The following is a 72,089-nucleotide window of genomic DNA, read 5'->3' on the forward strand; positions in this document are numbered from 1 at the left end:
AAGATTAGCGGACACTCTGGAGATCACAGAGCGTATACCGATCTGTGAAAAGCATAGTGTGACTAGTCTTGTTCATGGTGTCTCAGAATGCTCATATCACGGTGTTCATCTTGTGCCATGACGGTCATGGTTCGTCATGGTCATGGCATTCGCGGTCTGAAGGGCTGTTCCTGTCATAGCATTCACGGTGTAATGCGCTGTTCATATCAGTCTGTTGCTTCTTTTCAACTCCAACAGAGACAAACCCTCATTGACAGATTAAAACGGTTACATCTGTCATGGCGAAGAACATGCTATACAAATGCATAATACTGTGAGTGGGTTTGGATTGACGACACTCTCTTCAGTATTTCCGTAATGGCATCGTCCTGTCACTTTAATGTGGTAGAAAAAACTTCTACTTCTGTGCAAATTCCACATTGTTTGCAGAGTGACTTTGGTAATATTGTAATGACATACTATGACAGATCTATGTCAGTGTTCAACTCTAACTAAGGAGTGAGTGAGTGAGTTAATATTTAACGTCACATCGGTAATATTTCAGCCATATCGTGACAAGAACATTTAACGATGAAAAGGAATATGTGTATATTGTAAAACCTCTCAACGAAGGACAGTAAAATCACTCGAATATCACAATCTGAATTAGAACTAGCGTGGAAAGTTAAAGCTAATATCACTGTTCGGACAATACACTGTAAAAACTGACTATAGATCACTAACAACTGAAGGTAGATCACCATACTAGAGGCCATGGGGACTTACATTACTTCTGCTACTTGCATGGTCGATGCATGATGGATTTACACCATCCCCTCAGCTGCTGGCAACTGTGTGCAAGATTAGCCACAAATTAAAATGACAGAAATACTACGCCTAAAAAGAAGGAAGATTAAATTTGACTTCAGATGTTTTGGGACTTGCGTACCCTCTCAGGAGAACAATAATTTTACGGTACTTCAAACCCCTCGAGGATACAGCCACTAACAATGTCAGGAACTGTTGCTAATTTAACTTCCCATCATAAAATACTTATTTATTTACAAGTCACTCAACAAATTTATTTCTTTAAAAATGCAATAATTAAATGGGAATTTACGTTACTAAAAAGGTCCTTCATAGTTCTTGATTTGAAATAATTATCCCTTGTGATGGAATATTCGACACAGTCAAACAAGACATGCTTGTCCGTGATTATTTCATTACTAGGGATGCAGAACGGAAGATCCTCACCTTTCAATAAGTATTCATGCGTATATTTTGTATGGCCAATACGACATCGTCGCATGATGACCTCTTCAAATCTGCACTGACAGCTCAAGTAGGTGTAACCAATATACGGTTTTATTTCATGTAACCTGTTTATACCTACTTCAGCGTCCCACTTCTTCTGTATCAGATCACGGATGTAAATTCTAATGCTAGCTTTGTAATCGGAATATGGAATAGGAAGTGGTGTCACAGATTTGTTGAGTGCTGCCTTGGCAGCAAGATCAGCCATTGGGTTCCCAGAAATGCCAACGTGGCTGGGTAACCAACAAAAGACGATGTCATACTGGCCAGTAGCAAGATCATTAGACATTTCCATAATTTCAGTTAAAAGTGGATGTTTACAACAAATATTTTTAATAGCCTGAAGGCAAGAAAGGGAGTCGGAAAAAATGTTAAGCGGGAGTCAAAAATTAAACCCAAAACTTGGCCTCCTTCACAACTTTGATGGACGTGCAATTTAAAAATAGTTATGGTTCCTTGTGCAGCTTATATTTTCTACAAAAGTGTACACAATTAGTTTTTGACTTAGAACATTTAAAGTCCTTTCAAGACACCATTTATTTATCTTATTTAGACACAACTGCAGTTGTCGTTCAATAGTATGCATATTTTTACCTCGACAAGAAATATTAAAATCATCCACAAATAATGTTCCTTCAATTGAATCGTTTAAAACCTTTGATAAACTATTTATCTTTATACTAAAAAGTGTGACTGGTAAACTGTTGATCTTGATGCTGAATAAGGTAACAGACAAAATACTGCCTTGTGGGACACCCGGATCCTGATTGTAATGATCAGACAGGGTTGAACCCACTCGGATTTGAAATTGCCTGTCCTTTAAAAACTCTGATATAAAAAGAGATAACCGACCCCTTAAACCAAAATTATGTAAATCCTTTAGAATACCATGCTTCCAGGTCGTATCATAAGCTTTCTCAAGATCAAAGAAGATTGATACAGCATGTTGCTTATTTACAATAGCATTTTTGACAAAGGACTCTAATCTTACCAAATGGTCAATGGTACTACGGTTTTTCCTGAAACCTCATTGTATATTAGTAATAAGGTTATTGGTTTCAAGATACCAAGCTAGTCTGTTGTTTACCATTCGTTCCATGGTTTTACAGACGCAACTTGTTAGGGATATTGGTCAGTAATTTGATGGGTCACTGTGATCTCGGCCAGGCTTTGGAATAGGGACAACAATAGCATTACGCCATGATGTAGGGAAAGTCCCTGAAGTCCATATTGTGTCAAAAATATTGAGAAGCGTTTCCAAACATGATTTAGGTAGATGCTTCAGGAGCTGGTAGTGAATATTATCAGCCCCTGTTGCAGTATCATGAGCTTGCTCAAGGGCGGTATGTAGCTCATGTATTGAAAACAATTCATTATAGTCCTCACCGTCATCTGATTTAAAGTTCATACTTTTCTTCTCCTGTTGTTTCTGATGTTTCTGAAATGCAGGAACATGATTGGATGAGGATGAATGTTGAGCGAGAGTTTCGCCAAGTTTGTTGGCAACATCAGTTTTATTACTTAATATATTGCCATCATCCTTCAGATGGTGAACAGTGGATTCGGAACCTTTGCCCTTAATCCTTTGGACCATGTTCCACACCTTTGAAATTGGTGTTTTTGAATTTATTTTAGAAACATATTTTCTCCAAGACAGACGCTTATTCTGTTTAAATTTACGTCGAGCCATGGCAGCTAAAGTTTTAAATTTGTTAAAATTATGGACAGTAGGATGTCGCCGAAAATATTTTTCAGCTTGCTTCCTGCTCTTTCTGGCCTGTTTCCATTCATTATCAAACCATGGCTTACGAATATGTGGAACTGCAGAGGATTTAGGTATAGTTTTGTCAGCAATGTCATTGAGTATATTTGAAAACAACTGTATGGGATCTTCACTGTTCGCAAATACATCATGTTTTAAGCGATTAGTACACAGTGTCTCATGTAATGACCAATCAGTCCAGTTCCTCCTTGATAAAGGTGGATCGTCACCAGGGCTGATTGTTTTGAGAATGGTGGGGAAGTGATCACTCCCACATAGGTCATCGTGGACCTCCAATTCAAATTCATTACATAAATTAGAACCAGCAAATGATATATGTTATCATGTCATTAATAAACTCTCTCAAAAAAGAAACGTAACCCTCGTGTTTTGACAATTTTATTTATAAGATTTAAGACAACACATCTTTTTTATTTGTGAAGACTCAGGTCTGATATTTGGCAAACTGATAACTGATATAATCATGTTTGAAATGTGCAAATCAAATGCCATTTCATAGACCCCAGTTTGTCACCAGGGGGCGGTTTCCTCAGTATCTCGTATGGGCCCCACGAGCTTCAATCACTGCACGGCATCTCCTTGGACAGGAACGAAAAAGTCCGCGGATGATTTCTTGTGGAATAGCTCTCCACTCCTCCTGCAATGCAACAGAGAGCTGTTGTAGAGTCTGCGGCGCAGGCTGACGTTGACGTGCGCGTCCATCGAGGGTGTCCCATAGGTGTTCGGTCGGGTTGAGATCGGGAGATTTAGATGGCCATGGCAGGACATTTACGTTAGAATTCTGCAGAAAGGCCGGGCGTTGTCATGTTGAAAAATCTGTCTCTGTCGATCAATAACTGGGAGAAGGTGAGGCTGCAACACGTCGTTGATATAGCGCTGGGCTGTCAGGTTGCCTTGAACGATCACTAAGTTCGATTTCTGGTTATAGGAGATGGCCCCCCATACCATTATGCTTCCACCGCCAAATCTGTCCACTTGTCTCATGCAGACAGGCGCAAAACGTTCTTGACGTCTCCTATACACACGCTGTCTTCCGTCGTGACGTTTCGGCACCATCTGAGTCGTTGGCGACGATGTAGGGGGCGCAGTACAGGTCGAAGAACTGGTCTACGAGCACGTAAACCCACTTCCTTTAGACGGTTCCTGACTGTTTGAGCTGACACCCTCCTCAATCCGGGTATCTGTGTGGCTGTCACCGTTGGTAGGGCATGACGATTGCGTAGATGATGGACCCGGATGTACCGATCTTGAGCGTGGGTCGTGATTCTTGGTCTACCACTTCTAGGGCGGTCGTTTGTCGAATTAAAGTTAGTGTAACGATTCCAAAGTCGAGATATCGTTGTTTTATGAACGTTAAAGTGACGTGCAACGGTTCCAAAACTTTCGCCAGCTTGAAGACGACCAATGGCGATATTTCTGTCAGCATTGCTCAATCGTGGCATTTTTAACGCTGCTTCTAGGCAACAAGTCAATGAATAAGATACGAAATCACACGAGCTTTTATACTCCCTTACATCAACTGCCAGTTTCATGTATTGCACGTGCATTTGTCTTTTTGTGCAAAGTCAGAAATGCCATTTCATGCGTTTTTCCCGAAATAAGCATTAAACTACACTTCTGTGTGAAAATGGGGTTGTTTGGATGATATTCCTCATTAATAATGCGAAGTATTTGAATACATTTCCATAAAAGTTAGTTTGGTAAAATATAACATACATAAAACCTATTTTGAAAATCTGAATACAGGGGTTGCGTTTCTTTTTTGACAGAGTTTATGTTCCTGTAGCTGGATGTAAATAGTGGCTGATTCGTCATTGAAAATACATACGTTATTATCGGATATAAAATCCTCGAAGATTTTAATTTTACCCATAGTATTTGTGTTGACACTTCCCCAAAGCGGGTTGTGCCCGTTTAGATCGCCCATAATTAAACATGGCTTCGGGAGTTGATCATATAGATTTTGAAGATCTGATTTTTGGATATTTGAAGAGGGCGATATGTACAAGCTGCACAATGTCAGCGCCATGTGTAAAGTAATGCGAACAGATACAGTTTGCAATTGTGTATTTAGAGCGACAGGCCTATGGATGACGTTGTGATGTACTAAAATAGAAGCACTTCGAGTTGCACGATCCCCCTGAGGAGAAACAGAATGGTAAGCATCATATCGTCTCAAATTAAAATTATCTTTAAGATATGTCTCTTGGATACAGAATGCCGACGGTTGATCATCTTGTACGAGTAACTGTAACTCGTTAAAGTTATTTTTGATCCCTCTACAATTCCATTGAATTATATTGGCCAGCTGATTCATGGTAGCTCAATTGGAGATCTTTCGCGAGAACGTGACGGGTGTAAGCACCTCCGCTCGTCCTGTGAGTACGGGGTCACCTCCATGTCTAGAAGTAAAGTAAAAGTATTTTGTAGAGGAACAACATGTGTTTCTTTCCTATTTATTTTTTTTTCCTTTCTGCTTTTTCACTGGAATAGTGGGTGGCTGTGATGTGGCTAGTGGCGAAGCAGTCGTTTGTGATAACTCAGACTCAATTTCTGTCTAATACTCAGACGTTGTTGGAGTGACTGGGGCAGTAGATTCTTTCGGTTCAGAAGCAGGTTTGTTAGATGAAAACACAGGTTTTTTCTGACTTGACCTGGGTCTTTGCTGGGGACTTTGCTACAGAACGGGTAACTGCAGCAGAATATGTTATATTTGATGGGGTTGAGGATTGAGTAGTGAAAAGTTTTTGGCTTCAAAATAAAGGGGATTTTTTCACATTTTATTTTCATTATCTTCGATTTCCTTTGATATATAGGGCATGACCTTAAAGAAGCAGCATGTGTCTCTTTGCAGTTAACACACTTGCGATCATTCTCGCAACCTGTGCCATCATGAGGATCGCCACAGAATTACATACTGCAGAATTACGACATGAGTAAGTCCCATGGCCAAACTGTTGACATCTATAACACCGGAGTGGATTGGGGACATTCACACGCACCCCGATGCACATGGTCCAGGTATGTACTTTGAAAGCAACAATGATAGACACCGTACAGCCACCATGAACTGGAATTACCTGGAGAACGCAGACATGTGCGTACTCGCAAGAATCAACACCAGATCTGAAGGATGTTGGTGCTGATTTACAGGAACAATGGCGCCGACTCCCAAGTAATGTGTTTCCACGCATCAGACAGTCTATAAGGAGGCGTTGCTTGGCAGTTGTGAACAGACAGGGTGGCCATACACACCATTGAACATCACCTCAGATTTAATTTCCTGTGATTTGACACTTCACTTTCGCATTTTCCTTGATAAATTCTGTAATCACATGGAACTGATTGTTGGTACTGTAATTATTCTCAGTCCATCCCATCAACCTTAAGAAATATATGATAACCTCTTTACCACATTCTTGTGTCCTTTCCTTTGTATGTACCACCCATCAAAGGTTCAGACCCACTAGTGTTAATGTAGCCACTTAACTCAGTCAACTGTTCTAAACTAGATTTTGTAAAATAGTCCCCAGTGTTTAAAGGTACTGTTTACACATGAGCTGATGTATTGTTACAAATTCGTAACTTTGGAACGATTATTGTCATGAGTTCAATAAATCATCAAACTGAGTAAAAAATGTCATATTCTTAACAAACAAATCAAAACACAGCTGTTCACATCCAAGATATTTGCACATGCTTTTCAGCAATTTGACGCATGATCCTAATGCAATTCACATGTATATGGTTTGCAGTTGGTTCCCCAAGGTTTGTGGAGAAATTCATCTTCGATGTAACCAAATATATATACATTAAGTATAGTCAGGTCTGTTACGTGAGTCTAAAGTTCTGATGGATAGTATATTATTTAATATATGATTGTGAAGTTTCCAGTTTCACACAGTATATTATTGGCAGATCTGTGTTTGGATTGTTGACAAATGAACATTCCTTACTTGCTTTCAACTGGCCACCTTGTGGACATTACGAAACATGTTAAGAATTCACATCTTACGGTCTAGAAGTATAAACCTATCTTGGATTAAATACTTACACCGAGAAATGTGAAATGGGATCCATTTTCAGGGGATCTGCTACAACTAACTACACCTTTAGTGAATTAATTGAGCACCAAATGCAAGCCGATATATACACCGGAGCAGGGTTATATCACAGAACATGGATGAATGACATCAGTAGTAGGAGTAATAGTAATAGGAGTAGTAGTGGTTGATGGATCAGTGTTTTAGGGAGTATTTGCTTTCCAAAGAATTTGGTAAACAAGCAATAGTTTGCTTTTATTAATATCTCACCAGTATATACACTATCCAACATAAAAAGACAAAGGAAAACTAAGCGCATAGACCAAAATCTGTTGCTAAAATGTTCAAACATGTATAATTCGTGCACAAATAGACTTAAGTCCATCTAATATAACATCAGTTTAAAGGGAGGTAATGTTTATACAACCAAGTGGATACTTTCAGATAAAAGAGACGTTGAGCGCGATGGTGACGACGTAGCAAGGCCCCGACGACTGGGTTCCTGGCTCTCAGACCAATCTATTTCAACCTGTTGCATACAGTTTGACCGGATGTCTCGAGGTCTGCCTGTATGGGGACAGTAATTTGTTACATCTGTTTTGTTTCAACGAGCTGCAAGCCATGATATCAAGCGCAAACTAACATTCAGACGCCTAGCAACAAAAGACTGGTAACCTTAATCACGCATTATTTTCCAATGCGATGTTCCAAGTCCGAACTCTTTACACAAAAACGACAAATTAAACTATATGTTGTGCTTGAAGATACATTTCATTAATTGTGTACACGTGTGGGTGTAGAATACTTTATCAAATCCTTTAGTCTCAAAGATGCATGGGCTCTATTATGTTGTTATTGACATGGGGTTATGGGGTAGCCTAGTGGTTAAGGCGTTCGTTCGTCCCGTCGAAGATCGATTTGGATTTCCCACATGGATACAACATGCGAAATCCATTTCTGGTGTCTCCCGAAGTGATAGTGCTGGAATTGAGATAAAAGCGCAGTAAAACCATACCCACTCACTCACTCACCATTGACCTTCAAATCTGTTTATGTTAAAGAAATGATTTAACGTGCGCTCTTTATAGATCGCACGAGCTGGCGAATAGGAGCCTCAGCCACATAGGAGAGTGTGGATTCGAATCCCGGAAAGGAATCGGTATATTACTGATAAAATGTACTCCCAAACAAAATATAACTTTAACTTTACAACTGGTCTTACACATTCAGAACTATCAAGTGTTCAGAAAAAAATGCATAAAAATAATGCTACAAGTTTATTTCCTCTGTTTTCACAGATATCACAGCGAAATATCTGGTCAGAAAACGGTGATTTGTGCTCCTCGTAGTCTGAGATTTCTACCTTGTTTAATCTGTAAACTAGTCATGTGTGGATTTAAAACACTTCTTACAAACAACAAAACCCAGCTAATTAGAGAAACAAACGATTCTGTGAACTGTCATAAATTCATGATTTAAAACAACTTCTGATGAATTTGTACATTCAGTTATTTGTTGTTCCATTTACCAGACATGTTTGAAATGTTTGAAACTAGTCACCTACTGTACAATAATAATCAGAACAATAGTCATGTGTGGATGCAAAATGTTTGTAACATCCCACAGAATCTCAGTCAAACAGAAAAAGTACACATTTAGCTGACCTCGTTACTTTCTTTATACACACACACAAAAAAAAAACAGCACAAAGACAGACAACTTATACGTCCGCCTCAATCACTAAAATTACATCTGACAGTTTAAATAAATAAGTCACACTTACATGTTTACACAATGTCATGTTTGTTTAATTGTCTAATTCAAGGCATCACGGATAAGTGCCTTCTTTGTGTCAGTCATGGTGATATCTGCCCCACTTATCACCTTCATGTTGACTGTGTAGAGACCTGGCCACCCGGCACCAAACACGGGAAGAAGAGACTCCCTCAATTCAACATCAACCTTGGCTAAAACAACCTCTCTGTCCAAGTCGATGAAGGCGAGTCTCCCCCTTCCCACATCAAGAACAACGCCATAGTGGAGGGTGTCCAGTGTGCCGCGTGTGTTAGACATTGTGTTACTGTAACACTTCCCTTTCTTCCCCTGCTGACACACCCTGGTACAGAGACTCCCCAGGTGTGTGTCACAGCTCCCTACACAGACACACCAGGAGCTCTGCTGTAGATAAACATACCACCCACTGTCCACCTGGCTCTCCCCCACTACACCCACCTCCAGGACAACCCATCCCAACCCTCCACTCACCACACCCACCCTAGAGTGCGTCTCCCAGTACTGAGGGGTGTGTGGGGCAGGGATGACAGTAGAGGGGGATGGAGGAAGGGGGATGCAGGTGGAGGCACGTGCACCCCGATATTTCCGTAACCTGCTGCTGTCTCTGTGTTGCTTGGCGGGCGGTGAGTTGACCAGCTCACCGTCTGTAGTTACGTGGCACATGTCTGTGTTGGCTCGAGCAGCGTCCAGTTGTAGTTGAGGACCTGGAAATATACATTCTGTATACAGTTTAACAAATTTCTCGACTTCAGATAACAAATTAGACATGTTAAATGTCATAATTGTGATTAAAGATATTACAACGTTGTGAAAATGTGTTTGTATTCTAAATGTTTTTCATGCAAGTTTACACCGACTGACATTGAAATAAACACTCTACGATACATTTTGTAAGAAATTATTCGTTGAGCTGGTGTGCTCTCTGTAGTCAGAAATAGACATTTGGCGCCTGAAAACACATTTGTATAAACTTGATATCATGGTAAAACTTTCATTGTTTATATTCTAAACTCTTCTTATACGATTTAGTGAACAATAAGACCGTCGTAGTAGTTGTTTGACGATATTTTTACATGAGTGTCTGTTATCAACAGGTAACCGCTTCAATCACTGACCACAATCTGTACACACTCGCTGGGCGGGAAACAGCTTGTTAAGTTATGTGTATTGACTTGGACACATGGTTATTTATCATTACACTAAATATTTTAATGTTTGACATTTTTTCAAATTGATCATATTCGTATTTATTTACAAAGTTCATTACAAAGTTTATGAAAAGTATACACTTTTGCCGGGAGTACACTTAATGTTGCCAGTTAATTTTACGTATTTGACATTTACGTACTCATAGATCATATTTCACCAAACAAATCTTTAACACTTGCGAATGGAGAAAGTGTCGTTATCAATCAGTTTGTTAGATCCATTCCAATAATATTCATGTAAATAACGCTATAAACTGCATTGAATACTGAGCTTGCAGTTTCAACGTTTATTCCGGTTTAGAAACACAAAATTGTATTATCTACGTGATATATATGGGAAAACTCATTATTTAGGCATATTAACATATTTTGCTAAAAAACTCTTTAAGTATAACCTCCAAAGGGTAATTTCTTTACAGGTTACCTTATATGCATCAAAGTTTTGACATGAGATTTTTCTAACGTTGATAGTGGCAACCTGATTAAGGAAAGTCAACTACGGCCCTGAATTGATTATCAATTTGAACTTCCTTTGTACCATACAACTCTTGCAGTTATTAGGTGCACCAAGTTTTTGCAGTTTTCGCATCCATATGAGGTACCCATTTACAGCTGTGTGGATTGGGACACATAGCCACAGTACTTTGAACAAATGTACTGCACGTTGATGTACCCGCGAGGTTTTTGCACGTTTTCATGTGTCCAACGTTTGGTCATTTACTGACGCATTGGTGGGTTCTTTTAAGTGTACAGGGTTCTGTAATGTACACTAGGGGTTGCGACAAAATTGGAAGAGTCTGCACACAAGGTTGTTGCAGCCAGTCACAGGTGGACTCCTTCCCGACACCTCAGGCTCTCTGGATCTTTATCCTTGGACATGGTAGACCTTTGCACCCTCACACCCTTTACTTCCTGACACCTCAAGCTCTCTGGATGTTTATCCTTGGACATGGTACACCTCGCACCCTTACACCCATTACTTCCTGACACCTCAAGTTCTCTGTATCTTTATCCTTGGACATGGTAGACCTCGCACCCTCAAACCCCAGGAGCCAATGCTTTAATGAGTCTAACTCCAATGCTTTACCATGCAGTCAGAAGATGGAAAACATACATACATTATAACCAGTCCCATGTCTTTGATAAGGGCATGTCCGACACTAGACTGGGCCCCGAAAGGATATCACTGGTTGCACGCTAGGACAGTCAGTAACCTATCCCTTTTCAGAAGGGCGCACATCAGTAGTGTAAAGTCACCAATCACGAGACTGACTTTACTCACACAGCAATGTCAACGTGGTGCCTGGTCCTGTTACCAGACTGTAGGTTTTACTCCCCGCATCTGTAAAACATTTCTAGGATTAAAGAACAAAACCAACAGTGCTTACAGACATGAAGAAATAAAGAGCATCTTCGATGTTCAGGACTTGGGAGGTACTCCATCTTAGCATACTATTTCCACGACACATCTGGGTCTATTTAATAGTGAAGATTAAACACAAAATGTGACTGCTGTTGGGTATTGATAGCATGAAGGATCCTTGTCCATTATGTGTACACATGTCACAATACCAGGATAACATATTGTACAAAATCCGAATGTTCATTACCAAGCTGTGTATTTGCTAATGTCGTTAACTTGTGACCATTCGTTAATATTTCTATTCAAATCATAAGGATGTTTGGGAATGTGTTTCTGATATATCAGAATAGCTATGTATCTATTGTGATAACATAGCAGGAGAGAAAAGAGAGATGTAAAACAGTTTTGCTGTTTTCTATTTTCATGATTGTTTTCAAGGTAATGAAAAATAACCTTACCAAACTCTGTCAGTGGTGTCGATTCGTTGACAGCCTCCGGTGACTTCGACTTGAAACGAAATAAGATAGCTCAACGTCGCGATCTTAGATTTACAGTTGGCATGTTTCAGCTTTAATATACACGCTCATTTTACAGACAATGCGAACATTATAAAATATGTACATCGGTAATCGTGGAGTGTTGATGTTGCTTACCTAATGAAAAAAGCTCGATGTGTATACGCATGGCTACAGAGTAAGAAGTACTTACCTGCTTGTGTGCGTTCTTCGTGTCAGTTAAATGTGTATCCTTGTCTGTAAGATAACCTACAGCTGTTCATTAATCAAACCTTTTATGTCATGATAACCAGCAAATGTTTCCTCAATTGATTTAAATGTTTCAATGAATTATTATTGGAAATGTCTAAATACAGCGTCGATATGCCATCTCAAGGTGACATTATATAATTGGAAAATATATATAAAAAAATGCTTCAAACATTTCACGTTTGATAAAGCTTTATCAGTATCACTGTAAACATTAAGACGTATTGTTAAAGTATGAAGTAAGCACCTGTATGTGTGTGTTTATCAGATGCTGATCCATGTCCATAGATAGATCCGAAGGCAGAGATGTCGGATTTCAATTTATCCAGCCCTCTCGTGTTGAATTTGGCTGCAGGTGTCCTGTGCCTCTCTGGTGGAAGTGATCCGAGGTGCGTCTTCGTTCTGTCTTGTATTGAACCCTCCAGTGTGAGAAAGTCCGAGTTTGAAGCATATCTGAGCACGGTTTTGATATAGTCTGAGGTCCACTTGCATCGTTCACCCTCACCTTCAGAGGTAACTTGCTCGGTGTGTAGATCTGACAGTTCCTGCCTCGTCTGATTCTCAAGCTCGCTGATCAGCTCCTCCTCCCTCTGGTCGAGTTGTGTCCTCAGAGAATGGAAAGTTTGATGGATGTCCTCCTTCAGAGCACTGCTTGTCTTCTCGATGTCATTTTGAACTTTGCTGATATTCTTCACATATGCTTTGTGAGCAGTATGATGTGCAGTCACGTTTTTCTCATGCTGTTCTATCCGTCCTTTAGCAGCATCAGCAGCCTCACCTACATCTCCAACATCGTGCTCAGCATGGTCACCAAGCCTGCATGTGGCACAGATTAAAATGTTGCAGTTTTTGTCAAAATATTCGAGAGGATAAGGAATGTGAAGTTTGCAGATTGGTTTAGTATGTATGCTTCCTGGTGCTGCGTCTACAATGGTTTCAACAACATGTCGTCTGGTAGCTTTAAAACTGTTGTGCATGTTCTGGCAGTATTCACAGAGTAACTCCTCACACTCCTGACACCAACACACAGCCTGGTTGCCGTCATCTTCGTGTGTACAGAGAAGCTCTGTAGGGCGATGTTTGGCTGTCAGGTGGAATATTTCCTTCTGTCTCACTGCATCCTTCTGGAGGCTTGTGTCTGTGAGGTTGACCTGCCTCTGACATGTAGAGCATTGTATCACACCACCAGCTGCAGATGTCACACATATCTCACACACGGCGTGTAGACAGGGCAGTAGGTAGGGGTCGGGGCCTTTCAGGGTAAACTGTTGGTGACAGACAGAACACTTTGGGAAGGCGTCCATTCTGAAACATATAATATGGATAGCACAGATGTGTAGTAGAAGGGAGAGATGTGTCGAAGGAGGGAGGGGTGTGTGATAGGAGAAGGGTTACATATAACAGAGGTGTATATGTAGTAGGAGAAGTGGATACAAGTAGAAGGAATCAGGTGTGTAGTAGAAGGATGGGCACGTAAGGTTAGGGTGGTACATGTGCAGAAGGGAGGGGGAGGAGCGCGTACCTGAATGAGAGAAAGTTGGGTAATAGAAGGGAGAGATGTATCTCAGCCTGAAGAATAGGTATATGTAGGAGAAACCGCTGGGGGAAGGTGGGAGACGAGGACAGGGAAGACAGGGATGGAGAGATAAAAAAAGACATTGGATCTCATGTTGATTGCTGGTATGTCACTCAAACACAACAAAACCCATATCCTGAGCTACCTAACTGCACACGTTATACGTCCACTTGATCTGCGTCTCCACACCCTGAGCCACCTCCCTGCATTCGCAGCGTAGCTTACCTATGTCTTTATCGCAGCCGAAACCCCTTTTCCGTGATCAATACACCCGAATACCCAGCTGCCGAATGTATAGACCTGTCTCAGTGAAGGTAGAAAGCCTATCCTACATATCACGTGGTTACGATAACGCCTCTTTTATGCACTACAATCCAAGATAGTGTGTACTTCAAGGCAGACTGCAGTAGATATCACATTATCTACGATGTTCGCGCATATGCACGTATCACCAGATAGGACACACCTACCCGGATGTTTCCTTGCTATCGAATTTAGGAAATTCAGTCACACGATTAAACATTACCAGTTCAAACTGAATGATCTGATGTAATGTCTAATGTCCGCTATCCACCCGAGTCTCATAATTCTGCCTCACACCATCCCCTACTTACCCTACTTGCTTCTGCCCCACACTCACGGCTGGCTATCTAACAGCATAGATTATTTATCCCCTCCTTCTTCTGCCCCCACACACTACGTATACCACAAACAACAATATTTGCAATTGAAGACCGTCGCTAAATGCTTGTCTGTCTTACTGACACCTCTTAAAGTAGCCTGCCCTACACGTCGGGTACATGGCTATGTTAACGCCCACTTTCAAGAATTACTATGGACGACATCGTATACTTCAAGGTCGACTGAAGTCTCGTCGTGTCAAGCATCTTCCTGGTGGATCTTCTTAAAGACATGGAATCTACCTTAAGATAATTTGTACTAATTCATGCCATGTTGCACTCTCAACTCGTTACGCTTTGCTATTTTTGTTTTGTGACTTATGTATTATGAACACGCAACAAGTAATGGCGTCCGAAGTAGGCGTGAAAATATAAGGTTTAGCTGTTTCCTCGACGTTCGATTGTATAAACTGAAATAATGACCAACTTGTATTTCATATGGTGCACATTGCCCTCCTACACTTACTTACAAGGTGATACATCTCTATCAAGACAACATTACTCACATATATCGAGACTGCACAGGGCACACTTACCTGGAGGTTTAGCATCCTTGTTATTATGTCATTTCCGGGCCACATGTTCAGTATCGAGTCGCACGACAAACGAACTATGATCACGTCGGTCACATGACACATAACAATACGTACAGACAGAAAATGGTTACATCATGTGTTGTCAGTGACACTGACATTTAGCAGTATCACAGCTGTGTTATGACTGGTCCCTGTGTTGTCCGTGGCACTGAGATCTACATTAACAGTATTACAGCTGTATCATGACGGGTCATGTAATGTTGGAGGAGATCCAAGTACTAGATATATATTGCTACGGTGAAGAAGTTTGCCGTGACAAAAAGCTGTAAGAAATCCCCTTTGAACCAGCAGGCAGCAGGCACCCGTGAAAGGCCACGTCCTCGTGGTGGGTGCTGGGTAGCGCTAAGAGCCGTTCACCCCCGTTGTGGACCCGAGGGGATATTTGGTCCACCAACCCGTTTGCCGTGGGTTGCGGCCCTGTGTCGGTGGAGGAAGGGATCCTGGTGGTTGAGGGCATGGGAGCAGGACCATTGTTCTTATTGCTCAACACACCGCTTTGGCCCTGACTTCCCCTAGACGGGTGGCTGAACGGACCCGGTTCAACCAATCGGCTGGTCACGCCAACCCTGTGCGTGGATTATCTATGTAATTGCACAGCTTTGACTTGGGATTGTCTCAATGTTTGTCTTGGCCCATTGTCTTCTTTTAACACCTATTTTGAAATATGTACTTATGATCTCTTGCCCAGAAGGCGGTGGCTCATGGGCCAGTCTGGTGGGATTTATCTTCTCTCGATTTTTCCTGTTTGAGTATACCCTCCTAGTATCCTTGGTGTCGTCTGCTGGAGATCCACTGACATGAGACATCGTCCTTGTTGAAACCCCATGGTGGGTTGGGAGCTAGGAGGGTGAATCATATACATTTACACTATGGCACCCCCACTTAAAAACGCTCTTATGAGTCAGATGATTCGTTCTCATCTGAGGATGAGGTTCCTGCACCTCTGATCAATACTGATAACTGGCCTCGATTTCTTGCCATGACTTCACCCGAAGGTGGTCCTACAAAGCTGAATCCGTTCGCGATAGCTAAGGGCATTGAAGAGTGGATGCATAAGGGTGGATGCATTTATCCCTAATCCCTTAAGATGTTACACCTGTCAAAAGTACGGTCTTGGATCTAGATCGTGCCAAACTAAGGCTGCTTGTTGTCGTTGTGCTGGAACATGTAAAAGTGGTAGTCTTTGTTACAAACCTCCTAGTTGTGTAAATCGTTCTGGTTGTCATCCTTCTTCCTCAAAAGATTGTCCTACATGGAAATTACAATCAAAATTATCTAAACTGAAGCATGAACGGAATATGTCCCTCCCAGAAGCGAAGAAGAACATTCTTTCAGAAGAACAGTCGGGTCCATTATACTCTACCACTGTTTCTACATCTATCCAGGCTACAAAACTAAAACTTGTCTCTGTCAGTTGCCAGACAGAGTACACATGGGCATGTCGCTCTCAACCGAAGTAAAGACGACGACCCAACAAATGAGCTCCAGTTCAGAAACTTTAACGATATCAAAAAGCGTTAGTCATTCAAAGACATCTGAGATCGATCCGTCGGCATCACAGAAACGTTCTTCAAACCCAGAGGCAATTTGAAAACCAACTTCACTGATTTCCGGTAGGCGTTTGGTTTTGTGGACAGACAAAATTTGCTGTATATCTTACATAATATGGGTGTTGTTGGCATAATGTGTAACTTCTTACGTGACATGTAGGGTAAAACTAAGGCATGTATAGTGATGAATATGTGTAAAACTGAATCGTTTTCAACACCATACAGCGTTCATCAAAGCTGTATGTTAAGCCCTGTTTTGTTCACACTTTATTAACAAGTTAGCAATAGAATTTAGAAACAGTAGTCTAAGAGGTACGGAAGAATTTGAACATAACTTTTCTTGTTGTTTGCTGATGATGTAGTGTTGGATGACGATTCAGTTAATCGGCTACAGCAAAAACTAGATTTTCTGCATAAGTGGGGTATAGAAGTTAACTTGGACAAGTCAAATATAATAGTCTTTCAAAATGGTGGATATTTAAAGAGCCTAGAGAAGTGGTTTTACTGGGGTAAGGAGGTTAAAATATTTGCTTACTATAAATATCTTAGTATTGTATTCTCTTCAAGGTTAGTTTGGAACAAGCCTAGAGAAGTGGTTTTACTGTGGTAAGGAGGTTAAAATATTTACTTACTATAAATATCTTAGTATTGTATTCTCTTCAAGGTTAGTTTGGTCCAAGGCTTGCGGAACTGTTTCAGTTCAAACTAGGAAGGCCTTGTTTCCGGTTTATAAGTAAATTAAGCTTTACCATTCACTCCCATTAAGTGTAGTTCAGAAAATATTGATGCCAAAATAATGCCAATCTTATTAATGGTTCGGAAATATGGGGTTGTACTTGTAGAGGGGACACTGAGAAAGTTCAAAGTTTATAAAAGTTTATTTCATAAAAGGTGCTTGAATATTTCAAAGTACATTCCCTCTCGTGTTTTTTTTCTTCTTTTTTTCTGTTGGCGATATCGATGTTGGCGGTGTTGGGAGGTATCTAGTTTGTGTAAGTTTCTTTAGTTGCTCTTTAGTTGCTCTAGTTTCAGATCTCTGCTAGACACGGAGCGATATCTATAGAATTGTTTAGTCATACAGATGTATTACGAATATTTTGTAAATTTAGATTCCAGTCACACAAATTAAAAATGTGCAAAGCAACGTATGATAACGGTATTGATACTTGCCAACTGTTATGGTCTAATTGTACAATGGGTGTTGTAGAAGATGGGTAACACTTTGTATTAGTTTGCCCATATCATAAGCATCTAAGCGAACAACTTTTTTATCAACTTTTGACTTCTAACAATTCAGAACAAATACAAACAATTGTGTATATATTTGAAAAGAAGTTTATCTATGTGAGATGGCGTGCGTACTACTGAAAAATACTTTTATTTGCTCTTGGCCATGAGGCCTTTCCACAATAAACTTGTCACTTGTGAAATGGCACATATAGTGCTGTGTTGGGCGCATGGTAATATCGATGGTCTAAAGTACATAATGTTTGTATCGGGTATGGGGTATTGTGTAGAGGATGGACAGTGTTGTGTTGTATAGTGGATATAGTTTACAGAGTAGAACATACGACGGTAGATGTAGACGAAGACGGTAGTGTGTTAAAAGTACAGTGTAAAGATTAGCGGACACTCTGGAGATCACAGAGCGTATACCAATCTGTGGAAAGCATAGTGTGACTAGTCTTGTTCGTGATGTCTCAGGATGTTCATATCACGGTGTTCATCTTGTGACATGGCTGTCATGGTTCGTCATGGTTATGACATTCACGGTCTGAAGGGCTGTTCCTGTCATAGCTTTCACGGTGTAATGCGGTGTTCATATCAGGCTGTTGGTTCTCCTACCGAGACAAACCCTCACTGACAGATTAGAACGGTTACATCTTTCATGGTGAAGAACATGCTATACAAATGCACCATGGTGAGTGGGTTTGGACTGATGTCACTATCTTCACTATTTTCCTAATGACACAGTCCTGTCATTTTAATTAGGCAGAAAAACAAGTACGTCTATGCAACTTCTAAATTGTGACTTTGGTAATATTGTACCGACATACTGGCAGATCTATGCCAGTCTTTAACTCTAACTAAGGAAAACAAGGAACCTTTAAACAAACAAAACATATCTGCAGGTAGCGTATTTGTAATATAATTATAATATTTTGGTTACATGCCTTTTTCTCGGGTTTGTATATGATATCAAGAAGACATATATAGTGATGAGCGTTTCCAGTTGAAATAGCGGACGATTATGAAGTATTAAGATTTATTCTGTTCCAGATTACATATTCAAACGTAGCAAGTCATCCAGTTATACTCGGAGTCGCGGATTTGAGTGTAGCTTCCTTTCTGTACTGTAACGGACATTCCAGACTTTGTGACGTTGGTTACAGTGACGTTCACGTTGTAGTTTGAACTGCTACTGTGAATGATGTCCATGTGAGTGAGGCTGTACATGGTGCTGGGGGCGTCGTAGAAGGGGTGGGAATAACGTAGTGCCGACGTCCTAGGTAACCCGCTGCGAACGTCACCAAATCCGGAATCACCTGGGTTAAAATGTCAGTACAACGTCAGCACATACAGACAGACATAACAGAAATAACAGTCAGTTGGCTGTGACTGGAAATCCACGATAAGTATACATAGTAATGTATGGACAATGCATGCTCTATTAAGAAGGTCTATCAAACAAAGAAATCAGCACAAGAAAATCATCACGATTTCTCTAAGACATATGGATACTTCAAACATTAAATGGCCTAACAGTGGTTCTTAATTACATGCAATACATACGATTTTTCTGAGAACAGTTTGGCAACCCTCTGTTCTTTTCGGAAGTACTTACATCCCATCAGCTCTATTTTCTCTGCTTTCTGTGACAGCGCTGTGTGGACAGAAAAGTGAATACATAGATATAGTACACATTAACGCAGTTGGGAAAACACACATTTCGTCAAAACAGTCAGAAACCAATGGACATAAGGATGCGTTCATAAGTATGAATTGCCTAATGAGAGAAACGTGAGCTAAGAATATATGTCCCTCAAATAGATAAGCTTGAAGAAGAGGCAATTGTCTGTGGACCGTTACAATAAGCCTATTGGAGCAACCCTGGTACTGAAACTGTCAAGCTTACAGTTGTGAATGACCAGCGACGTGATGTCGACATGAGAATGTTGCATCCGTCTTTCTTCTCAATCACAGTACAGCTCTGGATACAACTGACTATTATTAAAGGTTTATTAATTGTGTGGATTATAACTTAAACTGGGTCCAGCCTTACAGATGCTGTTCTTGGAAGGACCCTCTTCACACTCTAAACCAAACCAACCCCGTCTTACTAGACCCCCTAAACCTACTGCTGCACCAGCAACACATATGTGTAATTATAAAGACAAAGTCCGTCCTTCTTGGTCCTGCAGCCAGTGCGAACTAATCTGAAGGATTCAGCGAATCGGTGGCCCTATATCTGGGCTGACAGAAACCACAGAGGTTATGACACGAGTAACAGCGCGCGCGAGAGAGAGAGGGCCACAGGTATGAGGCAGAGGAGCGCCAACAGCCATATTGCAAGGGCCCTGAACTGTGCACGTGGTACCATTACTGTTACAATGCCACAGGCAGATTTGCAGTACCCAAGACATGCCACAATCCTTACAACTCCACAGGCTGACTTGCAGCACTCAAGACATGCCACAATCAGGCATACCACGTGTGGTGATCCCACATGGAGACCGCCATCTGCGTCCTCGTCATCTGCACATATGCCGGCAATGGAAACGGCGGCAACGGCTCTAGGACATCCCGTTAGTCGTCGTACTGTGTGGAAACCAGGGACATCGTGGTGACCAAGGAATATCGCCGTCGTAGGTTACAATGGACTCTACGTCGCTGCCTGGTACGACATTATCAGCGAGTGGTTTTTGCAGACGGCAGTCAATTCACCATGCTCCATAATGATTGTATGTTTTGCTTTGAACTTAACAATAATGAATAAGGGCGTTCATTTTCTCTTGTCCAGTAGTTTACTATCCAAATCGACAAAAAAATTGTAGCAGAGACCTAAGGGTGTAATCACACACAATGCTAATCTTCTTGTGGCTTGGGATGTTTGAGAGATGAGAGACAATAACCAGGTCTCCTTATATACCCATGAAAAACACAGAAAGATCTGTTCTCAGCGTCACTGGAGAGTCCGTCAGATGAAAATATGTCTTAATATACATCCAAGGTATTTAAAAAAGACTATAATGTGTACACTAGTAACATAACAGAATGGCGTTCCTTTGATCGCTGAACACATACACAAGGGTAACATACTACTACTGCCATGTTTAAACCCACTAAACAACATATATCTTATCAACATTGGCCTTTTAGTTCGCATATAATTCCACATAACCAACTAGTTCGAAGTTAAGAAAACAGCATGATAAGGAAATACCAAAACAAAAACTAAACATAACAAATTGCAAAAAGAAAACAATGAAATACTAATGTATAAAATACAAAATCAAAACATAGAAATACACATAGCAATTTCCATCACGTAGTTCCTGCATGTCACACGCGTTTTCACTGGGTTCAAGTTGAATGAACTTTTAGGCAGATTTGTAGTACATCACTATCCATCACAGACTTTACAGTACAGGAAAGCCAAAGTTGCCTAACGCCCAACATTGACTCATCGCTATCACATAAATCCTTTGGTCAGATAAGCTATTGTTCCCAACCGACCATAATGTGTTCCCCTCTCTGGGAAAAAAGACAGGGATTGCACAAGGATTGAATGATCAAATCAATCAACGAATTTATATCATCTTTACACTGATCTTACCTTGGAAGGTCTTCAGTAGAACGTTCCTCTCCGACATCTGATTGCTGGTGGCGTTGAACATTTCATCCAGGGACGTAGTTATGTTGTCTATGACGTCATGTGTAACAGAAAGGTCATGGTCACAATCATCTGCTAGAACTGTCAAATTGACCCGTGATTCTGTTGTAGAATTGGTGTACCCTTGCAGCAGCTGCAGACGTTGTGTGGTCGAATTGATGACCCCAGTGATGTTCTGAATGCATACGCCACCAACATAAACATCGCATATTGTCAGTTACTAGGATGTGTTTGATATTTCACAATCCCCACACTGTACAAGTAGTGCATATGCACATACTAAGTAAAAAATCGGGGACAGAATGAAGAGAATGATTTTACCCAATTCGTCTTTGAAGTAGTTTATTTAATACTACAACGTATATACTTTTTGACACAACATGCATTTTCTAAGTTGTGATAATCCATAAAATCTAAATAAAATGTAACCATCATGTACCAATACATTAATATACACATGAACATTAAAATTACATATCTGAAAGAAATGACAATTTCGTAAGTTTTGGATCAAACAAGCGACCGTATCTTGGCGTTACTGAAAGCCTTTTGGAAAGCACTCGAAAAGCTAAGGGTCGCATGTTCTCGTGCTGCTAAGCTCCAAGCACACTGGGGTTCCAACATGGCAATATTTTCACGGTCATTTTCTGAACTGGTTTGCGAGACGAATTCAATAACTTCTCGTGACATGGCAGGGTGGTTATTGTCATGGCTGACGCAGTGATGCCATCATTTCTTACTTGATCATTGTCCTCATAGCAATTGTGGTCACAGCTCACTGCTGTACAGTATCGTTAAAGACATGTAAGATCAGGGGAAACCAATGACCAATGATGACCAAGTCTTAATTCGGTTGGGAAGATGCAATGTTATGATCCAGATGCAGGCATTAATCAGCAAAAGTCAGACTCTCCATCAGAGCCATCAGAAAGTGGTTTCGGGCTGTTGGTCAAAGGGCATGTCGTCCGACCTGACGCCCTGTCCTCAATACCGCAGTAATGGTGATGACTATATAGTGTCATGATGGATCACATTACAACACCAGGGGCAGTCAATGGTCAGTATTATGAGCACCGATACCATCGTCCAAATGTAGTCCCAAATGAAGCCTCGTCAAATGTCTTTGTGGTGGTCTTCTGTGTTAGAGATCGAGGTAGAGATGCTTCTGTTTAAAATCTGCATGATAGCTCTATTGGAATGTTGGAAATTTGACCTTTGACTGCCAATATGAGGATGAGACGGGTGGCTTCATCTGGAACTGATATGGTCGCAACTGGTATTTCATACGATCACAACAATCACCATGTGAGTCACCCTAACCCAAATGCATTAACTATTACGGATTCATGTTAGGAGAACATTATGACTGAGAAACAAAACTACTCCAACCTTTACACGTCCATCCAGGTGCCGAATTCGCTTCCCAATCAATATAATATTTTCTCGGGGAGTCACCACTGATGAATTGACGTTCAAGATGGCATTTTCCAGTTGAACAACTCTTGATGACAGAGAGGTTCCTGTTTGCCTCACCGCTTCCAATCGCTGACGAAGGGCAGGCAACTCTTTAAGAAACAGCATGAACCCGTCAAAGCTCAACTGAAACGACGGATCCATAGTGGACGGGAGGGACTGTGCTGTCATCACTCCTAAGGACACAAACACAAAGATGGAGAGACTCATCTGTACAACTCTGCAATGACGGAATGGTTGAATGGTGTATAGCACAGACACAAAGCTTCAGATTATCAGTGTATCACGGGTGTGGGAAATCTGCACCTGTGCACATAGTGACATGGGTCTTTTAATGTCGCCAGAGATAGCGACTTAATGAGGGCATGTTGGCGTGCAGAACATGCAAACGACAGTATCAATATGGCGTAGACACCTGCATCTATATGTCTTTTTCTCGTCTTAATTTTCGTGTGGGAACAGCGATTCATACCTTTCTCCAATTTGTGTCGGTTTCCGCTGCCTAATGGTGTATTTGGGATAAGTCCTGAAGTTATTTTATTTCAGGTTTCTGGAACAGAGCATTGACTGAACTTGGGGTTATCTATAGGTAACATATGATAAGACAAATGTTAGTAGTCGGTCTACGAAATAGTTGGTGTTAGTGTTCGGCATTATGAGTGGTGTTATGTATATCAATATAGTACTCCTCTGCTTAAATATCTGGACAACGAATTCCGCGACTACATCAATGAGTGCATCTACGATTGAATCAACGACTGCACGGACGACTTTATCGATGACCTTGGACCCACTTCTCCAGAGCGGTATGGGCGGGTTCCTACAACTGATTCAGGAGTTCGGATCTCTCCGAGCCCAAGTTGAACAGCAGGAAGAAGCCAACAAGCTTCTCCAGGACAAGGTTGCCAGACTGGAGGCCTTGTTGAAGCTGGTTAACACTACGGCAGTGCTGGAAACCGACTACCTTAAGCAGGGATCCATGGTAAGTGGGATACCGGCACATACACATAGATGTAAGTAGTAGTGTGATGTAGCCTAATGGTTGAAGCGTTCACAAGTCACGCCGAAGACCGGGTTCAATTCCTCACATGGGCACAATGTGTGAAGTCCATTGTCTTGTGTGTGGTCCTCGCCGTAATATTGTCGGAACAGTGCTAAAAACGGCCCAACACAGTACTCACTCTACAACTCTGTAAGTAATATATTTGCTCTCGTGTGTGTGTGTGTTTGCGCCGATAGCTTGTGGTGACAGATTTATGCTCAGTTGTTCCACCACTTTTTCATCCCAGTAATATACATGCTGATTTTCTGTGGAATAGAAGAGGTTAGATTTTTTATAAGATCTGGAGTATTGTGATAGAAGCGTCCGCTCAACGCGCCACACAACAGGGTTCGATTCCCCTCACAGTGTTTGAAGCCCATTTCTGGTGTCCCTCGCCGTAATAGTGCAGGAATAGTACTAATAGTGTTATGCCAGAAACAGGTATGGGAAATCAAATAACGTGACGATCGAACGCTACTGCCACTTGGCTTCCCCACCGCCCTTAAACATTAGTATTGACGGAACGTTTGCATTTAGGTGCAACAGGAGATATCAACTCTGCTGCAAACTACAACGTTCATCGAGGCAGAGATGACGAATGCCGTGGCGACTGCAACGATGTTGGAGATGGAAATGATGAAAGTTGAGAAGTCTCTGGATGACGTCACCGACTGCCATGACACATTCAAAGCGAGGCTGGACAACATGACGTCATCTTTGGTGGACACCACTAATGAAACAAACCGTCTTACATTCAACTCTGAGATGTTGAATCAGACAATGGAGGAGCTCAACAAAGACATCAGGGAGTTGACCAGCAAAGGAGATGGTACATAGAATTGTTTCTCCACTAGTTGTAATCGAAAGAATTGTTTGTTTTGATGTGAGTGACGTAGGTATTATTCTGCTGTAAACAATATTTTGCTATATCACGACGTATACATTCACTGAGTAAAGCCGGAAATGACGAAGGGTTTTGGCACTTTGGCGAAATCCGCTAGCAGTATATGGTGCTTATGAATCTGGAATTATAATCCGTCAAAACTTTATCATGTTTCATGGTTACTGAGTTACCAGTGTTTCTGTATTGACCTGAACGTTGTAAGGTTCCTTCATAATGTCAACCTAATGTATACTAACCCGTGTCTGATGAAACAAATGTGTGTGTATCTACACCATGGCGTTGTTCAATTACTAAGATTTTGATAGCTTCTTTTTCAGGGAATTAGGTAAAACGCGACATAACAATAGTAACCATATTTTATCATGTAGACTGTCATTGTGCATACCCATGTTAATGGTTCATAGTAGTTGCAGTTGCAAGTATAATCCTGTCTGATTCCTATACTTTCAGTGGAATGTATCTGTGATGGTTCTTTGTGTTATAACGTCATTTATTGCATTGTATATAGACTTTCCTACGGTTTGAATTTGAATTTTTAATTGAATTTTGATTCAAGCATATTTTTAAGCAAGTCTGCACGATAAGATCCTTTATGGTTTGCACAATTTGGAACCATGTTTGTTTCCAAACAATATGTTGTTGAACTCGGAGTTACAGTTCACCCTGGCTTTAGTGCAAGTCTCCTGAACGGATTTCCTGCCTAAATGATACCCTGGTTATAATGCAAAACTGCATAAAATGCCAGCTGATAAACCTTTTGAAAGAAAAACTCATTTTTCCCTGGTTACAATGTCAATGACTGGCGACATGTAGTACACATATCTAAATCGGTTAATTGACATGACTCGAATTAATTACAGTCTTATAATACCAGATAGGATAACACATGACAATACACCAACAAGTCACCTGCAACCCCCAGACGCTGGGATTGTCAAGGCTCATTAATTATACTAGAGGAGACATCAAGTCAGCCACCTCGTTGATTGCATAGGACCTCTTACTGTCCTACGTGGTTATAATGCCATCCCGGATATAATGCCATATTATCTCCTAGGAAAACGGCGGCATCATTACCAGGGTATGCTATGCTAACACTCCGTCGATGGTGAAGCAGCTTACACGCAGCAGTTCATGTTATGCACAAAACAGTCTGCTTTCAGGATAAGGGAAATAATGTCTTTATGTCATATCCTATAGGTGTAAATGATGGTCTTTGTTTCTCTCCCTTCGGTAAATCACAGCCTTGATTATGAAATAACCTAAATATAATAAACAATGGTTGATCAAGGGGATTTTGGGAAAAGCATGGTGCCCAGAATGGGAGAAAACGTCATCGCAAGCGTCGAGGATTTCATTTTATGAAACCATGCGTGGTCAATCAGCACAAACTGGAACAGGTAGTGCAGACAGAAAGGATGCCCATGCTCCTGTGTGTCTTTCGTTGAAAGAGCTGAAGGTTGATGCAAACGAACCTGACAAGTACAAGTTAGCTCATCATAGTCAAGCCCCATATGCAGTGCTAGCTGCTGGAGAGGGGAGCACGATTTTTCTGCTTTGTCAGAATTGCATACATTGGCATGACTTCAGCTCACAGCCGAATTTAGCTTGCCTTCGAACAAGACCCGTGGTGTTTAGTCAGTGTGTACAAGGTGATCTTGGATGGGTTCTATGTTCTCCGAAGGGTCCCATCTCTGGTTTGTTTGGTGGGACACCAGAGAAATGTAGAGTGCAGAGATGGTTTCCTGTTTACTGGTCCTCGAGTTTCGGTGCGGTAGCGCTATGAGGGACGTGAACATTCTGTTCAGGGGACTCATTTTGCTCTTTTTAAGTCATCATCATAAGAATAAGCTTACTTGAAACAGAACATCTGCAATCATTTTGATCTTTTTAGGTCCGTCGTCATGCTGTCAACGTTACATCACCATCATCCTCATCATAATCATCATAATCATCATCGCTACTTATGCCCAGATTAATGTTCCGTAAGAATAAGCTTACTTGAAACAGAACATCTGCAACCCATGTTTGCCATAAAAGGCGACTATGCTTGTAAGAGGCGACTAACGGAACGGTGGTCAGACTCGCTGATTTGGTTGACACATATCATCGGTTGCCATTTGCACAGATCGATGATCATGCTGTCATCACCGGATTGTCTGATCCAAGCGTTTACAGACCGCCGCCATATAGTTGGAATATTAGCATAAGACTAAACTCACTTACTCACCCTTATCTAAATGACCCGTAAAGCTCAGGGGCAGAACCCATACTTGTAATAGGAAGGCGACTAATGGGACAGGGTGGTCACACACGTCATCGAATCTCAATAGCGTAGATTGATGGTCATGCTATTCATCCCTGAATTGTCTTTGATTACTTACAGACCTGCGCCATATAACAGAAATATTGTTGAGCAGCGTAACACTAAGTTACTCACTCACCCTTGTCTAAATGAAACCGTCTATAACTAGAATGCATGTGACCATGTGTTTCCCGGAACAAACTTGAGTATCAACGCCCACGTGGACACAAATTTCCCTCGTCAATATTACAATACAATGTTTAAGGTTTCTTGTACTTCGTTGAATTTCAGACCTGAAAATGTCAACGAGCAGACTCGACAGCGTGGCCTGTGAGTAGTATACGAATAATGCTATGCTTATTGAACTAATTTTACCTTGGAAAATACTTGTCTGGTGAATGTTAAACAAATACTATAAATTCTATTAATATATAACTTTGAATTGTGGCAGTACGCCATGAAAGCGGCAAGAAATTATTCAAAAGCTGTTACAGTCGATGTTATGGAAGGCTATGGAATATTTGATCTATATCTTGTGGCTTATCGTTTATAATGTTGTTTCAGGCCAGTCAGGAAGGCTTTTCTTCAGAGGTAGCAGTAACTATCGGTACTCGAATACCAGATATGAACAGTGGCCCGAGAATCAAAGGGTTCAATTCACCAAGCAGTTCATGCGACCACCGACTGTTTCCTACGGCGTGGTTGGTATGGAAGCGGACAAAGACTATGACGTCAAATTCAATCTGACCATCAGTGACGTCAGGAGGTCGGGGTTCCTACTACAGTGTAATGCCAATGGGAAAGGCGAGCTTGTGAAACTAGATGTCCAGTGGTTGGCATGTCTCGTGTAGTCAGTTCCATGATCGTACATTGTCTGAGAAGAAGTTCACCAAAGTGTGTTAAGATATTCTTCATGTACTCGTTTAGCTGTTGGGAATAAAGACGATGAAGCAAAATGTACAAAAATAACATCCTTAAATTCAACCTGGAGCACTCGCAGTGGAAAGAAATATCATCAAATATCATATGTAAGAGATAGTTATTCGTAAAGACAATTATGAAATAAGAAATTCCGTAAAGGAGGTATTTATATATAGATGTTTTAACATTTGTCTGTGCTCAGTTTAATCGTTTCTGCATGGAGAATATTCGTTGCACTTTACCCTAATTGTCCAGACACATTAAACTTGAGCCGGTTACTTTAACCTTTCACGTATCAATCCTGAGTATGGTACCCTCAACTGTTGTCTCAATGAGACTGTCAAATCAATTACCGAGCCCGATCAAACAGTGCTGTAGTCATCGCGATGTCATCTGATGTACTTATCACTGGCAGAGATGTATATTTCACGTGTCTATTTCTGCCACAAACGAACAAAATTCATGGCTTTGGGGTCAGTCAGCGGGACTTCAAAGACGCGCTCTGATCTTTCTCAGCTTCACCACACGAAAGAGCGTGCGTTAAGCTACGTTTTTAAATCATTTCTCAATCAGAAAGATTAAATGCGTTCATCGGTAGCGCTTGAAATCAAAGGTGAATGAAAAAAAGGAATAAAAATTAATAACGAGACTTTTATGGCCTGGCTGACAAGAGAGGTGAAGAACCTTATATTCCCTACGAGATTCATATGAAGCAACTTTGAACGTTTAAACTCTGCAATTTGATAGTTCAGATGTGTATTTCATCGGATAGCGCAGTTTGCTGTGTTCTTCAATCGGTTTCGTGACATTTGTTTCGAACAAATCCATTTTAGAGAATCAGAATCAGACCGATTATTGTTGATGTAAATAAAGGGACACAAATCTTTTCACTCCCCCTAAGTTCTGGCTGTGTCGTCAGTACGTGACTGTTTGTTTAAGACAATTCAGAAATATTACAGCTGCATGACAATGTTTGTGTACAATCAGGTCTGGAACCGCTAACCTAGTGATTGACCTCATGAAGTACGGTGGGAGGGCATGTTTTTATAAATCAGTATCAACTAGTGATAATGCTATGTGTTCTCATAGAGTTAAGCGGATCCTGCTCAGCCGGTAGAAGACGCCATAAATATATGTTAATTCTAGTCCTTAGTTCACACAGAGACATTTTGGAACGTGTGGTGGAATATCGAATTGGGGAATATCCTCTAATATAATTGTTATTAATGTTGCGTTCAATGTGTATAAATCTAAACAAAAACCCATTCAACCATCTGCAGCTTACTTTATCAAGAAAATCAGGACATTCATGACAGTTGTCCGACTCGACACTGAGATGTGAATAGACCACCTTGTCTCGGTTGTTCGGACATGTTGACAATCAACTGACAAAGGTGCACACCTTCACAATAATAGACCCATCCAGTTGTGACACTGTCATGGAATGTATTAGTATTCACTTGATCAGGTCCAGCTGAGCAAGCCGCAAAGGAACAGTTATTCGCGGAGGGCAAGCGGCAGTAAAATCTTCTCAATGTTTCATGTTTTCGCGGAAACCAGAGTCAGGAAGTTTCAGAAATAATAATGAACATTAACATCAGTTCGAGTCTGGTTAAAGTATTACGCCATGGTGTTTCATCTTAAAGTGAACTTTTTGTCACACTCAGCACTATTCCCGCGGCTGTTAGTAAATAATCGAGTTTTGACCAGACAATCCAGTGATGAAAAGTTCAACATCGATCTATACAGTTGAGATGCAATGACAGCGAGCCTTGCCTACTCCATCACGTTACAAAAAGAGTCACTCGATATGAGGCATGGACTAATTACCACATGACAATGAAACTGAGCAGATGCTGAGGGAATTAATGTACCATGCGGAACAGAAGAGTGCATCCCCGTCCATCCTCGCCGTCAGTGCGTCTGTATGTCCCTGTGTAATCAATGCAAGTACCCCATGATGCTGTACGACTATGAAATCGATGTCAGTAGTCTCTGGCTTTGACTGACCATGGTTTTGCATATAAATTATAATTAATATCATTTTCTAAAATCTAGCGTGGATCATGTTATTGAGATAAAATACTTGCTTTCTTTATGGTATGATTTATGAAACTGGAGATCATTTGTGCGCCCGTATATATGCGTGTGCGTGTGCGTGTCTGATGGGGGCGGGGAAGGTCGAGGGACAGTATGCGTTTTTTAACAAAAGTCGCTACGTCATGATGTCATGATTGTCGGGTTAATCATTGGATTGATCAAAACTCCATTGTGCACACATTCAGCCGCCAGAAAACAAAACAACATTCAAAGAAATAATAATAATAAATCATTTGTTCTTGTGGCGTGATTCATTACATAACTGTCAAAACGTGAATTCAGGTAAATGTTAGCGTACGGAGAACAATGTAAATGTTTGTATGAATCAAAGGTTATTGGTAATCAAACATGTTCAAACGTGGCTTTTGTTAGAAGCAAACTCTATTTCATTAGAAGGTGACAATAGAATGACATATTGGTAATGGAATCAGATGTGTGAATGTAGACATGTACTTTCTATGTTTACGTTAGGCAGTTGAAACGATCAATACCACTTACAATTATTTATGTCTTTTTGTTTCGGAGTGAGTTCCATGCAGAAGGAACCTGTCAATCAACACACACGCACGTTTCACGACCAGTTGACAGCGGTGCATCTGTATTGTGAAACTTACTAGAGGACTGCATCTGACATGCAATTAACACCAAGCCTCCTCCCCACACGTCGATTAATGGAGAACTGCCCGGTGATACACGCGAATATACTGTGTCTGTCGAAGGCAGATCAATGGAAATAAATATTTGCTGGCTTAAGATCGAATTTCACCCAGTTCCTGTCTCTCTGTGCCCGAATTTCCAAAGAATACGAAAGACCCGTTGCTCGCTGACGCAATAGATTATATGTCAAATACAGATTCGTAGCAAATATTTCCCTGTCGTGCCGACACAAAGGCATGTTGTTTGAATATCGATTCGTCTGGATGTGTGGAAACTTAACTATTTAAATTATTTTTAAAATTAACTAATTGTGTTGATCAAAATGCGTAACAATTTTGAGAACCGAGGTCACTTCAGCCAGACGACTACCTGATGATCAGATCAGACTGTCTTTTGGATTTTCTTTGACAAGTTAACGTTTGCGGGAGTGCATATTGGACCGATGTTTGTAACATCAACTTCGTGGAAATCTGAGGATCATTTTTTGTGGTAAATGTGTGAACATATCTAGCACAAAATACATAAACTACCTGTAGGTGTTGAGCACTACGGTACTGTGGAATAATTCTCATAGGATTTCGTTCGAGGCCAAAGTGCCCAATTTGGGCAGGGGTGTCATTTAAGCACTGATGTAATACCTGTGGGCGTAGTGTTACGGTTTATAATTTGCCGTGACAAAATGTATAGGAAATCCCCTCAGAACCAACAACATATAACACTGACAAGTCTAAAATATTCAGTAATATGTATTGACCAAAGAGCAAGATACAACGATTCACAATAGAGGTTTCTAGTACAATGCAATTGAGTCAAATCTACAGTAATGGGTCACAAATATAATGTCTATTCAATAATGTCTTGGTTTTCAGTGAGAGCGAGAACAGTTCTATTAAATGTTACGCAGCAGGCGGTCTCTCCTTGATGTAGGTCAACGTTGGCGAAGAGGCTCATGTTGGCGGTCTCTCCTTGATGTAGGTCAACGTTGGCGAAGAGGCTCATGTTTAAAACAGTCCAAAACACATACTCATGTGCAGAGGAGAGCCAAATGGGAGGCAACTCTAAAACACTACCTTAAAAGGTACTTAATCATTAATGACACAAATTGCAGAAAATACACCCTCGTAACAATAGTGATAGGGTAATGAGAGACAAAATAGCCAACCGTAGGATGAGAGACATCCTGTCGATGTATTGTCAGGGTAAATTCAGACAACGTAGGTACATGTGAATGTAGTGATAGGGTAAAGCGGGATAATGTAGATACGTGTGATAGTAGGGATAGGGTAAAGCGGGTGAGTATAGATATCGGTGGGTGCAGTGATCAGGTAAAGAGTGATAATGTGGACACCTGGGAAGCGATAAAACGGTATAATGTGTATGGCTGTGGATGTAGTGGTAGGGTAAAGCGGAATAATGTAGATACCTGTGGGTGTAGCGATAAGGTAAACCGAGATAATGTAAGTACATGTGGGTGTAGTGGTGAGGTATAACGAGATGGTGCACATACCTGTGGGTGTAGCTACAGAGTAAAGCGAGATACTGTGGATGCCTGTGAGTGTAGTAATAGGGAGATAATGTGAGTACTTGTTGGTGTAGTAATATGAGAATGTGATATAATGTAAATACCAGATGTTATCTTTTTAAATAGAATTTCGTCTATGTCTGTGTAACTCCAGAAAACCCACCTTTGCAATTCGAATACCAATCAGTATCTTGCTGGCATCAATATCGTGACAATCAAAGGGCAACATTCGTGTAGAATTTCTTGTGGTTGCAAAATATGTCGGTTTCCGTTTGAATTCTTCTCTTTGGGTAGCTGAACATGTTGTTTTTTTCAATCCATATAGAAAGTAGAAAACAACGAACGTCAATGCATTGAACAAAGTCAAACGAGGTATTATTGGAAGACAGATACAAGCCTTCCATGTTAACACCACAAGTATATCTGGAGAGTCACTCGCCGTCCGCGGGTATTGAGTTAGCATGTAAATAAATAATATTATGCTTTTTGGTTGGAATGTTCTCATGATCGTAAGTCTTAGCAGCTCCTGATCAAGGATCATCCACTCCCCGTCTTGCTGATCGGTGAAGGATAAACCAAGTTAATCAACACAAAATGGTACATTACCGTATTTATTACTGATAGAGAAAACAAACGCATGATGTTGTGAGAATGGGAAAGAAAGAAATGATATTGTCATCAATTATGTTATTTTGTACCTAGAGCAACATGTCTCCAAAGGATATTCATTTTTTGGATGTATTAACGTACTTCTTGTTGGCATCCAGCCTTATCCTAGTTACGCCAATTCGGGCAACGTTAAGAAAACGTTTTCTGGTGACAAGCTGTATAATCAAAGAAGGTAGAATCGTTGCTAATTCCAGATACTTTTGTCTGGATTCGGGTTCGAATCCCGGATGGGACTCAACCGAAAAAAGTACTAGAATTTGTACTTTACTAAGAAAGTGAAATCCCAAATATGACATATGTTGCATTTGACCACTTTCTAAATGGCATCGTGTAATCATGGATAAAGTGAATCCAAGGATGACAGGTGTTTAATTCAGTTTGAAAACAAATTAATTGTTTGAAAAGAAACTTTTCCATGGACGCGAGCAAGAAGCAGGTAATTAGCGAGTCTTTCTGCAACATTTCACGTTCGTGTGTTACATGACAACACTGTTAAATTACTATCGTTGCTGTCTGAAACTATATAGGGGACAATATTCTAGAAGAAGAACGAACAGTTTATACTGAGCTGACTGATGACACTTAAAGAACCGATGTGAAAGAAAAGAACCGATCGACAAAGCTGATAAATGTCATCTCTCGGAAACATTCTTATTTACTTGAACCATATACTAGCGTGTAGCTGTCATGGATGTCCAGAGTGTTATAGTGGCTTTTTTTCTGAATGTTTGGTTACATTCATCACCAAGAAACATAAATTAAATCAATTGACAGACAATCGATACACAAGTGTGTACTTTTCATTGATGCATAGTGTGTTACGATGGCTTTGTCTGATTGTTTGGTAATATCAGCAGGAAACATCAAAGAAAACATATTAAAAAAACCGTCGCCGTTACACTTCATGACCATATGCCCAGGACATGTGTTCCCTTGTTGCTCTATATGTTGTAGTTTAGTAGTGAAGTCAATATTTTGTAAATCTCAATATCTGTAAAGAATTCCAGATTCCGTTGAGACTGACAACATGCATCAGAACATGAAAACGCTTCGTTTTAAAAATGAGTGTTAAATGTTCTATTGTACTAACACCAACAGGATCTTTAGTTTTTCTACTTAAAGCTTCCCAACATGGTATGGAGCATGAAATTTATGAATCGTGAACACATTTTAACCCAGTTAGCATGCAGTGTCAAAGTATTCGACCGAAATAGCTATGAAACGTGACACTTATGGCATGCGAATGAAAACTCGAAAATGAATATGAAAAGCCTATATCTCTACATGTATACAGAGATTCCGTGGCTCTAGTTATTACAGATTCATCATAAGGACCAAAGATCTCAAAAGCTGATCTGTCTACCAATAAAATGAGTCTCCATCTTCTGGTAGTTTGGATATAAACATAGTGTGTTGGAAAATCAGACGCATATAACGATATTATAATTCTTCTAAATTTGACATAAAACCGAGCGTGAGGTTATCTTAATAACCGCGTTACATACAATACATACTGTGTTGGAAAATCATACACCTCTGGTTAACTTTGATTAACCAATCACAATCCAATCATGGTAGAAGTGTAGTTAAAATTATACAGGAGTCCAAATTGTAACCAATGTTTTGTATGCACTTTTTACCATGTTCAGCTAGTTCTAGTATGTCTGTATGATGGTGCAATAACACACCGCCCCCAGCTGCTCGTACATATGCTTTCTGTATGAATATGAGACTATCAAAGAGATAACGATTTAATATTGCAACTGAAATCACCTGTCCTCGCAGGTGCACACGTTAAACTTGACGACGTCCATTCTATAGAGGATCGTGTTCAGACTGTTGCTGTTCAGCTGGTATCCAACGGCTCCTTCGCTCATTGTGTTTGAAGTTAACGGCCTGATATCAAATAAAATACACCCTAACACAGATGAACACTTTGCATGAAGCGCTAATGAAAGTAGTCCCTTCCGAGCCAAATCGACATATTGCTGTTTTTCGTGAACCTTTTCAGTTGTTCTAGTTTATTAACGTTAATTTGTTCAGATCCAAGATTTGTATCGAACTGGATTCTTCAATTCCAGTTGTCAAGACTGATGTGAGTTTGTTTAAGTTACCCTATATAGTCTTCTGTCATATCAGCTCTGTCATCTTTCCACATAAACATATTTACTAGAGTGGTTTAACGTAATTTACAACATATACAATCAGCGATAATTATTTCCAAAATATATTCGCCTGTTCAATGAATGAATTAATTACAATTTTCTGGTGTACAATATGTAATTGATGTGCAAGTAAAATAGATATTTGTTATAGATTTATTTGCCCTCATCGAGTGATCCGTGAGAGAAATACATAATATTATTGAATTCTATAAGTGATGGAGTTTCTTGACACGGGCAGCTGTATATTTAGAAACAGTGTTGATATGTGTTATGTCATTGTGCATTTGTTCCGATAAGAGCGTGATATCATGTAAAAAGAATATTGTGAGTCATGCGTTTTACGACACTCGCCTCTAACATGACACACTGAGTTCCAGATTGATTTAAGTTTGCATTTTATTACCTAGTAGACCACTACAGTATACAAGTAAACTGACATCATTAACTTCAATCACCAGTAAGACGGGTATTTAGTACATCGTTCACACTCAAGTAGGTACGCACAAAAGTGAAGGCTCTATATGTTTTTCAAGTCTAATCATAAATCTTTTTTTTCAAAAGTATATCCGTCAGTCATGACATTGTTCCGACCTTTGTGACACCCCACGTTCCCCGTACATTAAGCTGTGGTTTTGTATACCTGTAATACTGAACAAATGGACGTTAAACCTCACTCAAATCTATCGTGACACTGCTTCTGTTCAGGTTCCCGTGAAAAACGAAACAGTCTCTTAAGTGTTTAAATGTATCTTGATATACAAGTGTCGAACTATGTTGTTTCTTGAAGTCATGAATTGACGTACATTTTGAGATTACGTTCAAAGTGTACACTGAATCACCAACTTCTTGTTCTCCCCAACTTCTATCTGCCGTCTACATGGAGACGTGGAAATTCATACCATCAACTTCCTGTCCCCTCTTGAAAAGAGACACATCCTATCAAGTATTATTAACCACCTCGTAATAAAGAGGTTGTTATCCATAAAGTTTGTCAGTCTTGAAGTAGTGCTTAGTATGAAATGTACAAATCTGGACTGATACCGAGTGGTATCACTGCAATCTAATATACCACATATTTTTCAATTCTAGTGTCACTTACTGTGTATCAGCTGATTATGTCAAACATTTTCGCCACACAAATGTGTACAACACACGACAGAACCCCTCACGTTGTTATTAAAACCCAATGTAGAATCTTTGCCAATTACAAAATTTAATGTAACACAAACATACATCAAAGACAGGAGTATACTGTTGTGATAGGCAATAAAAGCTAACTTGCTGCGTTAACAATCATAGTCCCTTGAATTACGGAAGTTATGTCATGCAACTTACGTGTGTCGTTTTGCAAGTGATATGTTTCAGGAACTGGAGTGTGTGTGTATATGTGTGCCTTCTCTTCTCTGGTCGTCCTTGTAAACGCTGATATGTAGTTAACTCATGCACAGAAATGTCTCAAAATAGATGATGTCGTTTCCGGTAGAATTGTGACATGCTATTGTCGGCCATTGACAAGAGCCGGAGCAGAGTAGAGCAGAGTAGAGCAGAGTAAAGCAGAGCAAACAAGACAGAAATGTAACTGGCGTCCCGTTGTCGATTGTAATAGGCTCTGCTGTTTGAAGAGAACCATGACCTATATTTGTTGATTCATTCACAGGGACCGTATATATTACAACTTTGATTTCAAAATTCACATTGGAATACTGACATCGCATCGTAAACATTACAAATCCTTCAGCTTTAATCTTTCTCAGGGAAACTCTCACAGCATTATGATACGCAGGTAGTCCACGTAGCTGTTACATATGCCTGTCGTGTGTAGCGGAAATGTCAAAGATGAAATTCCAAAGAAGGGATTTCTAATCAAGTATTCTTGCAGCTGGATTCCACATCAATGACAATCATAGTACTTAAAGCAGATACGTCTTCAGGGTGTCACTCTTAAAAGCAGTTGTTGTACGCCGTACGATATCAAATAAAATTTATTTCTGAGATTATTTTCAACCTTTCCATGTTGTGACAGGTCGAGGACAGTGAAACAGGCAGGTGCTCGCATTTTGTACAGTGATATGGAACACTTGGGTTTCTTAAACAGTCAGATTCGTAATACGGACATTGCCATGTGTCAAGATGCCGCTCCCATGTCGCAACATACGAAGGGGGAAGGGCTGAATAAGTGTATTTTAGCATAGACAGATTCGAAGGAATAATTTCTTATTTGCTCTGAAGAAATGAACATTAGCATATTCTAGAAGGTAGGAATTAAGCCGTTCTCGTATTTCAAAACATAGCTTGGTGTAAACATATTTTTTCACAACGTGAAAGAGATTGGGGACAAGTTCTTTCAACTTAGAAAACCCCTCTCCAAAGATATTTACAATTGCATCACAAAAATATTAGAAACAGTAATATTGAAGGATAACAGAGGGAAATGTTATAATACAAAAGGCGTATAGAGAAAAGTGAGTGAGTGAGTGAGTTTAGTTTTACGCCGCACTCAGCAATATTACAGCTATATGGCGGCGGTCTGTAAATAATCGAGTCTGGACCAGACAATCCAGTGATCAACAACATGAGCATCGATCTGCGCAATTGGGAACCGATGACATGTGTCAACCAAGTCAGCGAGCCTGACCACCCGATCCCGTTAGTCGCCTCTTACGACAAGCTGAGTCGCCTTTTATGGCAAGTATGGGTTGCTGAAGGCCTATTCAACCCCGGGACCTTCACGGGTCGTATAGAGAAAAGACTACTAGAACACAAACATAAGGAGTCCTTCCATAAGAGTTACCTTTGTGATAAACTGTCAGAGTAAGAGTAACAGACCCAATACAAGGCATTTAGAATTGATTTGGGCATGGGGCAATAATGGTAGATATTTAACAGAATCGGATTCAATACACGGATTCAATGTCTGAGAGACGTACGCAAACACTGATCCTGCGGGTCGTGGACATTCCTCTCTTTATCTCAGTCTTATGTTACGAATATGATAAAGAAGGGTTTTCTCTTTTCTTTTTCAGTGGAGCTTAAAGAAAATGTGTAGGGTACACTGTTCGATCTAATTGTGTTACAGTTTGGGTATATGGTCAGGTACACCAGTCTTCATACTTGGAACAGTATATTCTGTCATACCATACTATGTGAAAATGCTCCTCAACCATATAATACATCATCCTAAATATACACATGGAGACGTTTTTCACAACATCTCTAAACGGAACCTCCATAGTAACCTCTATTCACATTCATATCAAAATTGTCTTGTTTTGTATGAGTATTTTAAACCTTCAAGTCCACCATATACTGATCTTAGATATACACGTGGTACGATTTGAAAACTGCGTGTGCCACATGCAAAAACATAGGCAAATATAGAGTAACAGTAAACTGTTATGAAAGCACCACAGCTTCGAAAATATATTAATTCCGTTATTGGTGGGAACATATGGGACATTTTAGTGAGGGATATTGCAAGAATGTTGTTATGTGTCCACTATCTGCAGACTGGCTACAAACCAAACGCAAACTAATCCTAGTAAGACCATCAATGTTGCCGTGGGATCTATGATTGCCAACAACTCCATGGGGTGATACAGAGCTTACAAAATCACTATACATGTATTTCGGAATCTGTTCATGTTATGCGGCATCCAGATCGTCGTTTGGTCAACAGAATGGTTCGAAATTGCCTAAAATAGGCCAGAATGTAGAGCCAGACGATCTACCAATTGTCTGTTGTTATCCATGAACATATATCAGTTTGTTCTCAAGCTCAACATTACTGAACTTAAGAACATAGGGAAGGGTCGATTTTTTTAGTTAGGTCGAGCTCGTCTTTGTCGTCGAAGGAGAATATCTTGGAACTGGGGTTCACTGACGTGTGGTGGTGATGCTTATATGACTGTAAACGTGACATAGTGACTACTAGACACAATCTGAATGGACAAGGGCATAACTGACATCCTAGTCAGGGTCGTGACACCACGAGAAAGCAATGGCCACGTCCCGTTTATAATTTCTTACCTTACAAGGTGGTAACAATTGACCTAAAGCAGCACTGAAGGAAGAACGGAACGCCGCCCCTCAACGTCAAAAGTCTGATGGGGTCAACAAGGATCGGTGTCAGGGATGTTATTGCCGTTGGTGGAGGTTGCCACCGACATTGGCTTTGTGATTATTGATACTCATTTGGTTTCTGCAGGCTTGTATGCAACAATCTTGCACATGATCGCTATTATTAACGTCAGACGCCCATGGTTAACAGCAAAGAATCAATTTGGTGCCATATCTATGTGTCTTACAGTTTGCTCGATGTTTTAGCGTTTCGGCTTGCTGTTTAATTATTCCTTGTGGATCAAGTTTTCTTTCAATAGAAAGTTAAACTGAGGCTTAAATGGGGTCCGTTCGCAGTGATTAATGATGAAAAGCATGGGGTGCCGCGATACTTTTTGCCGTGAGTATATATTACACAACATCACCCTGAGGGTTCTTCCATGCAATGCATTGCACTCATCTTTGGTCTTGTAACTAAATAATAGGAGAAAGTTAATCACTTGTTGTAAATACTGTCTGTCCAACAAAATATCATCTCATCACAAAAACTAACGGGGAAATGGAAACGATTCCACATTCAAGTCAACTCCCTGTTTTATATCACATCCAAGTAAAAATGTTTTGATTGAAGAGCTGTCATTGAGAGAGGTTTTGTTTTGTCCGCAGGCTAAATTCGTGTGCCGATCTTTTCGCAATACAGATAGACACACGTAAAAAGGGTTTTGGTACACCATAGTGTGATTCATTTTAAACCGGAGAGCTCCACATAACCTGTCGCCACCCGAGGGTGTCTTAAAGGTGAAAAAGTCCAACAAATCTACAAAGTTAGGTGAAACTAAACACCACAAGAGCAGTTCCTGTGGATGATGTACAGATCCATTGTTATGAAGAACATTCGCCAATTACTGTCAAATATTTGTGGCGTGTATAGAAGTAGACATGTGACAGAGACAACGTTTCAAAGTCTAAATTAAAATCATACATTGCATGCAGGAAGTATTGGCACAGTGAGGTTCAAGATGTTTTGGCTACGTTTACGTTTGACAGAGAACTGTCATATTTGCTGGGTCATGCATATTTTGTCCGTATTTGTTACAAACATGTCCATTTATGTGGTTCATGATGATTTTTGATGATATGAGGGACATTTGTATTTACACTAAGAAACAATGCAGTCTACTGAATGGTACGTCCAGCTTCATGAGGGAGAAGAGTAAGAATTGTCCTCCAAGTTTTTTCACCTCATGCATCAATATGATATAGCTAAGTTGGTACCTGTGACTAAATATTATTATTCATTAAAGTTTTCACGTAGTGTATTTGTTTCAGGCGTGCCTGTGTACACACCGACCGTATGTGTCATCGTTAAAACCTGACTATACATCGTTAAAACCTGACTATATGTTACAGTTGAATAGTGAACAAGATTATAATTGTGTTTCTTAGAAGGGGACTGAAAATTCTGCAATGATGGTGTGTGAACAAGGAGTACTTATTTCAGTCGGACTATTATGTTCGAACCTTACCGATGGTCAAAAGTGCTTTTAAAGATTTGGGATCGTAGCCAAAATGGGAGACAACTCTTCAGTCAGCGAATGATGCCTATGCAACAATGATAGCAGTTACTGCTCTTTATCTGACCCTCCCATGGTTTTATCATCGAGATACTATTAATCTCTCTGCAAGGCAAGGTTATAAGTACGAACTTCAAATGTCCATAGACTGTACGTAATGCTAAAACCTTTAACAGTTATCAGTTTTAACAGATATAATGTGGTTAATACGGAATGGACTGAATGTTGAAGAGTTCCCACAGATTTCATTTGTATACTGCTTGGCATCGTATTCATTAATGACACACCAGAATCCATGTGTGTGTGTATTTCTTATGGCACTCATGTGGCTAGAGCTCAGGTTGCAAAAACTACAAAAGAATGTCAGCCTTCTACAATAATTGATATCCCGTGATGGATATCCATGTATGACCAAAGAACTGAATTTTATCAATGTCCTTGCTATAGCTTGTCAGGCTACATGTGAGTTATTGCTTTAACAAAGTATGCCTGCTTTTTAGAACTATTTAATATTCATGAAACTATCACTCTCCCCATACACATGTTTGTGTTTACTTTCAAATCAATCAGTCTCTCTTGGGCAACAAACTAACACTCGACGTCTTATGCAATCAATCTGTGAGCGAACGTGGTTATTCTACAGTTCATATTCTCATGACCTTCACTGGCTTCCATTTCATATGTATCTTTCCTCGGCCGACTGGTAAATGTATTTCTCAGTGATTATATCTGTGAAATTGTCTACAAGCTTCCTCACACAGGGAACCCATTTTACTGAATTCAACCTCTCTTGGGGCATATCTTTTTGAAGTCAGAACAAAATACCAGTTTGTGGACAATGATATATATGTTAACTTTATTATAGTTTGACTTGAATCAGATATCATAGATAATATAGGCGTTAAGCCTCAACTTGAACTGTAAAACAATTCAAAAGTTGGTTTTCCTTCACATCTATGATAAGGACAATTACAGCCACAACACAAAGACCTTTCCTCGTGCCTGCGTATACACATATCCCAATCTTGACAACACAAGGCGCACTCTTTGAATACGGAGCCATCTTGCCTCACTGTTCAAAGCATTGCGTCGAGCTCATCCTAGTTAATATATATGGTTCTGTATCAATCCACATTTATGCTACTCGCCATACTACCCGTAACAGCTTAAACATGTTTTTTCGGTATCGCCAATGTGATCCGAAGTATATTCCCTCTTTCTTTGTCGAGACAAAGTGAAACAAAAATCTTGACGCCCAAAGCCGATGGCCACTAAAATAATGTAGAATTCAAGCTAATATGCGTCATACAAATCACCAATCAACATGTTTCAGAAATGTCAATTTTGCTATTGAATGCTTCACGTTACGAAAAAGATGACACACAAATAGACGAAGGAATCAAAGAGTTAACGTATTGGTGATTGGGTGGCTGGCTGGATGTATCATGCATGAAAGCACACACACTTATACTGAACGCAGTACTTAAGCAAACATGCCAATTAACCACGGTGATACGGGACGCTATCGCAAATCATCGCAATTCACCGTGCAGAATTGCGTCCACACAGATGCAAGTCACCGTTATGCCTGTTGTTTAAGGGACTGTGACACCAGTCCATAGGTGTCATGGTCTGAGACCTGCATCACGTGGGCCTTTCCCTCACATGAAACTGACAAGCGGAGATATGACTGGATTACTGAGGTTTTGAACCAAATTCATTCACTTCCTCATCTCACCTCACGCATCCAAACACTGCCAAATAACAACAGTCACAGTCATACAGAGAGACAAACACACACACAGACACACACGCTCGCGCACGCACACATGCACATACACATACACAGCCCAAGTACAGTCGGGGTTAAAATTGAACGTCAATATCCAATGGTTGTCGCAACAGGTGACAAACGGTATCTGGTGGTCAGTTTCCCTGACTTGTTGGCACTTGTCGCAGTATCCCAGTTGTGCAGATCAATCTTCATGATGTTGACCACTGGATTACTTACAAACCAGTCAACAAAACAGATGAAAGGAGTTTGGAAGAGAAGCGCACCACTCTCGTGTGTGTCAGATTAGGTATATTATAGAAGATATCACATTTTCAAAGTCAGTGAACTTAATTCTAATATAAGTTTCGGATAGGGTGCGCAGTATTGTGTGTAACTAAAACACTAAAACAGTCGGATGAATGGAAAGATATATTCTTATGAACGAACATTCGATTTCTTTAATTGTCCACCCCAACCCATCCCCTACCCACCCACCCCATGTGCAAGACTTGGCTGAAGCAAGAGCTCGTTGTTCTTCTGAATATGATCTCCAACAGAATGCTAGTTTCAAACTGCTAGATTCTGTATACAAATTCAATATTACCTAATAGTTCGGTTCATTAACATGAAACGACATTTTGACAATCTGAAGACCTTTCGAAGAAGAAACAGTTTCAAAAATATTTACCAGAGAAAATTTGGCGAAAGGATAAATTATCGATTATTTCATACAAAGGAAATGTAGTGGTGGGTAGTCAAACTGGACGAGTAACAGAACTGAAGTGTGAAACTCAAGAACTTGTGAGAGCGTTATGTCAGGGTTCTCAGTAAGTGAGCATCATTGCTGGGACAATGGAACACTGGTGAAAGAGTACAAGTGACTACTAATGTCGGGATAATTGATACAATCCGTTGTTTCTCATTCAGAACTGAGTATAAACTCTTTGTAAGAAGATAACTCTTATCCCCAATGAAAGCGCTACAAACTGACGTTCTGGATTTGAATGTTAATCCATTTTCAGCTATGTCTACACAACATATGTCATATTTGGGATTTCACTTTCTTAGTAAAGTACAAATTCTAGTACTTTTTTCGGTTGAGTCCCATCCGGGATTCGAACCCGCACCCTCAGAGTCAGGCACCTAATCGCGGTGGCTGAGCAGGCTAGGCGGCTGACTTTGTGTGCTGGCGATTACGTGCCTGACTCTGAGGGTGCGGGTTCGAATCCCGGATGGGACTCAACCGAAAAAAGTACTAGAATTTGTACTTTACTAAGAAAGTGAAATCCCAAATATGACATATGTTGCATTTGACCACTTTCTAAATGGCATCGTGTAATCATATGTCTACACACTATAGTAAAGTGTGTGCTGCGGGGTATCTTCAGAAGACAGCTGTTCTGTATTGAGAGCAGACGCTCTCTGGTATACTCCTTCGAGAAAAAGAGAGAAAAATAAAATAATCACAACTGGGTATAGCAAAACCAAAACTTTACCGTCTTTTTAAATGTGACCAACATGGAACTCCGTCAATGTGAGTTAGCGAACGGTAATTGACGAACAGTCAGGCAACCGTTCTAAACCTAGGGATGGTTACTTCCCTCTTTGTTCCAGCTTTCTTACTTCCCAACTTGAAAGCCACTGACGCTATTTACATACTCATAAAACTTACCCTTGAACGTAAGTGCATGACATGATAAAAACAAGTCCCCATTAAAGCTGTCATCAATGGCAATGTTGTCTAGGAAGGATGCGGTGTCTTTAAATGACCTATTGTTTTTTCTTCATAACAAAGGAGCTGCATCAATAATTATAGGATCAAACGAACGTTAATACCGTCACCGTTTTAAACCTGTAGAATTCGATGGGAAAAGATTATCCAGCCTTGTGACAAGCACATGTTCTCGGGAGCTGAGATGTCGTCTTATTGCAGTGTCATAATCAGAGGCTCTTATTCAGACAAACATAGATACCCTTCACTTACCAGTTTTACAAAGCAACTGTCGTAAGTCTATGCTAACATTATGGGCATTACGACCATATTAGGTTACGAGGTTATTAGTGTTACGCGAGTGTGTTTTTCTCATTTGTATAATCATTGATAGGTGATACTTAACATGACATCACATTTCGTACAATATATGTGCGAGTATTTTAGCGGCAGACCTTCTTCATTGCATTCCAGTTACCTGCCATTGTGAATCCTGTCAGAGAAAGTTTTATATGAATGTCGATACAGCCGTTTAGTGAAAATATTCTCGACAGTGTGTCAGTCTATATAAAGGCTGGTCGTTGTGTTGACGGGCACACACGGTCTTACACTTTTCATCTAGAGTTCTGCCTCGACCTATCATCGTCTGTCTGTCAACACTGATTGTCTAACTTCGCCTACATCACCCTCGTTTGACACAGTCTGCCTTTCTACTGACTTTGTTAACAAGCTTCTCATTTCGTATTTCTGCTCTCACTGTAAAATGCCAAGATACCGGTGACTAAATATTTGATATTTGTGAACCATTACCTTAGATTTGTGAGTCAATTGTATTGTACTAGAAATCTGTATTTGTGATTCATTGTAGCTTGCTCATTGTTATATTACTTAATATTTAAGACTTGACTGTGTTATATTTTGCTGATTCAAAGAAGATATTTATGCCTTTTATTAAAAAAATTAGGGGTCGTCCGAGATAGACTTTATTTGACATTTGAGGCCTGTTATGAAATGCATTTCACTTTGTTTTTACTTTTGCAACAAGTTAATTATGAAACCAGCAAAGTGGTGATTGAACTTGAGAAGTTTCTATTGTCCCCTGACAATGAGACAGTCAGTCAATTCTGCAAATCAAATGTATTGCAAATTTCTTCACATTTCAAACTTGAGGCCAAACCTGCAATGAGGAATTTTCAGATTTTTAAAATCGTTTTGACTTACTCTATTGATGAGGGAGTTTTTGGATAGGAAGTTTTTGACATGATTACAGAGGACAGCTCAGGGCAGCTGGAAATAAAGAAACTTGAAATTCAAAAAGAAAAATAAATAGAAATCAGGAAATAGAAAAGTAAACGGAGTATAGAAAAGAAAAAGATAAAGAAGAAAGGGAAATGAAAAGGTTTAAAATGGAGGGAAAGAGAAAAATAAGAAAGAAAAATGTTAAAAGTTGAAAGAAACAGTAAGAGGAAGAGACAGAAAAGAAATAGTAAGAGAAATAGAATTGAGAAAGTTGGAAATTAACGGAGAAATTAAAATGAAAACAAACCCCTTGAAATAGTTCTCCACCATCAAATTGTCCTCTTTTGACATTACAAGACATGCTAGACTTAGCAGTGTTATATTTTGCTAGTTCAAAGAAGATCTCGTATACCTTTCGTCACGGCACTTGATTAACCGTATTATATCTTAAAGCATGGGCATTACGATCATCTTACCCCTGCGACTGCCATAACACAAATGGACAAATTATGGTTATTATTATTTTATTTTTTTATTATTATTTTATCACTTATTTTATTATTTTACCTAAGTTTACCTGATATACTGATTTCGGTGACAATGCCCTTGATATCACCCGAGGTCCTCAAACATCATTCATTTTGAGCATGTGGTGGGGCAATGCTGATAAGAAAACTCAATATTGTTACTTAAATCCACATTGTCTCAGTTCACCCAGCTCTAAAATGGGTACCCGCGAGGATGTGCTGACAATGTGAGTGTTTAGGTCAGTAATAGCTGTATGGTCCCCAAGGGGGTGTAAAAGTATCAGACAGCACGACAGTGTCCTTTGACCAGGGATATGAGCGCAGGTCTGTTGTTATTAGTATACTGTTTTACGTGGGCATGATACTCTGTCGGGGGATGAAAAACACAGTCAAGTACGGGACTGATTGAGGAGTCCTGTTGTTCCTAGTTTGCCTAGAGACACACACTATTACGTTTGTTGTAGTTTGATGTGAAAACGGTATGTGGTCATTATATTAAAGAAACAGACTTGATTATGTGGACCCTTAACTTATAAAAAAATGTTGATTATCCCCGATATCCGCTCAGCAGACATGACTTTCCCATTTCACGTCACATTACACGAAGTGTCTAGTACGAGGTAATCAATTTCACTTGTCAATTGCGGTAATTCACCTTTAACATTTACATCTTGTCTCAATGTAGACACCGTTTTATGAATGTATATTTTATTACAACATATCTAATACGTCTAGCCAGTTAGCCGTAACGTTTGCTAGGTTCTGCCATCGATTAAAAAAGACAGAGCCATTTCCATTGCAAATAGCAGAGCGCCTTGTCAAACGTGCAGACGGGAGATTACACAAGATCAGTCTATAAAGGATAGCCGACACTATTGGACCCCTGTCATAGGTTAACTCGCATAGTCCGCAAAACCGACGGCCATAATTGTGATCTAGACCTTGGTATACCAACGCTATCGATATAAGCGAACTTTCGCGCCAGTCTATAGAGCTAAATAGTCCAGGGAGGCAATTGGCCTGAGTCTCAAGATAGAGGTCTTAATTTGATGTCTGGGTTCAAAACATTTGACGGACGTGAGAGTTTATTTATACATATGCGCTTTGACATCTGGAAAGAGTCTTGGTGCTGATTAAACACGTTTGACTGTGTACTCAGATATCAGAGTATCATTATTTCTTAACTTAAAAAATTCTTAACTTAAACCAGTCAGTGTTATTCTGAGCAACCGTCTTAGAGGACACTGAGAGTAATTTGTTGATTGGTGCTTAATAAGGAACCGCTCAGTTGAGCATTCGGCGCATTAACAGAAGTGGGTTTATTTCATATCACCATGGAAGTTAACGGCTTTCTGACACTGTAAGTCATGAGGTACAATGCCTGATGGGTCCAAATGTGTTATTTGCGTATTTCATTGGCTGAAAGTCACAAGTTGTCCCGTCACAATATCAAGCCTGTTCTTGGTCTGGAACTATCAAAGTCATCAAGTGACTCCGCTTTTGAGTCGACAACCACAGGCGATGTTGGAGAAACTGGTAAATGTCATTGAGAGACGCGTTTCGAAATCGGTTGATATAATGATTCAAACATGTATTGCGACATGCTTGAAAAAATACGACACACGTTCTTTCGTCTGTCACTGGTTCTTAACCTGAATGAAGTAAGCAGTCTTACCCTCCACATGTTACTGCATGAGGCTGTGTCACAACTGATAAAGCAATAGCCATATTGTATACAGGGTACTGCTTCCAAACTGTTCGCCATACTTATTCAAGGTGTTTCTTAGTACTCATTAAACCTGTTTCTTAGTACTCGTTAAACCTGTTACTTAGTGCTCATTAAACCTGTTTCTTAGTACTCGTTAAACCTGTTACTTAGTGCTCATTAAACCTGTTTCTTAGTACTCGTTAAACCTGTTTCTTAGTACTCGTTAAACCTGTTTCTTAGTACTCGTTAAACCTGTTTCTTAGTACTCATTAAACCTGTTTCTTAGTACTCGTTAAACCTGTTTCCTAGTACTCGTTAAACCTGTTTCTTAGTACTCTTTAAACCTGTTTCTTAGTACTCGTTAAACCTGTTTCTTAGTACTCGTTAAACCTGTTTCTTAGTACTCGTTAAACCTGTTTCTTAGTACTCGTTACTTAGGCATACGTCATGAAGTAATTTCGTTAAACAATGCCATGCGAATCTTAGTCACGCACATTGATAACAGAAACTATACACTAGGTTTCAACATGTAACGTATTAACTTTTCCTGCAATACAATAGATGTTATAACTGAACGCAAAATATCAACGTTTTAATGATACCACTGCAACATATTTCAGTGTGAAAGATTCAATGCGATGATTAACTTTCGGTGATGGATAGTCCTTCGGGGTTAAAATTCATGTCATGCCCATGGAAGATGTTCACGTCTGAAGATCGGAAGCATCCGGGGGCATGACTTATGACGCTCTTTTGCAGTGACGACCTTTCCCAAAAACATAATTTATAGCTCCGACAACACCTCATAGGATAATTATGAAAATAAAAACAGTAGAAACTAAAACCAAATCTCACTGAGACGGGTGCTCCTTCCAGTGACGCCATGTTTTGGTGTGTGTGTTTCATGCAAATCACCGAACTGAACCGAGAAATCTCCGAAGATGGCCGATCTTGTTTCAAGTATTACCAATATTGTTTCCAATAGGGACGTTGTGTTTATGTTATTACCGCTAAACTACCGACTTGGCTGCAATTGTTTCGCGAGTGGGCTACGTTTGTTTACATTTGAGATGCAATTCCTTCAAATTTGCCGTAATTCCTTCCTTTACTTAGCGGGGCCTGTAATCTCTCAGAATATAACACATATGTTGTGAGCCCATGCATGCACGCTTAAGTGGTCCGTAACCCCACTCTATATGTGTGCTTATATTTGCCACCACCAAGGGTGAGCGACGTTTTGGTTGACGCTGCCATCAACATTACAGACATATCGCACCGTATAATAGGAACAAGAATTTCTGAAAATTTCCTGCCTTGCATCACATATCGTGACAGCCCGGGTTCGCATCTCATATATTAAGGATACTCATGCATTCAAATAAACACAAGGAACGTAACAAACAGATTACAATTTATCTACTGATTTACTGATTAAACTTTATCTATCATATACCATTAAAAAAGTGGAGGATATTCCATTTTGCGACCATACCGCTAGTCAATGCTAGTTCATGTGAGTAAAAGCAATGTATATCCGTAAAGATGAAACATTCCCAAAGGAATGGCATATATTGTCACATTTTCCCTTCATCTTCTCTTCATCATTTGGTGGTTTCATCATTTGCATTTTATCAGTCTTTAAATATAAAATCCCCATTGTTTTGGTTTTTTTGGGGGTTTTTTGTTGGTTTTTTTTTTGTCTTATATATATATATATATATATATATATATATATATATATATATTTCTATGTTCTGCAAAAACAACTAAATGAACTAAAAAGATCAACTAAATGAACATTGTTTTACCTTAAATGGAACCCATGTCCATAGCCACAGCACCCGCTGGAACTGTACAGTCCATTGTATCAAGAGCAAGTGTCTCAGTCACCAGATAGAAGTGATAACACCATATGTGAAGATTCCTTGTCCCACTGAAGGATTCCGTCACACCCATACAAGGAAAGTCGATCGTTCATCTGAAAACACATGGAACGTATGGCTCTTATTATGATCTACCCCCGTCTGCGTCCCCGACACATCAAAATTGGCTGTGTCCGCCATATTCAGTACTTCGAAATTAGAAGTCGGATTCTCGCCTTGAGAGTTGTCGGTGTATACTGCTTGGTTGGTCATTGTATGACATCGGACATTCTGTGAAAAGGACGTGCTCAACACTTCTGATTTTATAATAACCTCTTCAACCTTGGATAATACATCACTTATCAGGCCCGGTTTTATCTGCTCTGGGCAACAAAATAGGCCTGTGCTTTTTCAAACATCACGTTATAGTTGTCTGTGCTAAGAGACTGTAGAGTTTCCTCAAAGTGCATTTAACTTCTAACCCTTTATCGAGTTTTTATATATTTCTTTTTTATTTAGCATTATCTATTTAGTATACGTCGCATTCGTGTGACATAACTAATCGATAGCACATCACAGGTTTACGTTAATGGCAGCCCGACTAACTTCCTGCTTCCCTAGCTGCTTCTTTTGTGATTATCATTTGTCATTTCGTGATCTTTCGCGATTTTCAAAGATATTTCTGTTTGGACATTAAGTTTTATCCTCCAAAGACAGCAATTGTTTTTCTCGCGTGTATCACTGAATTCTTTGATTCTTTTGCCGTGGCAAATGAAAATGCCTCTTCTGACGTCGGGATTAAATAATACACTCTGTCCAACATTTAGGCAATACGTATAGCAGTTTGCTGAGGACCTACTGAGTGAATATCACTGCTACAAAGGCGTGTACTGTAATTCCAAACACAGATTTATCCAAATGATATTGAGTGTCGGTGCATTGTATGAACACGTTTTCATAAGAGTATTCATCTCAAATTACAATGTACATCACGTCAGCTAGTGAATACTCTAAACAGGTGTTCTATGAAAGTGCATCAAAATGCATGACAAATAGATATAGATAGAAACTTATACGCATATACAACCCATGTAAATGATATTTATGTGACCTGAATGGCACACATATACGAAGATACTCCCCTCTCTTTCAGATAACACACGTATCGACAAAACTTTCCTGTCCTATCAGAGTTAATATTGATGTCATATTACAAGACCGGTGCCATTCTTGTCAGTTTCCTTAACATAGGCCCTGTAATTTTTTTTATTGCAATCTCTTGTTTGTTTTGTTTGGGTAATTTATGCAAAACAAATCCTAATAAATTATAATCTTCCAGAACATTTTTATGTCGCCTCTATTCATCAATAATAGACACACGCACTTTTGGTGTCGCGAATTGATGTCATAAGTCCTCTATTATTCATCCTATTCTCAAAGAAACAAATCTACTAGTAAATGGTGCGTACACGGAGGATATTGCAGAAATTATAAGGTCGTAAATGTGCATTTGTATACAATAATTTATCCAGCTGGATGTATTCTAAACATTTTCTATATGTGAATGTTCTATTTGAATGTTTGTGTAAGAACGTGCACTCTTTATATAAATCAGAATGGTGATTCTGAAATATTAGATGAAGGAATCGACTAAGAATGTAAACACTATGGATGCCATGTTTCTTTAATATAAAGGCTGGTAATACAGATGGGGTTCAGATTCACATGCATGGTAGTTAGTTTAGGCGTTTCTTGTGAATAGCCAAGGGGAAATATCGTTGATCAACACTTGCTTGTTTCTTAAGAATGCACTGATCTACCTCACCTTGGATATACCTAACGCATGACTCTTGTATTTAACATTACTTACCCGAAAATCTAGTATTAAGTCAGGACGTCAGCTTTTGAACAGAGGCGCACAAAGTGGAGTTCAGTTATGCAGGTTCACTGTTACCTATTGTTTGTGAGCAACACATATGCCAAACTAGGACAATTCAATTTTATTTGCATTAATTATAGTAAGTAAGACCGTTATGACCCGCAAATTTCCGAAAGCAGGATATGTCTAAATCATGTACATGTATTTTTCTTGGAATGGTATGTCGTACGTATATGTTTGTGTTCTGAAATATATTTTATGAAATACTTTGAGATGCGACGTATTCAGTAATGGCGGACATTTTCATATGATGATCTATAGATCAATAGATAATTATTTCCATACGCAAAAATACATGTGAAATTGGCAAAAGTTACTGTTCTTTTTCATGTAATGAATATTTTGCACCATTAATGCAGAGACAATTTTTCCGATTAAGGCTCTTTCTGAAATCTTCTCCAGTATCAGTTTGGATCCCGGCGACAGGCAGTTTGACTTCATTGTCACTACAAAGAGCAACACGATTGAAGTACGATCTTTCTGATTGTATTTTAACTCTTTAGATCTGAAGTCAGATGAGACGAAGTGGTTTTACAGAAAGGTCAACTATACGTTGTGGTGCTCAAGGAACAGGTTGTCTTCAAAACCTGACACTACCAATGGAGTTGAGTGGAAAACGAGACATCCTTCTATCCTTTAACATGGTGACTTTAAAGAATCATTAATTTGTTTTCAGATAGAAAACAGATCGTTTATGTATAATGACGAATTTTAATGCATTTACTACAATTCGTCAATTTCAACAATCCAGTTATGTTTATTTGTCATGAGGGATGTATTTGAACTATTTCACTGTGCCATTGCAGAAACCATGATACAGTAAAGGTGTCTAAATGCCCTACTAAGATGGAGCCTGAAAAAAAGAAGTTTCTTCTATTCTTTGATTTATTGATGGCTAAACTTTCAATGACTTTTATTAACCTAGCAAATGTCCTGAACATTACTCTGAAGCAGGGACAATAGGGACAGCGCGTATGCTTTGTGGGCATTCTTATCTGGATGGTCTCTGAAAAACACATATTTGAAAATTATACTGACCACCTGAACAATATGCATAGGAAACGTTAACAGGATCCGCTCTTCACTGTGTTCAGATTTATGACTTTTTGGTATCAATCGTCAACTAGATCACGATTGTCTAAATACGAAAACTAAAATGCTCAGAAAGTATCCCGGAACCTTGTAAAAAACGTTTCCAAAAAGTCCTACCCATGAACTCTAATTCTTCTACCAAAATATTCATATTCATATTTTTATAACGAATTGTTATTTCTACAACTATTTCTTGAATAAATTTTATTTCATCGTCCGTTCTCTCGGTAGAAGACTACCTTTTTGAGATCATTTTATTGATTTAATGGCCTTTGTTAATTGTGTTTAAGATCAAACTACACCCCACAATTTATTTTCAGAAGCAACAATTAACAGAACATAACTCGCCTGGTTGCCAAAGCTGACACGAAGAAAATGTATCCCTCAAATCCTTTGACAAAAATTCACCCCGAAAGATTTTTCTGTGAATAGGTTGATTAAACCAGAGATGATTTTATTAGCCGACGTATGATGTTGAATCAACTTTGACAAGACGCAGTCGCGGTTTTGACGCCTCCTTTGATGAGAGGATTAGATCTGCTGTCATTAGGTCGGCAGCTTGGGGAAGAGAACACGCAAGTGGAAGCTATTGTGTCTGATTCCACCAGTGATTGACAAGCTTCTTAAATACCACTGTTTGTGTTCACTGTTAAAGGTTTAGTTCTAGCTCATGAAGTGATGTAATTACATCTCACCAGAGACGATTAATTGAACATTACACGGCACTTCATGGTAAAAGACTTTTTCTTCAAATCAGCCGTTAATTTGGGTTAACTTTGTTTTCTAACGTTAGACATTCGTTTTAAAACTGCAAACACGTCAGTTTCATATAAATTAATTTCATATCAAGAATGATGAGTTGCTTTACAGAGCTTATCTCTTAGTTAGAGTACTATAGGATCACATCTAACCATATCTGACTATACATTCTGACAAACTAACAAATATTTCACGAATACTATGTGTTGAAATTAGCTTTCAAGTCTTTGCAGGGCATTTAGAAGTGAAATACATAAGAATGAAGATTTTTATGGACATCAACTTCTTTATTAAGAGAACACTCATAATAAAGAAGTTGATATCCATAAAAAAATCTTCATTCTTAAATTTGCTTTTGTCTAAATGTAGATGTAAATGTAAATACTCTAATTTCGAATGGTATATTATTTTAAACTTGGGGTTTACACAAAACAATAACTGCAAAGAATAGCATTCACCAATCAGTAGGTAGACGATTTTAGGATTTGTCACTACCTGTGATCCGTTTCAGTGTGATCAAGGCCATAGGCAAATGGACTTCAGTTTCACTCCAGAACGAATGTATCTCAAATTTCCTAAGAGTAAAGTGAGATGAAAACAGTTTACTCTGCTGTGAACCATCAAAGGTCAATGCAATATTGGTGTGAAGTGTAGACATTAAGTAACCCCTAATATTTTGCATTATAGTGTCAAAGACGGATAAGTTGAGCACCGCCCTGACAATTGACCCGTATAAGCATGTATGAGTGCCGCCCACTGGCGCTTGCATTGTGAGCGAACAGACCCCAGATTGTCCGCAATCAAGAGAAGTGCAGTGGATGAAGCGCGTGGCGCGTCACAGCAAACGCATGCACGCGGACTCAATTGCATCGTTATATGTACCTCACGTGCACCAGCCTACACCTGCACTACCTTTCACAAACCGAAATGGAAAGGCCTTTCTGGTGAAGGCGTTCTCTGTGTCCGTCCAACTTCTTCTTGTTTTCCTGCAAAGAATATGTAAGTTGTTATTGTAGTTTTCTGCTGTGCGTGGTGCAAGCATGCGATCTCTTTACTGGAATCCATTAAAAGAGCATCACCGGTAAAAGCGTTTTCTTTTCTCCCTGATCAATAACGTACTTGTCAATCAAGAAACGCGCAAAAACAACTATTGTTCTCTCAACGGCTGATGAACGTGAGAGTGTGTAAAGTCAACAGTTTAGTGCTGTTCAAAAATGTGATTTTTTCACGCATTTGAATGATCTGTCACTACACTGTAAACCTGTCACGTTTTATGCCTTTCCACGCGTTTTGCGCGTGAAGAGGTGATTTTCAGCAAACTAAATGGTCACATGATCACATAGAAATGTACGTGCTTCTCGGTATGTATATTTTAAATCTGTCAGTCAGATTATTTCAAGCTAAGTTTGGGTTCAAAATTCATTTTGCATTGCCCATGATGAGTGTGAATTTGGGTGTTGCGTTTCTAATGGATTTTAGTATATCGTTAACAGCTAATCTGACAGTTCTACATGGAAGTGTAGATGTATTTATATAGACTGACTTCTAAATGCGCTCTTGATAGTTATTGAATAGTCTTTATGTTATAAGCTCATTTCCCTTTTTTGTTAGCTTTAGATTTCACAGTTCTGTACTAATGGATATAGTATAATATGTTTTAATATTATTTTAACACTGGTTTGCACAGCAAAATTCATTCTGATTACGAATATTATTATAAGGACATACCATGCCTGGTCGAAAAAGCTGACACATCTTCCATAAATTCAATCAACACAAAAAATGAAAACTTTGATTAAATCATTGATCTTATTAGCGGACGTATGATGTTGAATAAATATTGACAAGATCCAGTCAAGGTTTAGAAGCCTGCATTGAGATGAGGTCATAAGATCAGCAGTACGTTGAGGAGTACACGCAAGTGGAAGCTATAGTGTCTGACTTCACCAATGATTGACAGGCTTTGTAAATACTTATGTTTGTTTCAAGCTAAAGGCTTGCCAATAGCTGATCAAATTTGGGAATTAACTCTCTCTGAAGAAGATTGCTTGAACATTTGTCAGTCGGCAGTACATGCTAACATTATTTCTCATCATATTAACTGTTAATTCAGTTTTCTATGATTCAGCATTTGTTGCAAGGTTGTCTGACAAATGCACTTTGCGAAGAGTAATAGTTTCAGCTGCTATGGAGTGTAATTCATCAAAGTCATTCTTTTTTCTATGAAATGTATTTCAGACGAAACTACACTGCATTGAAATGATTATGAAATTGAATGAATCAAATGTGATACCAGAAGCGCATAAATAGCAAAGGTAAAGACTGCTTTTGAAGAAGATTAAGTACAAACATCAGTTACCAGAATAAACATATCCATCTATTTCACGGCTACCATTTTTGCTCACTGAACAGAAAAAAATACAATTTGTGAATAACCACTTCTCCATTCTATGCATACCTAAATGTTAATATTTACAGTCAAATTCCAAGAAATATTGCGTAAAGTTCTTTTTGACGTAACCTGATAATAGTATATATGACCATAAAAGATCACCTTGGAAGGAGGGACTGTGAAATTCTAGACTATCAAACGTTCGGATTTCTTTCAGTGACATAATCGCAAGATACCTTTCAAGTGTGATGATAATTGTTCACTTCCACCCTAGAAACAGCCCAAATCGCAATTGATAGCCAGGACCTACCTCACAAATCTGAACGACGTCTTTGCTTGAAATACTGTTTGTATCACGTTGAACCCACAAAAAATGACGATCTAGATGAATATGGGACACATAACCCAAACCAAATCAAGTTATCGTTGGAGATGTCTTCGAGAGTGTTGGGAAATAATGTGTTCTTTGAACCTTGCAAAACTCCTTTATACAGGACACGGTTAAACTGGCTTCGGTTGTTAGAGGTTAAACAGCGTGAGCTGATAGAAGTGAAAGTCCGTGAACTCGAGATGAAGACACGAAGCTATCTATGATTCTTGCAACGCAATATTAGAAATGCTGTTGATTCGGAGGTTTTCGTGTTATAAGAAAAGAACATCTCATTTGAAAGATAATTAACAATTTTATGATCATATTATAAATGTACAGCACCAGACAAACGTTGCACAAATATACCATCTGTAAACACACTGATCTTTTGAAATGGCTTATGTGAAGATATAAGTATGCCTTCATTGCGTTTCCTTAATAACAGCAATAATGTCAGTAATGCGTTTCATTCGTACGCGAGAATAATGATGATTCAGGACGGACGTTTCATGCTCTGCGTGCAGAATGTTTGTCAAAATATCCCAAATCAGACGAAAAATAACAACCATCCTTTGAACAGGAATGTTTAGCTCTCCTGTAAAGTTAATGCACGTATTCTGTTATAGGTTTACAAAACGTGTTGTCTTGGAATATTTTTTTCAAAGTTTCGGACATTTAATGAATTCATTAAAATGGTGTTTACATTGTGTTTGTGACGTTTCTGATGCTTCTTCACTCTATAACAGTAAAATCAAGTTTGAACAGTGTCAGTAAGTGACCATCCATGTAAAGGAACATGACCACAATTATGACTGTTTCGAAGAGCGTATGTGTTAACCGGTGACAGGGGTTGTCAGTGTTGACTAGGCTTCACGGAATTATCTTCCGTAAACATCAGTCTGAACACTCAACCCGGTGCTATGCTGTTTGGAATGGAATTGTTAAATCAAAGTCCGACCCCAGTAAATTTATCACGAAGTGGCGAGACAAGTAATACTGCATTCCCTAGTTCAGGGTATGTAGATCACACGCCACAAAGACTTAGCTGTCCTAAATTGCTATGTTATGCTCAACAAAGACAATTGCAACAGTTGAGGGCATGTATTGGATGATAGATGAGTGCAGCCAAAATTTACTCACACGCAAAGGTAACGCAAGTCATGTATTAAAAATATATATGTAAGTTTCTACATGAAATACAAGAAATACAAACAGGGTCGGACAGACAAAAAAATGAATGAAGACATTTCGTTGGCTAGCAAGACTGGTGATAGTTTTAAGTTTCCGAAAGGTGCATTTATATGGGTTGACAAGAACTGATCTCACAGGTGTGGGATGGTGACCCTTGGGTGACCGCTCCAAGGAAGGTCATCTATGGGTTGTGTAGCGTTGCATCGATGCCAGAAACGGTAAATCTTGGTTATGTTTACGTCAAAATGACGGACAATAATTTGGACAGACACTCCAGCTACCAAACACCTGACAGCCTGTTTTCTTTGAGTTCAAGGTGATATTGTTGAACAAGGAGAGGTACACCCAACTTTTGTGCAGATTCATGTCTACCAAGAAAGGTGGCCACTCGTGCATGTTCGATTACACGAGACGTGTGAGCATGATACCCACACATTCACTGGTATTGTGCGTTTTGGCGAATCCTTCTATTGATGTGTATATACCCGGCCCTTCCAAAACGCAGCAAAAATTCCTGGTTAGAAACTTGCGTTTCATATGCGTGTATGGGTGTGGGTATTTCGATGAGACGGAGGAGGGTTGCTTGTCCACAGTTACTCCAGTGGGATTTCTAAACCCCTGAGATATCAGGATGCACATTGACTTGAATAACCCATTTGAATACAGTATGGACATTTCCGAGACTAACCGTATTTCTTTTATTCCGTTCAGTCTGGGAACCAGGCAGAGTAACAACACATACTATATCAAAGTGTCTTTGGACATGATCGTATAAACAACCACATGCTCTCCAGACACTTCATGTGAGCCACAAACCAGGAGGGTTATGTGTACACAAGGTAGAATATATCTTGTCCACCATTGATTTACGTTTCGGCTATTTTGGCGTAAAATATAACTCACTCTGTTCTTCTGTGTCCTATTCAAAATCCGTCAGCCATGAAATATTTTACGAACACTGAATTTGGACCTCTGCACCACTGGAGATCTGGGGCTCAAACAGTGATGTCTTTGGACCAGTTATGACTGGTCATTAGGTGACATCTTTTCCATGGATAAGACACGAACGCATAGTTTGAAAAATGTAATGTTGTTTTCCTTGATTACACAAAACACGGCGCTATATATTCATATGCTCAGAATCATGGATGACATGTCGAAAGATGAAGACTGACTATCAGAATCAACATAAGAGTTTGAACAAGGTACTCTCCTTTCTGCATTGTATTCATGAAAAACGTCTTCTATGAAACTACCTTAAATTTGACGAGAGTCTTTGGCTCTAATCTCACAGTATTATTGTAGGAATCTGGAGGACACTTTCAAATTTGATGACACAAATGAAGTACGCGTAGATTCGATGCTGCTATGTTTTTATCACATAAACAATTGACTTCACTTTGCTTGTGTTAAGGACAAGGTCACTTGTTGGGCGGTCGCCTTTCCCCGCGACTTCGTCATTCCTACAGAAACCTTTGTGGAGAAGCTCCACTCGTAACTGTAGAAAGATCGGTGTTGGTTATTTACTCCAGTTTCTATGCTAGGGCTTTAAAGACAGTTCGAAACACTTTCATTCCATACACCACCGTCCGAGGTCGCTTGCGTTTTTAATGAATTTGACATTGCATCTTATGTAGAATTCTATAAACGGTGACATCCTTTGTAGTTCCTAGTAATGTCAAGCCCGTGATCAGTTCATTCAACACGAAGTTGGTAATGTCAAAACAAAGGCAATCACATACACACGTAAATATGAATTGAAAGACTTCGTTGTGTATCGCATGTGTCCTGCTTGACCATTGATTTATTGATCACATGGGAATTTTATGTCGTTTTTGGACCATTTTAACTCATGTACGTCCCATGTACGCAGTATCTATAAAAGTAATTTGAATAAATTTATCAATTGTGCTGTAATATTATTATGCATATGCCGTTTGAGGAATACTGTCTGCCATTGAGATGGACATATGCGTATTGTAACTGTTGTCTTCACCAACCAAAAATCATCAGGTTATAAAGTGCGCCTCCTGGATTTTCAAGCAGGCAACAGACCTTGCGTTCGCATGATCCAAAGACTGGCTGCTAGTTGTCAACATACACTTGGTTTGAAAAAACAAATAAATATTTTTCTCAGTTATTTGATTACAGGTTTCCTTTCACAAAATGATATAGGCCATGATCAGTTGTCTATAATATTTCCTGAATGCTGGTTGCAAGGGAGAAAATCTGAAAATGTATAACGGAGACTGTCTAATGTTGGTTGCATGTAACAACATCTGGATATGTATTAGGAGACTCTCTAATGTTGGTTGCAAGTAACAACATCTGGATATGTATTAGGAGACTGTCTGATGTTGCTTGCAAGTACCAACATCTGGATATGTATTAGGAGACTGTCTGATGTTGGTTGCAAGTACCAACATCTGGATATGTATTAGGAGACTGTCTGATGTTGGTTGCAAGTACCAACATCTGGATATGTATTAGGAGACTGTCTAATGCTGGTTGCAAGTGCCAACATCTGGATGTGTATTAGGAGACTGTCTAATGCTGGTTGCCAGTGCCAACATCTGGATATGTATTAGGAGACTGTCGACAGGTAGGCACATATTATATTTATATCCGTAACCTTGAAGCTCGAACGGTTGCTCTGAAATACAAATATAGATATATCCATTCTTGTAATTGATGTTTGTACTTAATCTTCTTCAAAAGCAGTCTTTACGGCTGGTATTGATGAACGTCAAGAAAACACGTTTGATTAATTACATTTTGTAATTATTCCAATACAGTATATTTTCGTCTGAAATGAATTTCTAAGAAAATCTTCAGACTGATGTTGATTAATTCCACTAAGACTCAGCTGGAGTCATCCTTTTTGTAATCTGTATTTGTCAGAAAAAGACGTCTTTGCAACAAATGTTGCATAAAAGAGTACCGATTGAACACTGAATTGGCTGAGAAATAACATAATCATGCATTGTCGGGTGATAATTATTTAAACAGTTTTCTCCTAAGAGTTGCAAATGACAGAGTTGGTGAGTGAGTGGCAAGCCTCTAACACTGAAATAAATATGGTTATTTACAAATGTAAGACAACTAAAAAGAAAAGACAGATTTGACTATAAAGCCAGGGAGTTACTGGTGAAATCAAAGACTTGCAGGTTCTGCACTTGCCAGTGTTCCGACAATCGAAATCCTCTTCTCAAAGAACCTCCAAAACCGCCACTGGATCTTGTCAAAGTATATTCCATGATGTAATTATCTCTGGTTTCATCTATCTTTTCAAAATTTTACCAGGAAATATTTTAGATTGAATTTATGTCAAAACATTAAAAGAATACCCTTTCTTCGTGTCAGCATTGATTTCAAGGGGTGTTATACTGTTCTCCGTAATGTTTAAACTGAAACGTACATGTCTGAATGTGTTTTGTATGAAGAATACAAAGTGTCTAAAGCTAGCGGATTATACAATGAGTTATTGAAATGAAAATACGTGTTTCCAAAAGATCAAAGATACACTGAAACAAGCAATCTCTCTGAATGAGAATGAAAGATTCAGAGAACGCTGTGCCAAATTATCAAAGTGGCTATTAAAGTTCTAAAAGAAGGAATACCTTGTAAGGAAACCTCATGACTTGTTTACCACCCTACTCTCGTTTGCAATAACTTGAATATAACCTATTGAAACCTTAATGCAAAGGTTCCATGTGAAAACAGTGTTGAGTATCTCGCCTCTGAAAATCGGGAAAAAATGTTGTATGCCCGAAATATCGTTTCCTTGAAATATACTATCTAATACTATCTATCTTTACTTAACTACCACGTATGAATCGGCGCCATCTTACACAATCTGGTTACATGAGAGCGTGAATTGTGATAAACAATATGGATTTACGCTTAGAAAGATAGTAACTGTAATTCATACTAGTTTGGCGAGCTAAATGCCAATAGGCAAGCAATGTTTTAAACGAGGTACATGACGCTAAACACACCGGTAAGAACCTGAATGTATACTGCTCAAATCACAATATATCATGTTTGTTCTGCTGGGATTGAAGACTAGATTGCATTATTGACGGTGATGTTTTATTAATATTGGCATTACTACAATTTCAACGTATACCATTCTACATTAAAGTAGATCTTGTCGGCCAATATAACTTGTGCTTGGTGTTGAATCTCAGGTTCAAAGTTGAAAAGTAGGTAAAATGGGATTAGCAGGTAAACAGACTTGGTGTGAACCCACCCCACCCCCAAAGAAAATGAATGAATGAATGAATGAATAACAAAAAAAAGTAATGCTGTAATTGCAAACTGTATTCAATGTGGCCATCTTAACTGAAGAGTAATGCCATATGAGATGCAAGAGTAAATATGCCAGAAAATGCTACACTAAGACCTAAGGAGGTAGAGAAATATGATCCTTGAAGCCCTGCCCAGAGTATTATACTTGAAATATTTATTATATTGAAATATTGACACACATTGGTACGGTTGGGATTGGTTCATGGCTTCATGCTTAACGTAACATCCAGTAATATTCCATCTCTCTCTCTCTCTCTCTCTCTCTCTCTCTCTCTCTCTCTCTCTCTCTCTCTCTCTCTCTCTCTCTCTCTCTCTCTCTCTCTCTCTCTCTCTCTCTCTCTCTCTCGGGCACGGGTACGTTTGTGAAGGAACGTGCGTTTGTGAAAACTTGTCGAGATACTTCCACTGCCATATCTCTTCCGTTCAAGTGTTCATCACTTTGAATCGAGAGACAGTCGGTGATTTTGACGAAATCAGTCGTGCATCAATTCACTGTATTTCGGAAAACTCCGTGTTGACCTATTCGAAACGAAAAAATAATACACTCACCGATTGTCGCATACCTACTTGACAGTCGGATTGGAATGATGAAAATTTGTCTTTTGTGCTCAGTCCTCTATTCAGGCGAACTGAGAACTAACGTCCAATGCTATTCACATTTGCAAAATGTCACAATCCCGTTCCTCCCCTTGTTAGACATTTTCTAAACCCTTGGAAAATTATCGTTTATAGCTGCTTGAGACATATTTAACTGTTATGGTATCATTGACGTTTCTGTCAGGTCTTCATATGTGAGAGTGTTTGAGTTAGTTGGTAAGTTGAGACGTATGGTCTCTAAACATTGATCGCGTCCGTCTACCAATGGTAACACAAGAACCAAGTGCTTTCAAATAGACATAAAGACCAGTCCATACAGACAGATCAACAAATGTTGACGGGAATATACCACCATGGAAGCACTTAGACTGCATTGTTACTGAACAGAAAACGTTACCCTATCATGTGCTGATAGCGATATCCAAACAGACTAATATGTTTTCCAGTGAATCGGTACTCATGATGTCAGTCAGTAGAATGCCTGCTCCAGACTGAAATATATACAGACCACCGTCATACAGATGACAATGTATATGCAGAGTTTACAGACCACCGTCATACAGATGACAATGTATATGCAGAGTAGCATTTTGAAACAAATACTAATTGGATGACATAATCAATTTCCTGAGTTCCTCAGTATGTTCATGCTTTGCTTTCTTGGTGTTCACTGTTGTTTCACTTATGGTCTGTTTTGGTTCAATTCCATTACGACCTAGTGTTGTCCTAGCAACAGTTTTTATATGCTGGAATGATACAGTTGATGCGAAAGAAGAAAAAGAAGGAAAAAACAAAACATCTAGGCATTCCTCCCAAGGTCGTGATATAAATGGAGTACTATAAACAGCAACATCAAACAGAACTCACTCTCACTCACTCACTATAAGATTAACAGCCTCAGCTTTCTGTCTCTATTTAAAACATCTTTTCTCTGATGAAATGAATGTCTAATTGTCTGGACGGTTTCTATTGGCGAAAGAGTATTGGTAAGAGCATCACATAACTCCCCGGACTTGTACTTGCGTGAAAACAAACCCACTAACTCACTCAAAGACTCAATAAACACACTGCCACTAATTAGTCTGAATTCAGTTTTGTGTTTATAAATTACTCAAAACATGTTTCTGTCCGTTGATGAAGCATTAAACACATCTATATTTCTTGAGTTGCAGATCACTCTACTGCTGGACACATTAGATGATCCTGCGCACTAAACGCATTTGTGACAGGAGAGGCGGTGCAACGAATTGGGCGAGTACACTTGGCTGCTTCAGGTAGCTTGACGATTATGCACGTGCAATACATGCTAACCATGACATGAAATCAACAACGCTACTGATTAACATGATAAGACTGCAATTTCAGGTATAAGATACTGATATTCCACGCTAACCTTTAGTTAAGACTAAGACAAATAGATGATTGGGGCATTGACAAGCATTTTAGATATTCAACAATTTTGTTAGGAAAAAACAATTCATGCGTGAAACGCACGGGGAAAATGAACTTCTGGATATTTATCAGACAACCTGTTTCCCACTTGTTTCAAGTGGCTCGTTCTGTGGGGCGTTCCCAAGTATGCAAATTTGGGTCATTTGTCAGGCCGTGGATCATCTTATATGTGTTTACCAGTACCTTTGCTGCAAATGTAACGGCCACCTTGTCGTTTAGGCCTACAGTATTCTGTCTTGGTTATTGCCTTTTCCTTTTCAGTGATGGTGTACAGAAGTGTAAGTCACAAAGTATATTATCATCATTTATAATGGTTAAGGTTTTCCATCACCAAAAGTAAATGAAGCGTTCGTACAATGGTGAGTTGTCTCCCGTTACTGTGCACAGACAGCTGTGTGATTTGTGTGCATTTTTCAAAATGCAGTCCTAAAAATTGTAACTTCGCATTATGAGCTCAACTTGCAAAAACACTTGGCAAATACTTGTTTGTGAACTTGTTATGCAGCTGTGACATGAAGTAACAATGTGCAGTTCGTCTTCAACTGCAGACACATTCAAAGCGAGTCACAATATCCATCATGAACAATGAAAATGATTCAGAACCGAAAGTAGATGAAGCGGTGGTAAAATGATGAGTTGTCTCCCTTGGCAGTTGACATTACCTGTCTTGTGTGTTTGTGGACTCAAGAATACACAGTGCTAAAGATTCAGACAGAGTAGCATCCTCCATAACTTTAAATTTCTTAGATTTGTCTACATCACATAAATTACTTGTACAAGTTCAAGTTCAGTTTATTTTAGCAGTAGTGGCCTTAGGCCAGAGTACAAACAATATATAACATTTTGTTTTGGTGGCTTTTGCGTGAGAGTAGGAATGGCATAATTATACAAGCAGATGCATCGAACAACTGGATAATAATAATTCAAAGGTGACAGAATGATAATACAAAAGTTGATAGAGTTAACTCCCTTGCATTAGGAAAGTTGTAGCTATGCATAACAACTGGATGCAAGATTTGATGAAAAGAAGCCTGATGTCTAACAGTCTTGACACAAAATTTTGGACAAAAAGAATATTGAGTCATGGCAAATGATATTTACAGTGATCAATGAGCACAAGACTTTGCAGTTGTTACAAGTCAAACAACTGAACCGTAACAGTTGTAGGTGGACAAAATGGTCTGTGAAATAGGATGGAGTTATCTCCCTTGCATCAGGTATTTGGAGTACTTCTGTCTCACAGCTGAGGCCTTGAATATGCATTTTGCTAAAAATGACTGATTCTCGCACATGATGATGTGGACAAATTATTCTTTCATTGGAGAGATAATGGGGAATATTCAACAGTTGGGATCGAAGAGGTCGTGGACAAGGGTGAACGTTCTCTGGAGGTCCATGTCTCGCGTCCATGTCTCTGCTCCTTCACCGCCTCCTGGCTTCAAATGCAGCAGAATTGGCATCATCCATGCCTCTTCCAACCTGCAACTGCTCAAGTAACCATACAAAGTCATCTTCTTACTAAAGTAGAATATTTACAATGAGAGGCTTAACATGTACCATCATTAAGGCACCTTCCACACAAGCTTTAAATGTTTTCTTGACATATTGAAATGAAAAACATTTGGAATTGCAGAGGACAAATTTCTTAACTTCACTTCAACACAACACACAAAACAATTTTCAAAAGTTATGTAGTGTGCAGGTAACAGGTTCATGTTGTTTGTATATAAGTTGGTACGAATGTATAGAGTGGCTGCATTTAGGTAGCATGAGTGAGTGTACTGAGTGCAACTGATATCTGTACCAAGTTTGTATGCTAAGTGTGTAAGTTTTTCAGTATTAGTATCAAATTGTGAACGTGTGAGTTCATGTATAAAGATGTGCATATGCGTTTTAAAGTAAGAATAAGAATAAGAATGTTTGGTTGTGACCATTTCACAATATCACAGAGAGACAGAGAGAGAGATATCATCACACTGGACATATTATGACGAATACATCTGAGGAATGGACATTTGTTTGAAATGGATGTTTGTAAAAGAAAGCAAGAACCATGTACGCTGCCTGCACAAATTGAAAAGTTGACAGTCTGTGTCTGGAGACTAGTCTCAAGTCCAGCCAAGTAATATTTCTTCAGGGCGAATAAACATATTCAGTTGGAAGGGTAACAACCTTCATCATCTTTTCGCAGTTACACAAGGATGTAATGGTAATGTAAGGGTTGCTGACTTTGGCAGAGGCTTAGATGACGAGTTCAGGGTAATAATGTGTGCACGAAAGGACATGAATTGTTAGAAACATTCAAGGGTTACACGTGGACACTGGGGGATGAAATCAAACCCAATCAATCATTAAACATACAATGTCCAAACTTCTGTCAAGAGTTATTAATGAAAAATGTCTCTGTCAAGAGTTATTAATGAAAAATGTCTCTGTCATGAGTTATTAATGAAAAATGTCATTGTGTAGAGCAGACTGTAATGCCTCAGTAGGTTGTAAACAATTGAATTGGATTAAATGAGTGAAATTTAGTAATACAATTTAAATATGACACACAGAAATATTAGAAACAAAATAGTGTAAGGGAGGCAAGTCAAATCATGAGCGATCACATGACCTACCTCCAAGGGTGAACATGAACAATGTAATTGGTGCTGTGGCCAGTGTTGCTGTGGCCAGTGTTAGCACTGAGGACAGTCCCGTTTACACCTTGACTCTGGACTTTCCGACAAGGTACAGTGGAGTTCGTCTGATGTTCTGGAGTTGATAAAAGTGACGTTCAAGTCATACATTCACAGTAATGATTAATCTGAACCAGTACCCAAAGAAACTATTACATGCCACATATGAGATATATTAACAGCCCTTGAGCTGTTTTTGAGGCAGGTGGAACTATTCCAATGCATCTTTGTAGAAGAACCCAGCAGTATTCCACTTTAGGATGGCCACAATGAAACACATCCACTGGGGATGGATGTGTAATAATTCAATCATGTATGGAGGACGAGGTGACACATTGCACATCCGATACCAATGGTATCACCAGCATGTCTCACACAATAGCATATCAACAGTGAGCAGGGGTGATAGCATAGCACACAATATAACCCAACATCTTACAAAGTCCACAAGGTTGTTCTCACACACAGCGTGGCTGGGTGAAGTCGGCACCTTACACTACAGTAAATACAGTTGGGGTGACCTACACTGGCCCTAACATAACTAACCCTGAGGATGGGAAAGGGGTGTTGGATGGGAGAGGGGATCCAAGGGCTGAGGATACAGTTGGGGTGACCTACTCTTGGGGATGATGTCATCACTCTCCTCACCAATATCCCTCTACAAGAAGTCCTTCACATCGTCTACAAATTAGAACAAGCTACAAAACCAGAAGTGACGACCTATAATCCACCCACAGCTTCATGAGCCTTGCTTTTGACACCTTCAATGACAACTACAACTACACAGAGTGTCTGTGGGTTCCCCTATGTCTCCACTCATCACCGACATCAGTGCTCCCCACAACACCATTAAAACCCAGGAGGCAGAAAGCAGAGGTACTCACCACCATACCCCACAGCCAGCAGTCTAGGTCAGCTTGTGAAGATATGCTGAGCTTGGCAGCAAAATGCATCCCTTGTAACATACAGTAGGAGAGGCGATGCACAATTCAGTAAATACTGTACATCACACGTCTAACGCTACTGGGCACAGTGACAGGAGATACAAACTTACCTGCACTGCACAATCTTCCCTCTCAGGGGCTGTGTAGATGCGTGTCCGGAGGTTGTGTCAGTGGCGGCACAGTCATCTAGGTCAGGGTCTGCAACAACATCCAACACAATGAGCATAACCTACTAGTAGCCAAATAAAGAAAGATGACCCCTCACATTGCTCTGGAGATACTAATAGTCGGAAACCATGGTAACCCAAAGCATTGATTCTGCATATTTTCTTGGAAGTGTAGACATAAACATGTAATGTGACTGAAAGTGATAGTGTTAAAGGTTCCATGATGGTGGGAACACAGAATACATTACATCACAAAGTACATTACTGGCTGTCAAGTTTAGCACCTGTAATAAACAGATGTGTATTGGTATCACAGTAAACATGTTTTCCTGGTGAGGAAGGGGAGGGGCATAGGTTCAGCAACAGGACAGATCTAGGTAGGGCGGAATGGAAGAAAGAGACGTCCGTGAACAGAGCAATGTGCAATGATGAGAAACTGCAGTGTGTTTTTAACTGTATAAATGAAGTACTGTAGGTGACGTACAAATAGAGAAGGAAACACAATATGGGCAGTACATGTGTTAGTTGTGGCTTTCATAAACACGACATAAGTGGGTAATATTCATAAGGGACAATGGACCTTGTATGCTGTGTGCCACGAACTACCGCGGGGATATTAGCTGGTGCAATGCGTAGACTCCTAAAATACATAAAGCAAACACTGATACAAAACAAACGAAGCGCTCGAAAAATAACTTTGGGCACTGAACCAAAAAGTAAGTAAAACATTTAGGGAATGAGAGAACATATATGACATATGTTCTCTGTTTGAATTGTTGGGTTCTACGTTGAAAGGCACGGTGGTTCATGTATTATACACAGCAGAGCATAAGAAGTTCCTGCATCCTGTCCCCGAAAAGCACGAAAATGGGTGAGACTGTCTTCCACGAAAGAGGTACACGTACAACAGCTGGCCTTGCAAAACATGGCAATGCCAGAAAGACGCCAGTCATACGGGCGTTATGAAAACTAAAAAGTTGAGCGAAAGACACAAATGTTCTTACCTCCAGATTCATGTCACCTTCGTCGCTGACCAGAAGTGACAAGAAGCCCTCCGTTCCTACGCAGCCATGATCAGCTGACGGAGGTAAACATTGGGATGTGGCCTGTGATTGGCACTTGCGGCATGCTGCTTCCGGGTTCCGGAGGAATGCCTGGGAATGCAGGTTACAGTGACCTGCTGTGTGTTAATGTGAAAAGTGGAAATGTGTTGGAGACATGAATTGGAACTCTGATAAAAATGAGAAAACGTTGTAAAATATGGGTGTATGTAGAGAAAATAAAGTGAATTTCTGCACAATTAATGGTGGTAGGGCTGAATACAGGTGAAGTGTATCTGAAAAGCGCGAACATAGTAGGCGTGTGTGGGTGAGAGGAGGCGATAGTACTACGTGACCATATATGGTAGATGAATGAAACTGATTGAATGCACAGTAAGAAATGAAAAAAGATTCCAAACGTGTTTGTCATGCTGTAGCTGGTGAACACAAAACCAGCAATATTATATTTACTCAGGATCTATTATATTTACTCAGGATATAACCTATTTCAAAATACATTTGCGTGCGCAGCACCAGTACAGGTCAATGTGAAGTTGCTTAAATTGTTTTCCAGAGTATATCCCGCTGTAACATGTAGAACTGTGTGCGGCATTACCGCACAGCTGCACCATATCCCGTCTAATTCCTGGCAAGTTAAAGGACCAAGTGACGTATTCCAGGAGTGATAGTGTGTTTTTTTTATTGGGGAACGCCCTAACACTACCTGGAATGGCTAATTCAATAATAATAAAATGTCATTTAGGACACAGATTGACCAAAGGAAGACATAAACGTGCAATTCAGTATATATACACACATGCACAAAAGTTAAGCGCCACCCACTATTTTTGTGATCTACTACTCTGGGTACTCGATGGTAACTATCAGATATATGCCTCTCATTGACATCATTGGTTTGATTATGTTTGGCAACTAAACGGGTGATGACGCTGTGATGACGACCCACTTGACTTGCAATGGCCCTGCATGACATGCCAGTATTTTTTATGCCTATCACCTGTCGTCTTTCAGCGGTAGTTAACTAACTCTAAAGTGAAAGGAGAATGTCACAACAGACCGATGAAACCAAGTGTGTGAAACTTGATTTTAGGGGAATGGAGCTGCACGTGCAGAATGTTTTCTTTGTCATATCTTGACAATCTTAGGTTCAAGAATGTATGGAAGTCTTATTCAGTCATAAACATTTATAGTTTATATTTCGGATATTCCTCTGGTGTGGGCATATTTGTGACGATGAAAGTAATAATTAATACATTTGACCTGAAATCTGCCAGATGGACGGATTGAAAGATGGTTAAAGTGTTACTGTTTCTTGAAAACTTGCATTGTGTCAAGTGTATGGTGTTTGTGTTATGCATTACTACCTGCAAATACCATAATTTATGATGACTTCTTTTGTTAAAACAAATACACAAATAAACAATCACTTTGACACACTGATACAACCAGTCCATTGATTTGTTGTCGACAGATTGTAATTATTAAAATTTAAACGCCAACCAATTTACCTTGGACGCAGCGGCGATGGTCACGTGACCTAGTAATTAACTAGATGTATATGTGTTGTTGATGCATTCGGGGTATTTCTGGGTGAAATATGGACATTTGAACATAATATTTACAGCGATATTTTGAGGATTAATTTGGGTTTGGAAAAGGGCCACTAATTAAATCAAAATTCGTTCACAGATGATGATCATAGGCTAGGCTAGGCTAGGCTAGGCTAGGCTAGGCTAGGCTAGGCTAGGCTAGGCTAGGCTAGGCTAGGCTAGGCTAGGCTAGGCTAGGCATGTTCCTTGATGAACATGTAAACAAACACTTTACCCTTAAAACAAACTCTCCTCTGTTCGCAATTCCTATTGTGGTGGTGTTCATTTACCGTCTATTTAATAAAATGAAATACAGAATACAAGTACGCATGCACACATACGTGATCATAGAAGGCACATTTATTTTTTTACCTTATATATTCCACAAGGTAAAACATTAGTTACTATTTGACAATGTAAGCTGTGTATTCATTTCACTTGATATCTCCAATGATAGGCTTATCAAGAAATAGGTCTTAGTTTTCATTTAAAACGGAATTATCGCGAAAAAGACTTCAAAGCCATGTTTGACCCTTAAAGAACCTTGTGTTGCTTGGAAACGTCTTTCCTTGTACTAGTTACACTATTACTTGCACAGCTAACTATGTGACAGACCTACATACTCCGGTGCACAGAGCTTGTTTAAGGTGGTCTTCTTGTAACAGCTAATGTGGTGATATGACCAACTTCCTAACTGCGTCGGACTGGCAAATTCTTGACAATCAAACTATTCATTATCTTCATGACACATTTCATTGTTGTTTGGAGTCTGAACATCCATATCATCCATCGAGTGGGTCAGGATGTACAGGCTTTAAGTACAACCAGGCTTTAAATACAACATGTACACATTGTCAAAACCGGTTAGTAGAAGATGCACAGGCCTGTTGTGCCAAAAAAACAATGTAATGTAAAAGTATTGGAAGACTGGAGCTAAAGTCTGTCAGAATCGGAAGTAGAGTACATCAGAACCGGAAGTGAAATTCGTCGGAACCGGAAATAGAATTCGTTAGAACCGGAAGTACAATTCATCCGAACCGGAAGTAGATTTCGTGAGAACCGGAAGTAGAATTCTTCAGAACCGGAAGTAGATTTCGTGAGAACCGGAAGTGGAATTCGTCAGAACCGGATGTACAATACATCACTACCGGAAGTTGAATTTGTCAGAACCGGAAGTAGAATTCTTCAGAACCGGAAGTAGATTTCGTGAGAACCGGAAGTGGAATTCGTCAGAACCGGATGTACAATACATCACTACCGGAAGTTGAATTTGTCAGAACCGGAAGTAGAATTCTTCAGAACCGGAAGTAGATTTCTTCAGAACCGGAAGTAGAATTCGTGAGAACCGGAAGTAGAATTCATCAGAATCGGAAGTACAATTCATCAGAACCGGAAGTAGAATTCGGCAGAACCGGAAATAGATTTTGTCAGAACCGGAAGTAGATTTCGTCAGAACCGGAAGTGGAATTCGTCAGAACCGGATGTACAATTCATAACTACCGGAAGTTGAATTCGTCAGAACCGGAAGTACAATTTGTTGGAACCGGAAGTTGAATTTTCCAATACCGGAAGTCGTCAGCACTGGAAATAGCTATTGTTAAGAATGAAAGTAGAACTCCTCAGTGCCAGAAGTTGAATTTGCCCAGTACAGGCTGTAGAGACTGATACTACCAGATTACAGGCTGTCAGTACTACATATATACTGCAGGTTGTCAGTACTGGATATACTGGCTGTTAGTACAAGACATAAAGGCTTTCAGTGCCAGATATACAGTCTGTCAGTACGGGATG

At 39.6% G+C, this 72,089-nt stretch overlaps 3 protein-coding genes and 1 long non-coding RNA gene across 6 annotated transcripts; 1 reads left to right on the forward strand and 3 right to left on the reverse strand.

Moving 5' to 3' along the window:
* Positions 1-8,382: 8,382 nt before the first annotated feature.
* Positions 8,383-15,075, reverse strand: LOC137282441 (E3 ubiquitin-protein ligase TRIM45-like). 3 transcript variants are annotated; one of them, XM_067814191.1, is made up of 6 exons: positions 15,041-15,075; positions 12,496-13,553; positions 12,193-12,236; positions 11,943-11,991; positions 11,404-11,463; positions 8,383-9,617 (listed from the first exon to the last, which is right to left on the reverse strand). In XM_067814191.1, the coding sequence occupies exons 2-6, from the start codon at positions 13,550-13,552 to the stop codon at positions 8,935-8,937; spliced, it is 1,893 nt and encodes a 630-aa protein (XP_067670292.1). In that variant the 5' UTR covers position 13,553; positions 15,041-15,075; the 3' UTR covers positions 8,383-8,934. The 3 variants fall into 3 exon arrangements, with proteins under 3 accessions (XP_067670292.1, XP_067670291.1, XP_067670289.1); XM_067814190.1 differs by lacking the exon at positions 15,041-15,075 and adding an exon at positions 14,050-14,158; XM_067814188.1 differs by having other exon boundaries at positions 8,384-9,617; positions 12,193-12,248; positions 15,041-15,067.
* A 3,824-nt stretch (positions 15,076-18,899) lies between these two features.
* Positions 18,900-23,294, reverse strand: LOC137282436 (uncharacterized). The gene is made up of 4 exons (XM_067814186.1): positions 22,934-23,294; positions 21,488-21,719; positions 19,496-19,534; positions 18,900-19,196 (listed from the first exon to the last, which is right to left on the reverse strand). The coding sequence occupies exons 1-4, from the start codon at positions 23,225-23,227 to the stop codon at positions 18,940-18,942; spliced, it is 822 nt and encodes a 273-aa protein (XP_067670287.1). The 5' UTR covers positions 23,228-23,294; the 3' UTR covers positions 18,900-18,939.
* A 62-nt stretch (positions 23,295-23,356) lies between these two features.
* On the forward strand, positions 23,357-28,234 carry LOC137282490 (uncharacterized). Its single transcript, XM_067814242.1, has 4 exons — positions 23,357-23,999; positions 24,597-24,888; positions 27,560-27,598; positions 27,833-28,234. The coding sequence occupies exons 1-4, from the start codon at positions 23,673-23,675 to the stop codon at positions 28,117-28,119; spliced, it is 945 nt and encodes a 314-aa protein (XP_067670343.1). The 5' UTR covers positions 23,357-23,672; the 3' UTR covers positions 28,120-28,234.
* Positions 28,235-64,630: 36,396 nt separating this feature from the next.
* LOC137282438 (uncharacterized) lies at positions 64,631-68,830 on the reverse strand. The gene is made up of 4 exons (XR_010956811.1): positions 68,653-68,830; positions 67,592-67,679; positions 66,478-66,613; positions 64,631-65,341 (listed from the first exon to the last, which is right to left on the reverse strand). It is a non-coding gene; the product is annotated as an uncharacterized lncRNA (long non-coding RNA).
* Positions 68,831-72,089: the final 3,259 nt, after the last annotated feature.

The sequence above is a fragment of the Haliotis asinina genome, chromosome 4 (assembly GCF_037392515.1).
Source record: "Haliotis asinina isolate JCU_RB_2024 chromosome 4, JCU_Hal_asi_v2, whole genome shotgun sequence".
Lineage (NCBI taxonomy): Eukaryota > Metazoa > Mollusca > Gastropoda > Lepetellida > Haliotidae > Haliotis > Haliotis asinina.

Bases quoted from the DNA above. Each gene is read 5' to 3' on its own strand.
- LOC137282441 (XM_067814188.1), bottom strand. From the start codon at position 13,552: ATGGACGCCTTCCCAAAGTGTTCTGTCTGTCACCAACAGTTTACCCTG. The intron at 12,249-12,495 runs GTGCTTACTTCA...GAACAGCTGTAG, and splicing joins TGATAAACACACACATACAG to GTTATCTTACAGACAAGGAT. The intron at 11,464-11,942 runs GTAAGGTTATTT...AATGTTTTACAG, and splicing joins GACACCACTGACAGAGTTTG to ATGCGGGGAGTAAAACCTAC.
- LOC137282436 (XM_067814186.1), bottom strand. From the start codon at position 23,227: ATGAGTCTCTCCATCTTTGTGTTTGTGTCCTTAGGAGTGATGACAGCA. The intron at 21,720-22,933 runs GTTGGAGTAGTT...GTATGCATTCAG, and splicing joins ACCTGGATGGACGTGTAAAG to AACATCACTGGGGTCATCAA. The intron at 19,197-19,495 runs GTAAGTACTTCC...ATTTTAACCCAG, and splicing joins GAAAATAGAGCTGATGGGAT to GTGATTCCGGATTTGGTGAC.
- LOC137282490 (XM_067814242.1), top strand. From the start codon at position 23,673: ATGAGTGGTGTTATGTATATCAATATAGTACTCCTCTGCTTAAATATC. The intron at 24,889-27,559 runs GTACATAGAATT...GTTGAATTTCAG, and splicing joins GTTGACCAGCAAAGGAGATG to ACCTGAAAATGTCAACGAGC. The intron at 27,599-27,832 runs GTGAGTAGTATA...ATGTTGTTTCAG, and splicing joins CAGACTCGACAGCGTGGCCT to GCCAGTCAGGAAGGCTTTTC.